The sequence below is a fragment of the Lytechinus variegatus genome, chromosome 11 (assembly GCF_018143015.1).
Source record: "Lytechinus variegatus isolate NC3 chromosome 11, Lvar_3.0, whole genome shotgun sequence".
Lineage (NCBI taxonomy): Eukaryota > Metazoa > Echinodermata > Echinoidea > Temnopleuroida > Toxopneustidae > Lytechinus > Lytechinus variegatus.
In genome coordinates this window covers 13,099,098-13,151,773 of record NC_054750.1, presented here as the reverse complement: position 1 = coordinate 13,151,773, position 52,676 = coordinate 13,099,098, and the positions used below count along the sequence as shown (strand labels likewise).

General features: G+C 35.7%; 3 protein-coding genes across 3 annotated transcripts; all 3 read right to left on the bottom strand.

The window, feature by feature from the left end:
• Positions 1-2,995: 2,995 nt before the first annotated feature.
• LOC121424127 (mediator of RNA polymerase II transcription subunit 26-like) lies at positions 2,996-19,900 on the bottom strand. Its single transcript, XM_041619725.1, is given in 4 exon segments — positions 2,996-4,746; positions 4,749-5,048; positions 6,596-6,670; positions 19,646-19,900. Coding segments are annotated over 4 exon segments (1,536 nt in total). The 5' UTR covers positions 19,709-19,900; the 3' UTR covers positions 2,996-3,648.
• Positions 19,901-28,645: 8,745 nt separating this feature from the next.
• Positions 28,646-38,124, bottom strand: LOC121424391 (E3 ubiquitin-protein ligase RNF170-like). Its single transcript, XM_041620060.1, has 5 exons — positions 37,900-38,124; positions 32,209-32,492; positions 30,937-31,010; positions 30,123-30,236; positions 28,646-29,373 (listed from the first exon to the last, which is right to left on the bottom strand). The coding sequence occupies exons 1-5, from the start codon at positions 38,010-38,012 to the stop codon at positions 29,107-29,109; spliced, it is 852 nt and encodes a 283-aa protein (XP_041475994.1). The 5' UTR covers positions 38,013-38,124; the 3' UTR covers positions 28,646-29,106.
• A 6,798-nt stretch (positions 38,125-44,922) lies between these two features.
• On the bottom strand, positions 44,923-51,231 carry LOC121424412 (melanocortin receptor 4-like). The gene is made up of 2 exons (XM_041620098.1): positions 50,599-51,231; positions 44,923-45,935 (listed from the first exon to the last, which is right to left on the bottom strand). Exons 1-2 carry the CDS (start codon positions 51,007-51,009, stop codon positions 45,249-45,251), a joined length of 1,098 nt encoding a protein of 365 aa, XP_041476032.1. The 5' UTR covers positions 51,010-51,231; the 3' UTR covers positions 44,923-45,248.
• Positions 51,232-52,676: the final 1,445 nt, after the last annotated feature.

The following is a 52,676-nucleotide window of genomic DNA, read 5'->3' as shown; positions in this document are numbered from 1 at the left end:
CCTCTACCACTAAATCTCTAATGCATTGATGTCACATCAAGAGGAATGTATTTTACTTAGGAATTTTAGATATTTGGCATTATCAATTCAATATATGTAACACAAACTTTTGACTCAAATTTTCCCATCCAAGTACCAGTACATGTAAAGATAACAGTTAAAAATTTTAACTTAAAATCAATTGATTCAGATCAACTTCATTATATGGAAGCCAGGATTGTCACAATTAGTCATCCAGAAAGTATTCACACTATCCCTTTGAAAACATAACACAAGTTGATTGGTCAAATCTATGATAAAGTCTTGGACTTGAAGTGCAACTGTTACACTTGGAAAACTTAGATTTTTTTTCAATGACAAATTATGGTATCACTGGATTACAGTTGTTAAAGGGGAATCCAACCCAAATAAAAACTTGTTTTTATAAGAAAAAGAAAAATCAGACAAGTTGGTGGGTGAAAGTTTGAACAATATTGGACAAATAACAAGAAAGTTATGAATTTTTAAAAAGTTGTAAATATTGGTAATCACTATACCATGGAGACTTCAAATTGGCCGCTTATGTGATGTCATAGTGATGTAAGGCAAGGACTACTCTTCCATGTACTCCAATACATATTATGGCTAAAATGTCATTTTCCCCAAAAGTTTTATTTCAAATTACATTTTTCTTTCATGAGGACATTAAACAATATACTACCTGGGTTATATTTAGATTACTGCCCCAGGGATATGGGTACTTAGGAGAAAACCACAAATCCCTGATAATAAAGTACATGGCCTATGGGAAAGTTGTCCTTGCCCCTTGTCATAATTTACTTACCCAGTTGCCAATTCGAAATATACATGGTATTAGTGATCTCAATTTTAAAGCAGCTATAACTTTCTTTTTGCTTGTCCGATTTCTTTCAAACTTTCACCATTCTGTTTGATTCATTTTTCTCCTTCCCAACACAACATTCTATGGCCAAGGCTGGATTCCCCTTTAAGACAAATTTTTAAGGTGAAGCCCAATATACACAATACACGGTGAGTGTATTTCTGATGCATTGGGTACTATTAAAGGACAGATTTCCCATATTATCTGACAGTGTACATGTGATTACTCTCATAAAGTGTGTGCCATTATGCAGGAGGGATCAAACTTTGAAACCAACAATAATTTAACCTTCGTCAGCAAGTTGTAACCACATTTTCCTTGCCACTGTCAAGTTATCAATACTCAAGCTTATGATCCTATTTCTTTTACACCTTGTAGTACCTAATACAGGTCTATAACATGTTAGTTTTTGCTGATGTAATGCACACTTTGAAATAATTATGCACACACAATAAATGTAGTACAAAAATACCTCTTCTGTCCAACAGACTATCATACAGACTAACAAAATACTTTTCAAAGTCAAGCACAATGTCTTTTCTTTTTACAAAAATAAATAATGCCAACAAGAGCAATTAGGGGGATACAAAATGTACGATATCATCAGAACTAAGATAAATATTTATGCATATCCTTGTGTCACATGTTCAACTCAATTCATTTCATGAAAAAAAAAACAGTGTTTGCTATTTGCATCATTTTCAACCTTTTTAAAACATCCAGGTTTAATACGAACCTTCCTTATAAATACATATTATCAGCATACATTATCTCTTAAAGCAACCTTCCATTGACAAATCATGGGGAATTCAAGGCCAATCTCAGGACAGAGAAGGGATTCCGCTGGCATGTCTGGGAGGTCTAGGAGAGCCATAGTTAGTAGACTAACTAACCAGAATGAAACTGCCTGTTTTCACTTGATAAATGTAACTTCACAGAGGATATTTATTTTGGTTTAGCAATCAACAGACCTGCTAAGAGTCTAGGAATTGGGATTGTTGGAAACTGGAAATGCGACGACTAACTTACGACCCAAAGTAAATAGTGATCACAAGTTCAGTAAAATTTGTGCTGTCTGAAATTTTATCGCATTAGTCCGATGGGCTCTCATGACAGTCGGATTATATTATGCAAGTCAATTGGCCTTTTCTAATTTCGTATTGATTCAATTTCCCCATGATTTGTCAATGGCAGGTTGCTTTAATATGTCGTTGCCCCTGTCATTAAATGTATGTATGTAGTGGTGTAAAAGAAATTTAGCCTTTAATTTATAATAACTTTCTTAATAGACAACATTTGTCTGTTCGTTCATTCAATGTCATGTCATAAAATTGATTACCTTCATTCATACATTACATTGCATTCTATAGATTGTATATGGCTGAGCTGACTGTAGAAACATACATGAACCTACTTACACTAGAAAAGTTTGAAATATGGTCATGAAACTGCAATTCAATAGCATACATTACATGCACATTGAGCTTGGATCTACACATGGTGTACATCTATTATCATTACATTTCAATAGGAAATCATACTCTATAGAATTTGTTTATACCGTTGTACAATAAGTAGACCTGCATAAGTGCATATAACATGTAAAATAAAGAAAAAAATTCTATACTTAGCAGATTCTGTCTGCTTAAGAACTTGTCTCGAGTAATATCAAAAGCAAAATTTGGCACATATCATTAGGAACATGTTTATTTTTAAGAAACTCACTTTATAATTTCCCATTTTCTATGTTTTTTGATGTGAAGAAAGCTGCAGTGAATTAAAAAAAAAATCCCAGTAAAGACAAAAATAAAGCACATATACATTGTATCTATTTCTAAAATATTGTGGTATTGTGATATCACCACTTCATTTCTCTAAAGCTCTGTATTGCAAGTGACCTCAGACAAATTTCAATAATTTAACTATCCCCTATAGATCAAATGAAAAATCAATTTATAAATCATGATGGTGGTGATGATGATGATAATGGTGAATTGCTGATGATGGTGGTGATGATGATGATAACGATGAAGGTCATTGGTGATGATGATAATGGTGAATTGGTGATGATGGTGATGGTGTAGTGGATGAAGTCATAATGTTGATGATTATGATGATGATAATAATGATGGTGTTGATGATTATGATGATGATTGATGCTGCTGCTGATCAGACCTTTTGGTATAAAATCAATGTAAATTTCTAATACCTATGTAAACATTTTTTAAACTTCACTATGAAAGTGGGACAATTTTATTTCCCCTCCTTGTATATTAATTGAATGCATCTTTCAAATTCATACCATAAGACAATGAATGTAACAAAGTAGTTCTTCGCATGAAGGAGGCAGTCTAGATCATTCCTGGTAAAAAAATATTTAAAAAAGCCCCAAATACAGAAAAATCTTACCCTGTTTTACAGATGTTAACTCTTTAGCAAAGTGATGTATTCTATCAACCTACAAAAAGTATTCCACCTGAGCATAACTTATATCAGTCAAGTCAAATTTAAGGACATTTGCTGTTTTTAGGTTCTAAAAAAATTTAAGAACTGTAACTGTCAATTCAAGTCTGTATCTTCTGTCCAATACAATTTTCCAATGAATAAATACACTTCAATTTCACTTTCCGAGGTTCCCTTTTATTTGCACCAAGAAAATATCTGACCTGGGAAAAAACAACAAGAAAAATGGAGAAATAAAGGAAATTAGGAAAATGGTTCACTCTCTCAAGTCATGAAAATAACTTACAATAAACATCCATATTTTGCTAATCAATACATACATACGGTAGAATTTGTATAGAATTTTCCTCATCTGTATTTACAGTCAGGCACTGCATCCAGTCGAACCATTCACCTGTATCATTGTAACAACCATTCACCCCCTCCCACTCCTCATTGTGAATGCGATCTATATCACCCTCAAGCACAGGGCACCGAGGACTCATGGGTTCATCTTCAAGGGTTTCCATCACATTAACCATTGTCTCCTCCTTTTCATCTTCGTCCTCCTCTTCCTGAGGGTCAAACGGAGGATGACTATATTCTGTCCTCTCAGGATATTCTTCACTAAATGCATTAATTATTGGTGTCAAAGGTCGCTCCTCAACAAAGCTTGATGGTGATGTTGGTCTGTCAAACAGGCTGCTGTTTGACACTTGAGATGAAACAGGATCAGTAAAATCTAAATCAAAAATTGAGGAAGGCTTCAAAGAACTAGGGGTGTTGCACACATCCTGGGGAGTTGCACTCCGGGAGGATTCCCCACCACTTTCCCCGAAGCAGAAACCAGCAGAGTCCCAGTCTGTTGAGAAAATACCTGTGGATTTCAGAGAAGGTCCAGATGTAACAGCTGGTGAACTGGAAGAAGATGAATCGTTCACTGGTCTAGGAGATTGTTCATGGGAAGAACTTCTCTTCTTTCCGATGGCTACACAACGAGGAGCTGGTGAAACTTTCCCCGGCTTGTCAGACTGTACCTTTGCAACACTAGGTGATACTCCCTTCAATTTCACATGTTTCTCTGATTTGCGCTGCAGTGAAGGAGATACTGAATTTAATGATGAATCCTTTGGGCTAGGTTTGGGAGAGGCAGACCTCTCCGACTTTAATTTCTTCAGTGAACCTTTGTCTTTGTTAATGCTGAGTTTAGGCTTAGGTGAAGGAGCACTGGTCTTAGGAGAAGCAGTTTTAACTGAATCTTTGATATTTTTTCTCCCAGGTTCTGACCCTTTCTTTGAAGACATTCCATTGAGACCAGAGTCATCTTGTCCATTTCCCTCACCTTGCAATAGAGGAGATTGCCCTTGAGATGATATTAACCTTTTAGAAGGGGGAGCCTGTGATGAAGGAGAAATGGATGGTCGTCAGAGTTTTCGGGCTGTCTTTTTCTCCTTCGCAGATTTTCACTTTTATTTTTATCCACAGGGGTGGCATTTACTGTCTGCTTTGTAGGCTTTGGTTTCTGTCCATCAGAGGTCGATGACCCTTCCTGACCTTTGGCCTCCTGTTGATTTGGTACAGGAGACTCTGTCCTTGAAGGCTTGACTGCACTTGGTGGAAGGAACTGAGACTGCCATTGCTTTATCAGAGCTGTGCATCGTTTCTTGAGATTACTTGTTGTAGCCTTCTTACGTACAATTTGGACAAGCCTTCCGAGTCTTGTTTCCTAAAGACAAAGAAAAAATAAGAGAATGATATATTCTAAGTTTTAAAAGGACTTGGTACTGGGTAAAGTTATGAGATGAATACTTTTATTATGGTAGTGACATTTTTTCTATCACATTCCAAAAACAAATATCTTAAATGTAGCATAGATTCACTGCAAGAGTGATCAATGTAGGTGTGCCAAATTCCAAATATTGCTTGTAGAATGAGTAATTCTATCAAAATTTCAAAATGATTTATCATCATCTATTCTTGTGGAACGCCATTAGCACAATAATTAAATTACATTTGGAAAATATGCCTCCAGTGCTTATTGCTGCCTTAAAGGTCAAGTCCACCCAACAAAAAGTTGATTTGAACAAAAAGAGTAAAATCCAATAAGAAAAATACTGAAAATTTAATCGAAAATTAGATGTAAAATAAGAAAGTTACGACATTTAAGTTTCGCCTATTTAACAAAACAATTACATGCACATCCTGATCGGTATGCAAATGAGGAAACTGATGACGTCATCCACTCTCTATTTCTTTAGTACCGTATTTTACTATATTATGAATTATGAAAATATTCTGATTTTCTCCTCAATGTCAAGTCAAACAAATATCAGTTACACCCTGAACATGTGGAATTACCATTGTTTAAATAATATATGGTTCAGTTCAAGAGAAATGCCAGTAGTTGCAGTTAACACTGATTTCATGAGAAAGTCTGTAAAACCAGGCTTAACTGTCATATATCATCGAGGATCTAGATCTGGTACAGTTACATAAACTGAACTTTGTGAAATCTTGAAATCTACGCTGAAAAATGTTCACACTGAAGATCACCAACAGAGATAGGCACACGTGGGACAGTGTATTATTATTGCTGGAATAAAGACCCGACGGAAGTGACCGAATCCGCGCTTATTTTGCTTATTTCTCAGCAATTACACAATTTATTCCAGAATCCTTTGGCACATATTCTTTATTCATACAGACACTTGGGTGGTCATTATATTAGATTCTGTAAAAAGTCATTTTGAGATTGTTACCAATAATGGAATTTATCTTTAAGTTGGTCCTTATTGTCAAATCTGTAAAAAATGAAATATTGTATAATTCAAACAATAAAAAGAAATAGTGAGGGACATCATCTGTCTCATTTGAATGTCGCTGAGTTGTGTTTTGTGAAAAATAAGCGAAACTTATCTTATGACGTTATAAATGTCATAACATTCTTATTTTACATCCGATTTCGATGAAATTTTCATTGTTATACTAGTTTGATTTTTCTCTATTTAGTCAAATTAACATTTTTGGGGGTGGACTTGACCTTTAATATAAAATAAATAAAGGTTTTCAGCATATCTTCTTTCTCTCAAGTCTCAATTGAAAAACATAGAGAAATCCTTGGCTAATCAGCAGTAACTCTGGTAAATGTTACCTAAGAAAAACTTGTCAGTAAAAGGAAAATAGTATTTGTAAAGTTTGTGTATTTTATAGTACATACTAGCAAGTTTTGCCTTTATATAGTTTCTCCTTTGCATAAATCCAGAAGGAACTTACCTCCAGAGCATCTTTGGTGATTGGATTGCTCTCCAGAAGAGAGATTGCTTTTGTAACACTGCCCATGTCAACAATCTGCATTTAAAAAAAGATCAGAAAAAAGGAGAGAAGACCCAAAATAATTTTTAAATTGAAAATTAGTACTCATAATCATCATGAGTCGAGAAATTGCTCTGTGGACCCTTACTAAATAGTTGAGCTGCACTGTGAACACAACTGTTCATGTACAGAGTACCGAAGTGATAATGTCACAATAAACTTTTTTTTTGCATTTTAGCGTTTACATGTAGATACTATATTCTGGTAGAGCATGATGAAAAACACCCACTTCCAAAATCTGGTGAGAATCGGTCCATGGGGGCCTGAGATATGACCTCATGAATACATAATTAGCCCAATTGCAGTTAATGTATCATTGGCCTGGTTCCTAACATTTAGAACCAATCATATATTGACTTCAATGGGGTTAATTACATGTATATATTCAATTCATAAGGTCATATCTTGGGGCTCCATGGACCGATTCCCACAAAATTTGGGTTGTGGGGGTTTTTCATCATGCTCTACCAAAATATGGTATATGAAAAAAATGAAATGCAAAAAGTGAAGATTGATGACGTCACACTTCGGTACTCTTTACAAAACCTACATTACAACCACAATCCATATGGGCAACTCGTCCAGCAAAAAAGTTGGTTTGTTACACTTTTTCTAAATTTTCTGTTTGCGATTCTTGTTTTGAAAAAGAGGTAGGACTATTGCCATGAGATTTGTGTCACTTGAAAACAAAACAATCAGTAATTTATTTAACTACACTTATGTCCTCATGACACAAGTCCACAATATACTTTTAACCCTAAAAAAAATGCCGGGGGGGGGGTGGTTGTTGAATCAACGGTTCCTCCTCAATATTTTCTGTTTTTCTGTGACTAAGGATTGCTCTGATGAAGAGCAAAGTTATGTGCTTGAAACTAAAAATTCTTTTCAGAGCTATTATTAGAAAGACAAACCAACTGTCCTTTTCAAGACTAACCTACATGTTTGATACCACAAAACTCTCAATCTAGATCAATAATATACTTTTGAAGTTACATGTATAATGGCATTTCAAAATCTCAACCTTAATAAAGTTTCCATGTTGATACCCCAAAGGAAGCATAGTCAAAGTTCATTGATCCTAAATGACCTTTGACCTTGGTTATAAATGCGACCTGAAACACATGCAAAATGATCAGTTATACTTGATTACCAAAAACAATAAATTTCATGATGAGATTTCAAAAACTTGACCTCATTAAAAAATTCAATGTTGACAACGCAGCCGTCGACAGAGAAGCGGCGCCTATATTCTCACTATGCTATGCAGGCGAGACAATAAAAATGAACAAAAATCAAATTACATGTATGAAAAACCTTTAATACATGTAAGTTCTAGCAACATACAATTGATTTAATACCTTCAAAAATGTAAATTAAATTCTATTAAATTCAATTATTTTATTGTCATGTTCAATGATTAAAAACACAAAAATTGTCCTCAGACTCTTATTAACAGAAAGTGCAAACAAAAATAACACAACTATAAATACATCAAAATAATAAATATGATGCACCACGCCGTACACCGGGGTACCGCGTTGTGCAGCGCCATCTCGTGTTGTAATAGTGTACAGTTACATTGTTGTCATGGTGATCACGGTTGTACGATCGGTGCGACAATCATGTCAATGAATGGGGACAATGATCACAACGCCTATTTCCTCTCTTTGATACAATCTAATGCCAATAATAGTAAACAAATAGAATAAAGTTATCATTTGCATGCATTAATTGTTACATAAGATCACTAAAAAGAAAGAAAAAATCTGTACAAAACATTAAAATATACTTGTACACATTTTTTGGTAACCCAGGGTACAGCGCAAAAAATAAAATGAATAATTCAACAAAATGGCGGATTATTATTTGGTACCCCAGGGTACCAAATACTGCATCATATTCATATATCAATAAAATAAATATACATAAGGGCTATTCCACGGTTACTCACGTTACATTTGGAGACACCTTGACTCATACTTGGACCTGTAACTCCATTATTATTGATAGGAACTTAACATCTTCTTATCACAACAAAGTACACAGTCTGACTATCCTTTGTATAAAAACAAAACTTGGGAAATTTTATTATGCTCCTGGCAAATCTTTGGAATGTGTCGGTTACTCACGTTACATGATTTGGACATGCATTAAATGAAAAGTCGACATAAGTGAAAAGTCTCCTCATGCAAGGCTTTTATGAAAGTTGATTATATCCATTTCAAAGAAGTATATTAGGGAGACAAACTTTGTATATAATTAAAAAAATAAAGAACACATGGTTTTTACTTGGGGTGCAGATAATGTGGTTACTCACGTTACGGTTACTCACGTTACATTTTGTCCATGTATGGTTAACAACACACATGTCATTAAAAATTCAATAATGTGTGTAAAATTCATTGCTAGGAACATCAAAAAGAGATTTTATACCAAAAATTTGAACAATTGGAGCTTTATTAGGGTGTAGGAGGGAAAGTATGATTTTGCTTACTAATTATGCATAAATTAGCATAATTGCTTAGTACCAATTTGCATGAAATAAATTACTGTATATTATTGAAGATTATGTCCAAGACAACCTGCACGCAAATTTTCGGCGTGATCGTGCGGCTAATGGCCGAGATCTCAAGAAGGGCCTGAGAGGCCCCCACCCCCTCCCCCCCCCCCCCCGGCCATATCAACTCCCAAAATAACCCAGTCTAGATAGGGTTACAGGTATAAAGGGCATTCAATGTGTTGTTCGAACACTCAGAAGTTTGGTTAATCAAAACCAAGCCTTACTAATGCACTCTCGCATTGTGAATACTTCTACTAATATTCATTTTTTTGTGTGATTGTATGACTACTGATATTTTGATGAACAAAGAGTCACATCAAAGAGGTGTACCCTCATTTTGCTTTTAATTAATCAAAAATAACTTCACAACTCACCATGAGACTTAAAACTTGACATCCCACAGAAAATGTTACCTAACTGAATAATTTTTACTGGTTACTCACATTACCTGATGGTTACTCACGTTACAAAGTTACTCACGTTACAGTTTTTCTTCATCATTTTTATAAAAAAATTGTACTTTTTAATGATTTTGATAGTCATCACTGTGTCAAAGATTGTTTGAAGGAAGAGAATTTAAAATCCCACCAATTACCTGTGAAGAATTTTTCTCTCAGAAAACAAAGTCAGTTTTTTCGGTTACTCACGTTACATCACCTCAACAGGTTGCAATATTCAGTTTTGAATGAGTACTACAAATTTACTTGAAAAGCTGTTGTGTATTTTAAGTAATTTGACCCTTCTAAACTTCAGAAATATATAAAGTGGTATGTTGTTGCAATAACAAAATGGTAATAAGGCATATTTCATTTTTCACTATTTTTCTTGTATTTTGGTACAAAATGGAAGACACAACTTTTGACCATTTTTTTCCAAAGTATACATATGAAAATAAAATTTTTATTTCTTGTTCCTGAAACTATCATGTATAAAGGACTTAAAGTATTAAAAAATTCAACAAAATATTTAACTTGAATTTTTAAGCTCATGTCCACCAACCTGTGGAATTGCCCATAAATATCCCTTGTCAGCATGCTTGAGCACCCACAACACAACACCAACCACTGACCCACTGTATGAAACAAAGTGTCACCCGCAGTGGAACAATGCAGTCTAAGCTAAGGTGGGTACTCAAGCAGGTACCAGGAGCTATTACGTGGATAAATTAATCAAGTGAATAAATTAAATTGAATTGACTCCACCTCCAAAAAGTAATAATCAAGACCTCAGTGTACAGATAACACCCTAGAGCCACCATCCAGTAAGAGAAGCCACACCTACCAGGGGCCTGTTTCACTAAACAGTACTTAGTGTAACAGGACTTAGTGTCGCTGTGACGCATCATACACTAAGACGGGTCTTACTGACGTCCTGTTGGTGCGTCAGTTCCACTAAACAGTTCTTTACTAAGTGCTGTGTGCGACGCGTCTTCAACAATAAAACGTCTCGATTTTGAGTCTACGAAGCCTAATTTCGTGACCTTCGACCTTGTGTGAAGATAAAAAGTAGTAATTTCCCGCAAATTTTTGTCTGCCTCGTCTGCGACTAAAAAGTGAGAGGAGGAATTTTGTCACTTTAACATAATTTTGACTACTGTAGGAGGATAATGGGGAAGGTATGGTATTAACCTTTTTCTTAAGACAACATAGAAGTAAAATATTGAAAGTGAAATATATGCAGTGGAAGTTGTATTTGATACCTCGGCAAAAACAAAAGATAAACCAAAATTTTACCTTTTTGTTTTTTCTCAAGGGAGGAGGTGGGTGTTGAGTACAAAAAATAGTGCTCATTACCCCCCCCCCCCCCCTCTCTCTACTATAAACATATTTTGTAGTGTACAGACAGGCAATGACATGATGTTGGGCAATTCATAAAAATAAATAACAATATGCATTTTCCTCAAAAAATTTAGGAAACGCCTAGAAAAAGAAGCAAGGACTTCCAAATAGTCTGGTCAGTTAGCGGAATTATGTGGACACGGTGGACAAAAGCGTGATTTTTTTCTCCAGACCTTTGTTTATGTATAAGAATTAAGAATGGGGTATGCTCCAAAAAATCTGGCTGCAGGAACAGTGAAAAAATGGGTGAAAATGTCAGAATTTATGAGTTCAGATTTGTCTGGTATATAGACTAGCGCTAGTGCAAAACTCAATAGCAGTGCATTATTTTGCATTGGATTAGTTCTTGAATTCAGACCCTTTTTGAACAGATCTTCTGTTTGTCCTCGCATCTCAATGCACCAAATATCTGAATGAAGATGCTAACCAAGCCGAAGGGTGACGGTGGAGGGGATTGAATGTTGGTGTGCATGTACATATTTTGGTCTTGGGATAAAGGTGTGCAAGACACATTTTTTGCATGTGTTGGAAATTGTGTTGCCATGGTAACAGTGTATTATTGCAAAAATAAGGTAAAAATCTTGCAGTTAGAACCACTTCCTCTGTTTTTAACCGATTCTCATGAAATTTGGCACACACATTGGTCTTGAGGTGAAGATGTCTAAGACACACTTTTGTGTGTCTTTCAGAAATCTTGTTGCCATGGTAACAACATATTATATGGTGAAAATTGGGAAAAAATCTTACAATTCAAACTGCTTCATCAGTTTTCAATCAATTCTAATGAAATTTGGCACACACATTGGTATTGAAGTAAAGATGAACTAGGCACTTTTTGTGTGTGTTTCAGAAACTGTGTTGTCATGGTAACAAATTATCATATGGCAAAATTTAGGTAAAAAACTTGCAATTTGAACTACTTCATCAGTTTTGAACCAATTCTTGTGAAATTTGGCTCACACATTTGCCTTGGGGTAAAGATGTACAAGAACCTTTTTTTTGCATTTGTCAGAGAGTGCATTACCAGGGTAGCCACATATGATATCCAGAAATGTAGGAAAACTTATTGTGGATCAAACTTCTTCCCCTGTTTTTAGTCAGTGCTCATAAATATTCATCTTAGGGTAAAGATTCATATTAAATTCTAAATGTCTTCTCTGCATTAAAATGTGGGGGTATTAATCACCTTCATTAATATTTCTGGGTTTGGGGGAAGGGGCAGGATTAGTCCTTTAAATCTGACATCAAAGAAGGTTAAAGGCAGTGGCCGTTAGAAACATAAAAATGATAAACACTCTTAAAAAAACACATCCCCTTAAGGGCATATAGACTGGAGGTACACTGGGTGAATATGAAACCTTCCGCTGAAGCAGAGGAGTTCCAACACTGGCAAGCAAAACAAAATGTGTACCCCTTCTACTTTCAACAGCTGATTTTCCAAACCTTAGTTCCACCTCCCCAAGATGTGCACCCCTCCCCATACCACTTTTAGTTCTACTTCCCCATGCTCAAACCAGTCTACACCTTTGTCCCTCAGGGGTCAATGCATTTTTAAAGCTAGACATTACTTTTTTTTGGGGGGGTCTTTAGAAAATGACCTCATTAAAATTACAGTTAAAGGATTATGACTAGGAACTTAACACCCCCCCCCTGAAAAAATAGGGGGCTGATAATACTTTTTAGCAGAAAATCCCCCCCCCCCCTTCAAAGGTAAGAGTCCTTTGCACTTCAGACCATTCATTTGAAGCTTAATGCATTCTGATTTGATAAAAAAATTGTTTACAGTACCCAATTAACCATTGTTTATTTATATTCTCCTACTCAGTCTTTTATTCATATTCATATTCCGTTCCTACTCTTTCTTTTTAACTTTCACATCACTCTTGATTTTGAGCTTCACCATGCCATCTCCTTCTGTTTCCTGTCTCTCTAAGTATATTTTTTCTGACATATTTTAAAGTGTACCTTTAATCATGCAACTAATTATTATAGAAATATAAATATATACAAAAATATCTGCACTTGTTTTAGAAATTCACTTGCAAATCCATGACTCAGTAACATACCATATCAAAAATATACCTATGTGCACAATAGATTTTAGCCTTATATTTTCTTTCATTTAATTTTTTCAGTATATTTCTGTGACAGCCCCTGCTTCATGCTTCAAATAAAACATTGATTAATTGGACACCGGAAACTTTTTTTTTTCAAAGCAGAATGTTTGAGGCTTTAAATTAATATGCTGAAGTGTAAAGGATTTCCCCCCTTTTTTTGGGGGGGGGTTAAGTTCCTAGTCGTTATAATTTCATTTTAATCTTTATGTGGCAATTTTCTAAAGCCCCCCCCCCAAAAAAAAAATATAAAAAATGTAAGGGGTGTTTTTTTAAGAGTGTTTAAGTTCCTCATGGTCATGGCCTTTAACCTTCTATATTTTTATGTTGTCAGTTTTTAAGGACCTTCTCCGCCCCCCAAAAAAAGCCTATAAATATTATTGAAGGTGATTAATACCCTGCGCTATTATATGACGTTATAAAGGGGAATCAAACCCAAATAAACACATGTTTTTAGAGGAAAATGAAAAATCAGACAAGTTTATAGGTCAAAGTTTGAACAATATCGGACAAACCATAACAAAGTTGTGAACATATTAAAGTTATAAACATTGGTAATCACTATACCCATGAAGACTTCAAATTGACCGCATATGTGATGTCACAGTGATTTAAGAAGGCAAGGACCACTCTTCCATGTACTGGAATAATTAATTAGCTAAAATTTCTTTTTTCAAAAGTTTTACTTCAAATTATATCTTTCTTTCATGAGGACACAAAACATACTACCAGGTTTATATTACGGCCCCAATGGAATAGGGATTTAGGAGAAAACCAAAAATCCTGATAACTACTAGTCTTATGGGAAAGTTGTCCTTGCGGCCCCACCCCTTGTCATAATTTACTTACCCAGTTGCCAATTTGAATTCTACATACTAGTAGCCTTAGGGATCTTAATTTTAAAGCAGCCATAACTTTATTTTGCTTGTCCGATTTCTTTAAAACTTTCACCATTCTTATTTTTCTCCTTTCCATGCACAAAACATTATGACCAAGGCTTGATTCCCTTTTAATACTGAATATGAATCTTTACCCAAAATGAATATTTGTGTCAACTTTTATGAGCACAGGCTGAAAACTGAGAAGTAGACTGATCCACAATGAGTTTTCCCCATATTTCTGGCTAAATGTGGTTACCAAGGCAATGCACTCTCAGACAAAAGGTTCTTGCACATCTTTACCTCAAGGCCAATGTGTGAGCCATAATTATTTCATGGGAATTGGTTCAAAACAACAACAACAAAAAACTGATGAAGTAGTTCAAATTGCAAGGTTTTTACCTAAATTTTGCCATATAATATGTTGTTCCCATGGCAACACAATTTTGGAAACACACACAAAAAGTGCCTTGTACATCTTTACTTCAATACCAATGTGTGTGCCAAATTTCATGAAAATTGATTGAAAACTGATGAAACAGTTTGAATTGTAAGGTTTTTCCCCAAATTTTCACCATATAATATGTTGTTACCATGGCAACAAGATTTCTGAAAGACACACAAAAGTATGTCTTAGACATCTTCACCTCAAGACCAATGTGTGTGCCAAATTTCATGAGAATCGGTTAAAAACAGAGGAAGTGGTTCTAACTGCAAGATTTTTACCTTATTTTTGCAATAATACACTGTTACCATGGCAACACAATTTCCAACACATGCAAAAAATGTGTCTTGCACACCTTTACCCCAAGACCAAAATATGTACACACACACCAACATTCAACCCCCTCCACTGTCACCCTTCGGCTTGGTTAGCATCTTCATTCAGATATTTGGTGCATTGAGATGCGAGGACAAACAGAAGATCTGTTCAAAAAGGGTCTGAATTCAAGAACTAATCCAATGCAAAATAATGCACTGCTATTGAGTTTTGCACTAGCACTAGTCTATATATCAGACAAATCTGAACTCATAAATTCTGACGTTTTCACCCATTTTTTCACTGTTCCTGCAGCCAGATTTTTTGGAGCATACCCCATTCTTAATTCTTATACATAAACAAAGGTCTGGAGAAAAAATCATGCTTTTGTCCACCGTGTCCACAAGTAGGGCATTTTTGACGCTAACAGACCAGACTAAAAGGGTCGAAGTCGAAGCGCTCCTGCAGTTTGTGGCCACTAGGAAATATGACATTACACTAAGAACAGTTCCTACGTGTCGTCTTGACGAGACGTAGGCCACGCTCTGTATGCAACTTAGTTAAATGGGTACTAAGTACGGTACGCATCTTAGTGGTCTTTGTGAAACTCCCGCTAAGTCCTATAACCGGACTTATGGATGCTTAAGACGCATCTTAGCGCTTAGTGATACAGGCCACAGGACCACCATGCCAAACTTTGCCACTATGCCTATGACCTAATAGGCACAATGGCACAACCCGACATGACAATCCCAACAAATATGACCCCTCCCACCAGATAGCAGCTCCAAAGCGTTCTCTGAACCTGAAGAGGTATATGATATTGAAAATTCCAGAGAAAACAGTCATTAATAAAAAAAAAATTATGTCCACCAACTGTATGCATTATAGAAAATAGAACATTGAATATTACAGTTATGTGGATCCATATGGCTACATGCTGTACATGCGGAGGAAGTAGAAAAAAAAGACACATCTTCCAAACACATCAAAGTGATGCATCTGGGAGACTAATTTTTCTTGTGTTTGAAACGATCTTCCCTTTCATCAACATTCATGTGTAGGTATTGGGCTGATGCATTAGGAAAAGCAATGAAAAATATCATCTGTAGGCTCAATTTCATTTTTTTTTTTAATGTGGACCACACTTAAATTGTGTGTTGAGTCCACCAAAATTGAAAATAAGTAATTTTTGGTCCGCCAATTGACTACCAAAATTTAAAGTCAATGTCAAGCCCTGCATCTTGATTCATAAAGCAATCATATTTTTTTATACAGAAATTCTAAATAAATTGAAATGAAAATTTACATAGATCTGGCTTTGAAGAAATTTTCAGTGTTAATCAATTTTGTTTACCCCCCCCCCTTTATCAGCACTTTGTTGGGGTAGACTTCCCCTTTAAACTTTGTAAGTCTAGTTTTGCATCCCTCATCAAGATCTATGCTTTCATAAAACTGATATAAAAGTAGAAATAAGGTTCTCTGAATCCAAACTATAAAAGGGGTAATTAAGGATGAGTGGTAAATCTGGAAATGCAATAATTTTGGGACAAATCCAAACTGCAATATGCAATTAAGTTTTATCAATCTCATATTTGGGGTGTGAATGATTTAATTTTGATCACAAAATATTGTTTCATCCGACATATCATTTACCTTTGATCTCACAAAATTGGCCTTCTTTATCCATCTCATGCTTTAGGCCTACCTGTATATTATATCTTGTGCTTTTGTTAAAATACTCATTGTGCATTACTACTTGCATTGTCCTCCTATCCCTCTTTTCGTTTTCATTCCATATTTCTATTAAAACCCAAGGATGAAATAAATGAATCGCCTCTAGATGTTTGAACTTAATCTAAGAAAAATCCTAGAAATTAAAAAAGTGTCAAATTCCTTTATCTGAGCATCTATTTGACCAGTTTACTAGGTCAGTTTCTAGGCATTATATGCCTAGACACTGACCTAGTAAAAAATAATTTGCAAAAGCTCTTGATTCTATTTTTTTTTAACTTATGGCCAGGAATATATCTTCCACACTTTCTTGCAGTAATTGGATTCTGGAATATTTCATGAAATTGCCAACATATATAATCAGATCAAGAATTCATCGATTGGTACGAATCCTATCTAGGTACAGGCAGGCAAAGGCAGCAGACGTTACGATTTATAAATCTCTAATAGAGACACAGCGGAGGAAGCCTTTAAAGTGATGGTCCAGGCTGGAAATATTTATATCTCAATAAATATAGTAAAATTCACAGAGCAAAATGCTGAAAATTTGATCAAAATCGGATAACAAAGTTATTGAATTTTAAAGTTTATCAATATTTTGTGAAAACAGTTAATGAATATTCATTAGGTTGGCTGATGTCATATCCCCACTTGTTCTTTTGTATTTTATTATATGAAATTAGGTTTATCAAAAAATTGTCTACCAAGAACTATTGGATTGACAACTCATTAAGTGCATTAATTAGTACTTATTGCTGCAACTTATTTCATCATAGTGGAGACGCATCATCTACACATATATGAAAAATTAAACTTTTATGATTTCATGTACAGTATAATAACATAAGAAAAAGAAAAGAAAACCTAATGAATATCCATGGTGATGCGCATATAACTGTTTTCACAAAATATTGATAAACTTTAAAATTCAATAACTTTGTTATTTGTTATCCGATTTTGATGAAATTTTCAGCATTTTGCTTTGTGAATTTTACTTTATTAAGATATAGATATTTCAGGCTGGACCATCCCTTTAAAGACTTTAGCTTAGAACAGTGTTCCAATTCCACCATCTACTATAAATGTGCACGATCTCTAGACTAGACTATATTTAGTCTTTTAGATCGACTTTTTTTATGTCTAGATCCTACTCATAAAAAGAAAATTTCTAGATCTAGATCTTCAGAATCAGAATAGACCCTATAATATAGTATCACTGACTTGTCTTGACTGAAGTTGGAACTTGGAATCTCTTCACACTTAGCCTGGGGCGTTTTGGGGAGTGAAAGTTATATACTGTACGTAGTCACTCCCCACTAACGCCTGGGTTTCCTCCCTATACTTCCCCACATACGGGTGCAAAACCAGAAACTTTCGCCCCCGAGAATTCTACTTTCCCTCTAAAAGATCTACCCCTAAAACATGTACATGGGGTCCAACTTCATTTCCAACATTTCAGCGATATTGATTTCATTTTTAAAGAAGAATTCATTAAAAAAACGAGAGATTTGTTTTGAAAAGATGGAAAGAGCTTACTTCCGTGTTTACGTCGCCATCTTGATTTCTTTGTCTTCCGCTTGGCGACAGCACGCAAATCGCGCGATTTGCGTGCTGTCGCCAAGCGAAAGACAAAGAAATCAAGATGGCGACGTAAACACGGAAGTAAGCTCTTTCCATCTTTTCAAAACAAATCTCTCGTTTTTTTAATGAATTCTTCTTTAAAAATGAAATCAATATCGCTGAAATGTTGGAAATGAAGTTGGACCCCATGTACATGTTTTAGGGCTAGATCTTTTAGAGGGAAAGTAGAATTCTCGGGGGCGAAAGTTTCTGGTTTTGTACCCGTATGTGGGGAAGTATAGGGAGGAAACCCAGGCGTTAGTGGGGAGTGACTACGATCTTCAGAATCAAATCGCGCGATTTGCGTGCTGTCGCCAAGCGGAAGACAAAGAAATCAAGATGGCGACGTAAACACGGAAGTAAGCTCTTTCCATCTTTTCAAAACAAATCTCTCGTTTTTTTAATGAATTCTTCTTTAAAAATGAAATCAATATCGCTGAAATGTTGGAAATGAAGTTGGACCCCATGTACATGTTTTAGGGCTAGATCTTTTAGAGGGAAAGTAGAATTCTCGGGGGCGAAAGTTTCTGGTTTTGTACCCGTATGTGGGGAAGTATAGGGAGGAAACCCAGGCGTTAGTGGGGAGTGACTACGTACAGTATATAACTTTCACTCCCCAAAACGCCCCAGGCTACTCACACTCTCTAGCTAGTCCTACTCTTTCCTTTCTTCCCCAAAACTTCCAAAGCAAAGGTTAATTTACTTGTAAAAATTTATCTTCTTAATTAAATATTGATAGAACATATGTTAGTCTTGACTAATTGCTGGCAAAAGCCAAGCCAAAGCAAAGGCAAAGCCATCATACAGCAGGCATGAATGTGTACCAGTCATGCAATGGGCATGGCCATACATGTTATGTATTCAAATACACACCAGCTGAAAGAGCGAAGGAGCGGAGTGCCACACTGCCAAACCTGCGGTTCATTTCCGACTGATCAAGCCGCTGTGGCTGGGAGCCCGAGCAGCGTTGTTCGACTCTCCTGCTGCATAATGAAAAACTCTATTGAATGTATTCACCGACGTGGGATCCCATTAGTCTTGCGCATGCGCTCGGCGAGACCTCTCATAGGCCCCGAATGGGTCAACAATTCATTCTGCGGCAGGCGAGCTTACCGTGTACATGGACCTTCGCCGTTCTAAAAAATCGTGACAACATCCAAATTGACGCTAAATTTGACCTAAAATCTGCCTTAAGTCAACTTGGAATATATACCAGTTTTGTCTACAGAAGTCAAGCTTCAATCTGAATATGGCGACGTCTTTTGACAGGCAATACTTGCGACGAATTCTCGCCGAAATCTGCGACATTTATTCCAAAAAAAATGATCGTCTTTAGCACGCGGCTGGCTATGGCGGAATATCATTGCAAGCATCAGTGGATGAAAGACTGTCGAATAAAGTCAAAATGTGAGGAATCCTCATAAAAATACGAAAAGTGAATGCTTACATTTTCATCTTTGTCGATTGCACTGAGCAGCAGCTCCTTTATCTGACTCGGGGTTGGCGGCATTAGACCATTTCTAAGCAGCCAAACGGAGCCCTAGTGCCGTATTCCTGCTCGAAAAGCAGTATCCAGACATCGCGGATATTTCTTTCACATATCAGCGCGGTGATTTATGGGAAATCGCGGCAGGAACTTGCGATATGACGTCACATTTAGGCGCCACACACTGAATTTCACAGGAGAAACTAAATGAATAATTATGAAAAAATCCCTTGTCATAAAAATACACACGAACACAGTCAAGCATGAACAGCAATGCACATTCGTTGACAATCAGTTAGGTTGTTTTAAAGAAATGAGAGCGATTTATTAATTTAGGGGAGATCGCGGTGAAATGGCAATTTTGTCATTATTGGGAAGATTTCTTGGAACTCTGTAATAAAATGAAGCACACAGTACTAGTAGGGCTTACTTTTAAGTGAGTTCTTAAAACCCTTCTTAAACTTAACTTGTGGATGACGGTTCAGCGTATTTTTAATCATAATGAAACCAAAGTACTTAAAGGACAAGTCCAGCCCGACAAAAAGATGATTCGAATGAAAGGAGAAAAATCCAACAAGCATAACGAAAATTTCATCAAATTCGATTGTGAAATAAAAATATGACAAAAGTTTTGCTTAATTTCACAAAACAGTTGTATGCACACCATGGTCGGGATGCAAATGAGGAGACTGATGACGCCATTCACTCACCATTTCTTTTGTAGTTTTTTATGAAATATTCTGATTTTCTCCTTGTTGTCAAGTGAAACAACCATTAATTCCTCCCTTAACCTGTCGAATTAGCATTGTTTAATACTATATGGTTCACTCAAGTTGGTCTTGTCAAATAGGCCTATGTAAAAAATGAAATATTGTATAATTCAAACAATAAAAAACAAAAGAAATAGTGAGTGAATTAAGATCATCGACTGTCTCATTTGAATGTCACTGATCATTGTTATGTGAAAAATAAGCAAAGCCTGAAATTATCATTACTTTTACATCCGATTTTGATGAAATTTTCAGTGTTATTCTAGTTGGATTTTTCTATATTTATTCAAATCAACATTTTTTCTGGCGGTGAACAACTTAATTTCAACTCCGAACTGTTAAAGTACAAGTCCATCCAGGGGCGGATCCAGCTTTTTATAAAGGGGGGGGTTGGGGTGGTATGCGAGGGAGCGTAGCAACCGTGTCCAAGTGAGCGGAGCGAGCGAGGGGGAGGGGGGTGTCCCCCCTCCCACAGTAGGGAAAATTTTTGAAAATCTGTGTGTGAAAATGGCGTTTTCTTGCATCTGAAACACCACTTTTGGTATAGAGGTCGTTGCCAAATTAACCCCCATGAAAATTTGTAAAATTAAGTTGCATTTTCCTGCAATGTAAGGCCAGTTAACAACACAGATGCAAAGAATTGGGGACCTTGGAATAAGCACTGTTAGCCTAATACTTTTATTTAATAAAATACCCCCCCCAAAAAAAAAGAAATAATAATAATGATAATAAATGAAATAAATACATAGAAATGGAATAAAACAAAATTACAAGTTTAAAAAAAAGATAAGATTTAAAAAAGTGGTCTCCGGATTTTTTTTTCTTGGGGGGGGTTGCAACCCCCCCCCCCCCCTCTAGATCCGCTTCTACCATCTCAACAAAAAGTTTATTGAATAAAAAGAGAAAAACCCAACAAGCACTGAAAAATTCATCAAAATCAGATGTAAACTTAAGAAAGTAATGACAGTTTAAATTTTTGCTTAATTTCACAAAATAGTTTTATGCGCATCCCGTCCGATGCAAATGAGGGAACCGATGACATCACTCACTATTTGTTTTGTATATGAAATATGATAAAATATTTTTATTTTCTCATCATTTTCCTGCGAACAAAAAAGTTTTATATCTCCCTGAACATGTGGAATTACTATTGTTTAATTTATGATTTTGGTCCTTATATACTGTCAAATCTGTAAATATAGAAATATATAGTCAAACAATATTTCATTGTTTCATTATTCTAAGGATAGAGAATTTTAGTGATTTGCCAATTATAGCCCAGAAGACTTCAGATTACCTTGTCAGATTTTTTTAAAATTCCTTTTGTTTAGGCCTAAATACTTGATGCAATCGAGCTAGAATATTTTAATAGACCTATAGGCTTAGCCAATAAGCTTTTATTGCAAGCATGACTGGCATGACTGTACTGTTCTCGTGAAGGTCCGCGCAGTGGTGCAACTACGGGAGGGGGGGCATGGGGACACCTGCAATCGGCTGACCCCCCCCCCTCTAAAAAAAACACAAGGGAAAAGGAGAAAAGGAAGAGAAACTTAGTGGGAAAGAAGACATTATTGTTTATTATAAATTTATATCAGTATGTTATGTTTTATCACATAAGAAACATTTTTTCATAACGTTTGAAACATATAAGGCCTATATAAAAAATATGTTTTCATTGTTCCTGGTGCTCGCATTGTCTGTTTCAAGTCATTATACACCAAATATATTTCCTCGCACTTCGAGTTATTATTGTTTTATGTAGTGACATATGCTTCTTTTCATGACTACCTAAAGTGATTGCCCCATTTTAAGGTATTCATGTAAAATATAATAGATCCGTGCTTATACGCTATTCGCATTAGTGGATTGATGAGATATGTCTCCGTGAATTCCTAAATCAGTGCAAAATGTCCCTTTTTCTGATCAGAAAATTTTCAGCTCGCGCTTGAATCATTTGATTTGTGAAATACAAACATGCCTTAGAAATCAACCGCGTAGCCAGGAATTAATTTTGGAGTAAGTGCACGCGAAGAAACTAAAATAAGAAGAAAAACTAATAAAGTGTTTGCATGGGAAACTAAGATGAATTGGTTTAATAGACAAACTTTAATTTCACTAAGCTTGCGTTTTGTGTTCGCATTGCCTTCTATTCCCAAGAAAAATAAATAACGCCTAGCATTTTTTGTAATACATGTTTTTGGTTGCGCTCCGAGATAGGGATACGGTAACGTATCTGGTTATCCTATTCATCATGTGCATAAATTCTCCCGTTTCCAGATAAAAAAAGAAAAGATTTTCAGCTTATTTCAAAATCGTACTCCAGACTGAAAATAATGCTATGATTTGAACAGGTAACGATTTTTTTTGTCCTAATCGGATTGACAAATTGAATGCATATTCATCGCTACAACATATCATTCAGGGAGACATACACACATGCATGAAAATCTGAAATAATTATTGTGGTTGCATGTAATAACATAATCACGTCCGTACACAGCCTAATGGGGGGGGGGGGCCGGCGTCTATTCTTAAAACAAATATGACCCCGAATTGGTATTGCGCCCACCCCCCCCAAAAAATTTTGAAAAAAAACTGCACTTTTGTTTTACTGAAAATTTTCACAAAAGTGTGCACAAAATCCTTCAATTTCACTATTAAAAATGCACCTCAATGAGTGGTCGCTTCGCTCACTCACTTTTGAGTTTCTTCTATTTTTTACGTGTATACATCCTGCCTTCCTCAAATTTCTGCATGTGCCCTTGAACATAAGACAAAGGAAAGTGGTGACATGATATTATTATCGACGTATAACTGTTTTCACAAAATGTAGGCCTAGTTTAATTTTGAAATTAAAAAAAATCACTAACTTCATATTGTTATCAGATTTTGAAGATTTTTTTCAGTATTTTTCTCCATGAAATTTACTATAGGCTTAGTTATTCAAATAAAATTATTTTCAGCTTGCGGGTGGGATACCCATTCCATTAAATCAAATCTCTCTCTTTCTCTAAAAAAAAAAAAATAAAAAATAAAACCAAACCTTCAGCTCGCGAAAATTAACATTATTTCATCCATCGCACAGCGCGATCCAGTATTTCTACGCAAATTCTAAGAAATGTATTGAGTTTTGAGGAAAGAAAAGGTCCGAAGGTGTATAATTTCTTGGACCCATAAAGAGCTTCCTATGCAAAGGTACGGCAGTGACCTGTTACATCTTTGTAATCGTTTAGAAATAGAGAAGCGTTGTAAAAGTAAAAATTTGTGTATTTTTGAAAACAGTATTGTTGAAGAAAATATTTTATGCTTTGTATGACATTGTTTACATTTTATGTAACTATTACATGTGATTTTTATCAATAAAATCATTTTAAAAGAAAAAAATCTGTATTTGAACAAATAAACAGAACAAAACAGAAACAAAAATGAAGCAACCAATAATATAGTATTAAGAAAGATATGCATTGATCTGTTCCCATTTTCTTAAGTGCTTGTCCCCAGCTTCCCCCATTTAAACGCTATTTGATATTCCGTATCTCTATATCCTTTAACAAAACGCGTCACTTTCTGTATGGTTGGCAATATTCCGTTTTCTTGAACTAAAAAAAATATACCTAATCAAGAATATAATACAATTTATTAAATATACTCTTTTAGTATCATGAAAAACCCAATAAAAACTATAAAAAAGAAACAAAAAGAAAAAGATACTCTATTGTAGTATTTCCAGATATCCCCATGAAAATTGTTTTCCAACTGTCACTACCAAGTTCATTCAGTTGAAATGTTTTACTCATCTCTTCCCATAATCGCTTAACTTCAGGACAATAAAAAATAAATGTTGGTAAGACTTAACTTCTTTTTTTTTTACAAAAAGGAAAAAAAAAATGATGTCTCAAAACCAAATTTAAAAAGATCCCTTTTCGTGTATACAGTCCCTTGAAATTGTTCGTATTGAAATTCTCTGTGTTTATTGCATAGCAATGCATATTTCAGTCTCAGAGATACTTCTTCAATTCCATCATTCCCAGATCATATTTTGCCCATCTGTGATAGTAACTAAAAAAAGTGTTAACGCCCTCTACTTCGATTGATAGTACTACTAGTATTCTGTTTGCTATACTGATCTGAAAACTATAGATTATCAGTGGTTTGCTCTGTGATTGACTGGGGATTAAGGATGTGTAAAATTACCCCGAGATTCGGGCGTGAGATACAGACAACGAATAGATGTTTGACTATGTGAGTGGAATAATCAGTAAAATTTTTTGAGGGGCAAGATATGGCATATATTGGGCAAAATATATTAAAGCTGCTAGCGAGTGACCAAAATTTTACAAACAATATCCAATTTTATTGACAGACTTTGACATAAAATTCAGGAAAATATCAATATATTTCACTCTTCTATCTTTCTTCTTCTTTCCTGTTCTTTTTTTTTCTGGTCGTGAAAAATTGGCAGGGAGGGGTAAGTGCCCCCAAGCCCCCCATCTGTCGCCACTGGACTAAATTATCAACCTTTCCATTTTCATTTATAATGAACCTGAAAAAAAGAGCAGAGAAGTGTGCTAGAACAATAGAACACGTTTTGTTGAAAAATAAATGCTTATTCCATAGTGAAGAAAATAATTCATTTAGTAAAAATTCTTGACTGAATATCTGGCATATTGATTGCTGTTTCTATGTTTCTTCTTTTTTTTGGGTAATTTGAGTGATTTATCATCTAAATATTAGTTATTAAACTATCATGTATAATATGAATTGCAAATCTGAATTGTATGAAATTAACAAATAACATAAAAGTAGGCCGGGGGGGGGGGGGGGCACTCAAATTATATTTTGATGGGGGTGTGCCTCACGAAACCATGAAATGGGGATCTGTCCACAAAGGTCTTGGGAACTGAATATATACCGGGCGGGGTGGCTTCTGAATGGAACTTTTGCCATTAGGAGGAACTATAGAGAACTGAAAATTAGAAAAAGGGGGTCATCAAAGCAGCATGTCCCTGTACCACCAATATATGTGAGTGCCACTGCCCCCCCCCTCCCCCGGGAAAGTAGGTTAATGTGCAAAGTGCAATTCATACTATAAGGGACCAGGTACCAAATTTAGACGGCTGTTTTATTGTGCCATTTAAAAAAAATTTGCAACCAATTATTTCACACCCCAGATAAAAAGGTCAATGTTTATTCAGACATAAACATCAATCTAGTATTTTTGTGTGCAATCTGAAGGGACAGGCTTGAGAACATCTAGTATAAATATAAAAACTATTTCTTCATATTTAGAATCCTAACTCGGTCAGTTTTTCCTAAAATGTAACTTTTTATATGCACTGTACAAAAACCAACTTAACCTCCAGGTTTACCTAACCCCTGGAACATTCATAAAGGCGTCCTATTCCAAGCTAAAAAAATTATACGGTTTCAACAGATATGGTAAATTCAGAAAAAACAAAACACTGAACTTTTCATCAAAATCAGACAAGGAATAACAAAATCATAACATTTGAAATTTTTGCATCATTTCAGTGAAACAGTTCTTTGCATTTCTTCATGAATATGCAATGAGAAAGATAATCATGTCTTATCCCACATTTTTCTTCTGTATATTAATTTATGAAATTCTATTTCTTCAAATTTTGTGAGATAATCATTGCTGCAAATAATTTCACTAATATGGAAGACTACATACATGTAAATGCATGTAAATATAACATACTTCTGATTTCATAAGAAGGAAAGTGGGGAAACATCAACGGCCCACTGCCTACCTATTATATTCATGATGATGTGCATATAACAGTTTTTATAAAATATTGCTTGAATTTATAGGTCAGATTTTGATGAAATCTTCAGTATTTTGTTTTGTGAATGATTTTCAGCCTGGAGCAGCCCTTTAAAACAATATGGACTCTGGTACTAAACAAAATACACCTTAAAACAAATCTGTAGAATAAATTTAGAGATCCTCAATGTGTAATTGAAATCTTTATAAACATACACATATGTACAGAAATATAATCTTGCACTTGAACTTTCTTGAGATGTTGGTTTCTTCTTAATTGCATCTTATTATTCCATTCTTCTGGGCTATTATTTGTCATCTCAAGAAATACAAAATAAATAATATTGTCTGTACTCTGGCAAAATGTACTACTTGTATTCATGACAAATTACAATTTGAATCAATTCAGCAGGGCCCTGTCTTACAAAGAGTTATGATTGATCACAAATCGAAACTATGGAAAGCAAGCAACGTCAGCATCTTATAAATCATGTTTGTTCAAAATATTTTCTAGATATAATGTACATTCATAAATTCATTGTTTTCTTGACAATTTTGAGTTTTCCCCTTTGTTTACAAAGGACATTTTGCAAATTTCCTGTAGAAAAAATTATGACACTAATGGATTTCCATAGAGTTACGATTGATCCGATCCACCTCAACTGTATGGAAATCCAGCGATTTGATAAATTTTTCCTATAAAAAATTTGCACAATGTCCTTTGTTTGTACACAAAGAGAAGCACACTGAAATAAAAAAAAGGAATGAATGTATGAATTTACAGCATATCTAGAAAATATTTTGAGCAAACATCCATTTTAGATGTTGATGCTGCTGGCTTTCCATAGTTGTGGTTGATCGGATCAATCGCAACTCTTTGTAAGACAGGGCCTTGATGTACATATGAGCGATTACATAAAAAATGTACGCACAATACCTTTATAAGTGACCTTTCTGAAATGAATTATCTCCTTTTCAATTTGAAAATACATAATGCTCTCCATTTTATCATAGCTCAGTTTGTGAAGTGAGAAGAAAAAAAAGAGAATAAAAGCAAATGGAGGGTGGAGGTACAAATTGCTTTATGAAGTTGGTCAAGGAATCACATTATATCAAAGAAACATATAACTCTTTTACTGGAAAAGTCACCTTTTCCATTCCCTTCCAATAAAAGGCAGTAGTAATGCAACATGAGTGGATGAAAGAAGAATTGCATTACGATAAACAAATATTTGCAGGAATATAAGTTGTGATATGCATTTCAAATACATGGTGGGCAAATAATGGCATATTCCTGTCAACAACTATCCTACAAAGCTAAAAACAGCACTTTTCGCATGACCAGCAATACACCTAGAAAAACAAATAATTGCAGTTAGATATATATTGCCATGAAATCACATAGTTTGCTTGCTTACAAATCTATAAAACTGATTTAACTAATAAGCATAGTAGAAGGATAACAGCATGATATCATAACTATACAGTCTTTGAATTTAAATGATAAGTAAGGCACTCCATAAACAGATACATGTGTAAGGCCATGACAGGAATATGAAATACATCATACAATTCACGACCTTTGACATTGGTATGATTTCAACTATTCAAAGACCCCTACACTGTGTGGAGTCTATGACCTTTGACATCAGCATGAAGTGACAACAGATGCAGTTCATAATACAGAATCCATGACCTTTGACCCTGGTGATATTCCATCCTCTTCAAAGACACTATGCAGTACTTCACTTTGTAAGGACAATTATGTTTGACATTGGTGTGAAGTGATCCTCCTAACGGGTGCAGTTAATTATACAGAAACCATGACCTTTGACCCTGGTGCTACTTAATCCTCTTCCTACCAATCATATCATAGTTCATTGAAGGCCAAGTCCACCCCAGGAAAATACTGACTTGAATAAATAGAGAAAAATTTAACTAGCATAGTGCTGAAAATTTCGTCAAAATCGGATGGAAAATAAGAAAGTTATGATATTTTAAAGTTTCGCTTATTTTTCACGTAACAGTGATATGCACAACTAAGTGACTCAGCTGATGATGTCCATCACTCACTATTTCTCATTTTTTTATTGTTTGAATTATTCAATATTTCATTTTTTATAGATTTGAAAATAAGGACCAACTTGACTGAACCATATAGTATTAAACAATGCTAATTCCACTTGTTCAGGGAGGAATTAATCATTGCATCACTTGATAATGAGAAAATTAGAATATTTAATATTTCATACAATAAAATACAAAAGAAATAGTGAGTGGATGACATCATAGTCTCCACATTTGCATACCAGCCAGGATGTGCATATAACTGTTTTGTGAAATTTAGCGAAACTTTAAAAGGTCATAACTTTCTTATTTTACATCAGATTTTGATGAAATTTTCAGTGTTATGCTTGTTGGATTTTTCTCTTTTTATTCAAATCAACTTTTTGTCGGGGTAGACTTGTCCTTTAAGTTTATATTCACTTGATCTACAAGCCATTTGGTCAACACTACACTTGGTCTAATAACAACTTTGTCTAATTATCATTCAGTTCAATGCCCAGTTGGTCCAATATCACTTCATCTATTTTCTTTTGTTACCTTGTAAAATTAAAATTTGTTTCATGAACAGCTCATTTAACCATAAAAATAACAATGTGAACGTAGGTATTAGAAAATATAGGTAGAGCCTTACTGGAATCGTAAATGGACCAATAGCAATCAGACCTAGTAATTTGTAGATTAACTGGTTGTATATGAGGTAGGATTAGATCGTGTGGGATAACTAGACCAAATGGAAAGTAGACGTAGCGGTTGTAGACCAATCAGCAATTAACCGTTCATTTATTATGACCTTGGTGCTATTCCATCCTTTGCGCCACAATACCCCTGTAGATAACTGTGACATAGATAGCCAAGATCAGGACCACAAAGATGTCATCAAAGAGTCCTAGAACCCCAAAGACTGCCTCTGGAATGATGTCTAGAGGGGATATAAGGTAGAGAAGGGCCGCTGCGAAGCAGAAAATGATCCTCAGACGGAACATCCAAACAACTCCATGGAAAGAAAAGAAGTCATGTGCAACGTGACGTAGCAAGGTTGGAAGATCATAGATGTAGTCCATAAACTACAATAGTTAAAGAAAAGTACAATCACATGAAAGAGCTATGGAATTGGATACAATAAGTATAAACAAATAGAATTGACAGCCAACTATCATAAATGTAGTCCCAAAATATATTTTAGTGAGAGAAAGCACCTGAATTTATTTAAAAGAATTGGGATAAAACCAGAACAAAATTACTCTTTGTTACATGTCAACAGCTTCAGTCAATTTCTCCAGAATGAATAAGTAGAACCCTGATCCCTTTTTCACACAGTAACATCTACCAACCAAGGATTACATTGAGACTAAAACTTTCTGTTTACCCATAGCTTTAATGCTCATTCACTCTCATCCATTTATTCATTAATCTATCCATTTATTCAATAAGTTTACTATTTCCTCTTTTCCTTTATCATTTATTTGATTGACTGATTGATTCGTTGAGCAATGCATTAATATCTAGTTGTAGATTTAAAAAAAATTATTTCATTATCCGTCTCTCTAAATGAATTTTATTTATACATTTGAATTGTAATAAGCCCTATTTCAAATAAATAATAATATATACTGATTTATATAGTGCAGAAACTATGTGCATATATTCTACTGTGCTGCAATTTAGAGCTGGTGAATGCTTGAAAACAAAATTAGAAAAGGGGGTAGAGAAATGTATGGAAATTATTTGAACAGATAAGCTGTTATTCTTTGATTCACCAAATCCCCATGAAAAATGTAGAATTGTTTATTAGAAATTATATTTTTCTACTTACAGGTCTGGGCTCTCCTGAAAATCTTCTATTATAATCCCTGATTTCTGCAAGAATTCTTCTCCCCTCACCACTATTCTGTTCATCTTGTTGGAAGACTGGTAGGATAATTGTTACCTGAACAGCATAAACAGTAAATCAAAATATATAGGATAACAGAATGAAGATAAGAAAATGACATTAAATATTATAAGACACCTAGATAGATCCTGTCATTTGATGTCGATCATTCAGCCCATTTTATAGGGACATCATTATCTGTGCAATTTTGGATCAATTCATTTTGCAATTTTAGATCCATATGATTTTGTCCATTGTACGCGCATGCCGAGACCTCAGGCGCTACCTGTAAAGCCGCTTGTGCTTGCAGTGCTCATGTTGTATGTATGTGACAGTCAACAGACCATGGCGAAAGATGAAATGGTGCCTTGTTGAAAGGATCATTCATTTCATCTTTCTACACTCATAAACATGGAATTGATAAACAACTACTACTTCTTCTACTACTACTACTACTACTGCTACTACTACTACTACTACTACTACTACTACTACTACTACTACTACTACTACTTCTGCTGCTACTACTACTACTACTACTACTACTTCCTTACTTCTATAATCTCCACTACCACTACTATATTCAAACATAAAAGAAACAGTCACAGTATTGATAGCAGAGCCACATTTCACAATTATAGAATATCAATCATCTACAAATTAAAAAAAGCAAAACAATGTTTGATACACAGATTGCAACCTTCAAATTGATAATTTTTAATAATTTCTTAATGTAGGATTAGTTTGGTTTATTTACCATTTGCCTACACACAGGACAGCTTATAGCACCAAGCCATGTACCATGTCTCCAGTAGGCAATTAAACAGTTACCTGAAAGAAAGAAAAAAAATTGTTCTTTAAGCAGACTATCGACTCAGATGGTCTAATGCCACATGGGCTAAACCTATTTGGTCTACTATTAATAATGAGGTTAAATTGCCATTTGATCATTTAGTCTACTTTTAAAGGAATGGTCCAGGCTGAAAGTATTTATAGTTTAATAAATAGAGTAGCATTCACTGAGCAAAATGCAGAAGATTTCATCAAAATCAGATAACAAACAACAAAGTTATTGAATTTTGAAGTTTAGCAATATTTTTGTGAAAACAGTTGTCATGAATATTCATTAGGCGGGCTGATGATGTCACATCCCAACTTGTTCTTTTGTATTTTATTATATGAAATTAGGATTATTCAAATTTTTTCCTCCCAGAACTAGAAAAATTGGATTGACAACTGATTTAGTGCATTAGATATTTATTGCTGCAACTCATTGAATTATAAGGGAGACATATTATTCACACAAGTATGAAATAATGAAGAAATTATGATTTCATGTAATAACATAAGAAAATGGAAAGTTGGGATGTGACATCATCAGCCCACCTAATGAATATTCATGACAACTGTTTTCACAAAATATTGCTAAACATTACACTTCAATAACTTTATTATTTTTTATCCGATTTTGATGAAATTTTCAGCATTTTGCTCAGAGAACTCTACTCTATGTATTATTAAGATATAAATATTTTCAGCTTGGACCATCCCTTTAATCAATGCCAATCCACCCAAGTATTAGTAGAACTATTACAAAATCTTCAGCTTACTAAATATATATACCAAACATTGAATTGAAGAATAAATCAACCACAGGTCGGTCCTAGCTTTTAAGCTGTCTTCAAAGACACAGAAACATGACCAAGTGGTGTTCATAATGCTGTTGAAAACATATGATAAAATGAGAGTCCTAAAATGTGATTGGAAATTTATTCTGAGGTATAAAGCGAGTATAATGATATGACCCCAATTTCAACATCAAACCTAACTAAACTTCTTTTTCTTTTTCTAAAATAGTACTAAAATTAAACCTCAGCTAGTCTGCATAATAATTTGCAATTTTGCATTCTTTAGGAATACATATACTAGACAATGAAAATTTCATCTCCCCGGAAATGCAATAAAAAGCTATTTCTGGAAAAAAAGGTAATTCTAATCCAAATATAAAGGCATCAAACGCGAAACCTACCACAAAACACATGACCGCAATTAGTCTCAGCTGCGCATTCTTTCTCTTCAAGGCAGATAGGGCAAGGTGCGTCTCCATTATACTGCTGGGTGCTCATACCACGTCGTCCATTACTGCTCTGCCCGTCACCACTGTCTGGTCTGTTTGACTCCCCAGTTGCTTGCCCATTGGTGGCTGCAATCCCATCGGGGTCATTTGATCTGCCGTAGCCGAGCTGGGTGCGTGTATGCTGGACCTGGGCTTCACTCTCTGGGTGTATGGCTCTGGTTGCTATTAATGTTAACCTGGAAAGTTTTGAAGGACAGAATAAAAAAAAACTTAGTTGTAATTGGTTTACACGAATTGTAAGCATGATTTCGGAACTCCTTCTCTTAGCAGCTTTAAATCAGGCATCTGCAAGAATTATGCTAATTGCTTCATACACGATGCATTTGTGTATGTTTAGTGATGACACATATCATTGACACTTAAAAATACATAAATCTAACTCTGCATGGCAAATAAAAATAAGACTACGAAATGGTGTTCATTTTTCAGAACTTAAAAAATTATATATGTTAAAAGTTAACGATGGTTTATATTGTGTTTGTAAAATTGACGAATCCTGCAGCATGTACAGGGTGTTCCACAGTGGTTACATAAATTTAATCCCTTAATCCTATCTACGTGGCATACACTAAGTTATTTGTCTGGACAAGTTTTTTGTCAAAGCAAGACCGGAATTCCAGAAGCTTTGTGATCATTTTTTTTAAAATAAAAAAGTAATATTACAACAAACGACTAACTTTCATTTCTGTTATTTGATGCATGTATCTTGAGAAAACCCAGATCAAATGTTAATTTTTTTTCTGCTAAAGGTTCCAGACATAGGACCCAAGTCCTATGAAATGCTTCAATAAATCTGTCCAGTTTTGCCAGTCCATATTTTCATATGGCTAGATAATCTATTCTATAAATCACTGGCTTTAAAAAAGCGATGGGTTCTTGTCAAATCTTCACAGCTGAATCTTCACCATTATATTTCTTTTGTGGGCATGCCTCCTTTTTTCTGATTTTATTTTCACAAACTTCAATTCAGGTTGAACTTCACCTTGTCTCTTAAAATTCCATTCAAAATAATGAAGAACCAACTGCAGAATAATGCAATTGCAAGGGCTTGGGCCAATGGAATGGAATGCTCTAACTTAATTTAAAGGTAAAAACAAGTGGAATGCCTCTGGCCGTCTCACCTGCACCATGCGGTTCAATATAGCAGCAGTGCTGACTTTGAATACTACTCAACTCGCACAAGATGTTCAGTGATACATGGTTACTCTTATGTCCACTTTTTATGAACTAGACCAATAAACTTACAGAGATATGATGGTTATTCAACAAAAAACCCCAACATGGCCAAAGTTCATTGACCTTACATGACCTGTGACCTTGATCATGTGACCTGAAACTCGCACAGGATGTTCAGTGATACTTGATTACTCTTATGTACAAGTTTCATGAATCAGATCCATAAACTTTCAAAGTTATGATGGTAATTCAACAGATACACCCAGTTCGGCCAAAGTTCATTGACCTTTGACCTTGGTCATGTGACCTGAAATGCGCACAGGATGTTCAGAGATACTTGATTACTATAATATCCAAGTTTAATGAACTAGACCAATAAACTTTCAAAGTTATGATGGTAATTCAACAGATACCCCCAATTCGGCCAAAGTTCATTGACCCTAAATGACCTTTGACCTTAATCATGAGACCTGAAACTTGCACAAAATGTTCAGTGATGCTTGATTACTATTATGTCCAAGTTTCATGAATCAGATCCATAAACTTTCAAAGTTATGATGGGAATTCAACAGATATCCACAATTCGGCCAAAGTTCATTGACCCTAAATGACCTTTGACCTTGGACATGTGACGTGAAACTCATGCAGGATGTTCAGTGATACTTGATTAACCTTATGTCCAAGTTTCATGAACTAGGTAAATATATTTTCTAAGTTATGATGACATTTCAAAAACTTAACCTCAGGTTAAGATTTCGATGTTGATCCCTCCAACATGGTCTAAGTTCATTGACCCTAAATGACCTTTGACCTTGGTCATGTGATATGAAACTCTAATAGGATGTTCAGTAATACTTGATTAACCTTATGGCCAAGTTTTATTAACTAGGTCCATATACTTTCTAAGTTATGACGTCATTTCAAAAACTTAACCTCAGGTTAAGATTTGATGTTGACGCCGCCGCCGCCGCCGTCGGAAAAGCGGCGCCTATAGTCTCACTCTGCTTCGCAGGTGAGACAACAAGGCATAAGTGATGTGTGTCTCGCCCACTTATGAAAATAACCAGAAATATTGTGATTTGCGAAGGCACGCAACAGAATTGTATCGAAACTTCATTATTCAATGAAGGCTAAAAATAATATATCTAGCCCAAATATAGAACAGTTCTACATCATTCAACGCCAGTGCTCAACACGAACTTTTCCATAGACAGCTGGCAGCTGTCTGTTTGGCAGCTGCCTGTTTCGAGAAGTTTTTTAACATTTGAAATTTTTGTATTTCTCCTTATACACAGATGGCTCGCACCTTAATGGGGAAAAACCAACTGTTGTGCAACTACCACTTCCCTGGTTTATCTGACAATACATAAACATATATGCCATTGAGTCCCTGGCTGTACAGATCTAGTTAGAAGTTCGGTCTCTTCGGTGAGTGGAGCCAACGCCACGGAGTTCAGCGTAACAACCACACAGACTAGACTGTGAACTTCGGTCTCTTCGGTGAGTGGAGCCAACGCCACGGAGTTCAGCATAACAACCACACAGACTAGAGTGAAGCTTCTTTAGTTTTGGTCTTATTTTCCAATGGTCTTTTTTTCCAAGGCAACACCAGCGTAATATCATTACCTTATTACCAGTGTACTGGAAAAATGCAGAGGTCTGCAGTCTAGTTTCCAGGTCTATCACTCCTCCAAACTCTTTGTATCTTCCTCCTCAAAGTTTGTTAGAACAGTGTCAGTGCCAAGTGTGCATGTACATGTACCTGTATCATTCCCAAGGATGACAGTACCACTCTGCATTCCAGAAGTGATTCTGAAGTGATTCTTATCAAGCCTGGCTTTGAAGGAGTTTATAGATGGAGCAGAGACAACTTCAGTAGGTATAGTGAATTCCAATCACGAACTACTCTAGCTCCGAAGGCATTTATTCTAACATCCAATCTGCTTCTATTCTGGAAGAGTTTGAAGGGGTGACCTCCAGTTGCCTCAACAGTAGAAGATGAGAAGAACATATCCTTGTCAAGCCAGTCGATCCCATGTACTATTTTATAAGTCTGGATCATGTCATCTCTTCTCATTCTGTATTGCAGGGATGGTAGTTTTAGGGCTTGAAGTCTGTCTCCATAGTCTAGCATTGCCAAAGATGGTATGAGTTTCGTTGCTCTTCTTTGTACCTTCTCAATCTCCTTCATGTCTGCCTTGTATCTAGGGTGCCATATAGCATTGCTGTATTCGAAGATTGGCCGTACAAGGCCCTTGAAGAGTTTTGACATTGTATCCCTATCCCTGGTGAGGAAGCTTCTCATGATGATTGCAAACTACTCGGCTAGCTTTCAAGACAGCTGAAGCAACATGCGTGTGAAATTTCACTCCAGAATCCATTATAACTCCCAGGTCTTTTTCTTCTGAAGTGATTCTTCCTCAAGAGCGGTTCCATCTAGGTTGTACTGAGTTGTAGTTGTAATGCAAACTGTTTCTGCCAATGTGCAAGAACTTACATTTTGCGATGTTAAAGCTGCCATTCCTTTGACCATTTGATGAGCATATATCTAAATCAGCTTGCAGGGTTTCACAATCAGCATTTGTGACTATTTCTCTGAAGATCCTGGCATCGTCTGCATATATCTGTACGATACTCCTCACTATTTCTGGCAGGTCATTGATAAATATCACAAATACTGTTGGACCGAGGACACTGCCTTGCGGTTTTCCACTCTTGACCTCATTCCACCTTGAAACCTGACCATTGATGGCAACCCTCTGTCTACGTCCTGTCAGGATTCCACAGTAAAGCATAAATCCACTCCTCAAGATTGCCAGCTATTCCGTAAGCTTTGAGTTTTCTTAAGAGACGCTCATGGGGAACAGAATCAAAAGCTTTACGAAAGTCAAGGTATATTTTTTGTGTTCATATTCATGACAGTATCGGTTCGGTGTTGAGGCTGGTATAGGTGTTGTCACAACACCAACACCAGATTTCAACACCGTATGCCTAACGTTGGATCTACCGTATGGCGAGACTACCACATATCGACCACCTCTTTTGAAACCAACCACCTTGCGCGCGTTAAAATTATTGCGTACTATTACAAACAATACGCGCGGGAGAGTAGGAGCAGTGTATTGCGGGTGGTCGGTTTTAAAAGACAGGTGATGAGCAAATGTAAAATCGTCGTATTCGTTGTTCGTGGAGATATACGCAGATTGAATTGGAGTCGCTGAGCGAAACATGGGAATCTGATCTGTATTGTGCACAATTGAGACAAAAACTGGGTAAAATTGATATTTTCGCAGATACGATGCTTATAGAAGATTAGATGGTCGATAAATAATGGGTAGGCCTGCTGGTATGGCAGTGTATCCTATTGCCGGACACCTTTATTTCAGTGCTTTAAAAATGACAACTAGAGGAAATACAATGAAGAAAAATTATACCTTGCTATTCCAAATATTCTGAAAATTATGAATATGATGAAATTATTTTATATTTTCCAACCGTTTTCTTTGCACCGCACTTGCCGCATACCCCTCCGCAAAAAACAATTATTTTCGTGCGTGACAAATTACATCATAATTCCGGACGCGCCACGGATGGGTAAAAATATTCTTAATTATAATGGTGTAAGAAAAAGTTGGTGTGATTTTTTCATGATATATCATCTCATGAGTAAATTCTAAGTTTTGGTTTGCTTTCTTATATCGATTTTGAGCAGATCTTTGTAATGTGTTTGCTAACTAATTTCATTTTTAAAAAAATTTTTTTGATTGCGTGTTCGATATGGCACTTTCCAGTATTTATGCTCGTTCATATCGTGACCCCTCAGTCAAGTTCTATCGATGCGCAGACGATCGTTGACGGCTCTCTACCTCGCGCACGGACGGCCGGGATATATACCTTGAGAACTAGCCGCCGTCGACGATCTGATCGATGGAGCGGACGAGATTAAAATTCGGCGAATCAGGCCCGAAATTAGGTCCGTATTGCCATCAGAAAATAGATCAATTGGGATCAATTGTTAATGCAAAACTATGTTATATGATATTTTAAGCATTTTCTGTCATTTTAGAGAAAAATAAGGTAAAAGTTGGATTTTTTCGCCTTGTTTTTGCAAACTTGTTCTTTTAATTGATCTGTGAAATTGAACTGCGGAAGTCTTACGGTACGAAATTGATTTCGTACGCAGTACTATGCGCGTCCGGAAATATGATAGTGTCCGGTAATACAATACGTGACTATACTTTAATTAGAAATCACCCATCGTAATTTCGTATTTGCGATCGCGCATGATGCGGAATGGTAGTTAGATCTACACTTCAGAAGTTCAGTCCAGACACGCATTACCAATACCATCTTCGCCCGAAGCTTCGGCGAGGCGATGTTCATCCGAGCGATGGAGATTCTACTTACCGGTTTCGATAAGCGACAAAAAACGGCACGGCGACTACGATTATTAACCCAAAGATATGAAACAGCTCATCTCCTATACCTTCAACAATAGTTCCTGTTTCAGGCTGGCTCATTTTCAAACTTAATTGAATATTTCACAACACAAACATCACAGTTTTCGTATGATTTCTACTCAGTGCCAGCGTCAGTCAGATGACCTATTTCTTTCGATGACAATGCGACGACGAATGTACGCGCGCGCGCCGGAGCGACCACGGACCACGCCCATATCCCAAGGCTAAGCTAGATATACCGGTAATCGGGGATTCCCCCAATCATCTCCCATGACCCCGCCTGGGCCCCTGCTAGAGAAAAGTTACACGGCTTTCAATGATCCCATGTTCAACCATGTTCAACTGTGCATGTTAGAGAGAGAGAGAGAGGGGGTGGGGGGGGGGGGGCTTGGGGCCTCCCAAAAATTCTTGACCTAGAAAAACAAAGGAGAAAACAAAGAGAGAAAACGATGGGAAAAAGGGCGATGATCTCTGGCTTCTATTTTTCTATAAACAGACATGAACAGAAGGTCTTTTTTTCTCGCTCGCTTTGCTCGCGAACAACTTAAGGGGCGGATCCAGCCTTCACCAAGGGGGTGGGGGTCGATTTTTTTAAAGCCATATTTTCCCCGATCGGCGACTCGAAGATAGTTTTTGTTTGTTTGTTTCTTTCTTTCTTTCAAACTCAAGGCAGTCCGAATAGTCACTTTTTTAGCTTTGTTCTTATAAATGAAAATAAATATAGCTCTAATCTCATATAGAGCGAGCGCGAGCTATTTTTAATGTTTTCATTTTATGTATCCCGGGTTATGTATTTTGTCCTTAAATTTGAACAATCTGGGCAATGTTCGTTATCCTGACCAAGATGTGTATGCATATTTGATCTGATCGAAAAGGGACCCGTTATGGACTGCTTGCAATTAGTCATAAAGACGTTACATATTTCAACAATCAAATCAAGTAATGCAAGCGCGAAGAGCGAGTTGAAAAATTTTGACACCTACAGAATTGAAATTCCAAGCACTTTTTATAATCGCGAACAATAGGTACTGTATGTTGTTGTGTGTCCGGACGGGTTGTGTGTCCGGACGATCGATTTTTAGAAAGTCATTTGGAAAAATTTACAAGCGAAGTTTAATCAATTTTTAGTAAAAAATGTTAGGAAATATTGTAAAGAACAAAATAGAAGATGATTACAAGTAATGAATTCATATTTTTGGTGTAATCCACAGACAAAAAAGAAGGCTTCAAAAAGATAAAGTGTCCGGACACCCGACCCCCATCCGGGCCCCCATCCTATAACTAAACAATAATGATGCAAGCGTGCGAGCGGAAAAAATCGAGATTTAGACTCCACAACGGGACACCCGATCTATTCATGTGTTGTAAATCATGAAAAGGATGAGTACATTAATAATGTGAGCGAAAAACGCGAACAGAAAATTTTTGATAATTCTGATCTGAAACTGAATAATGATTTAAAACAAGCTGCGTGTCTGAATAAACATGCGCATGCGTGTTTCAGATTTAGACCTAGAATCCGGGCATTCTAAATACATTTTTATTATAAAAATTAATAAAGCGAGCGCGAATCGCGAGCTTAAAAATACTTGATGTTCCAATCTGATAACTGTGTACAAAGTCTATGAGAGATGAATCATTGTTAATTCTAATTGGTCTGCTTAATTATTTTAGGGTTTAATTTAGTTGTTAAACGGTCTGTAATAAAGTCCATAAAAGAAAAAGAAAAACAAAAGATAAAAAAATGAGAATACATAAGACATAAAAAACAGCAAAAAGAAATACATAAGGAAAAGAATATGTTTCGCAATTTTTATTTGTGGAAACCTTTCGATTAGATTAAAAAGATGACATCTGGAAAAAAATGAAGTGAAATTGGGTGTTAGATATTTTATTCATAATAAATGATAGTAATTTTCAGATTTTTTTTTGGTACCGACTTGTACATGTAGTTCATGTGGAAAAGTCCGTGCCAAATTTCGGCGCGATCGCGCGAACGGCGGTCGAGATCAGAAGGGGGGGGGGGGGGGGAAGGGGGCATCATGATCCTCAATACATCTCAAATAGCTCAGTAAGCTCCATATTGAGCAAGATATATGAATCACCTGTGACAGGCAATGCGAGCGCGAGCGAAAATTTATAGTGACATGAGTTTCCCCTCATCTTATTTTTTCACCCGTCTTCTTCCTCTTATTTTTCCTCTTCTTTTTTCTCAATTGTCAATCGCGGGGTCAAACGTATTACGGTTTGTTTTTTTTCCAAAGCTTTTTTTTCTTTAAGACTAGCCAAATGTGTTTAGGGTATGTTCCCCCAAGCTTCCCCAGGGGCCGGGAAAGGGCACTTCCATTGACGCGTGGATACCATGCGCGACAATGGGGTCTCGAAAAGCAGACTTGTCCATATTCTAAAAATGCACCCTTTAACAAGTATTGGCGTGTGAAACCTTTCCCTTAATAGGTATATTGGAAACAAAATGATATACCCTTGGAAAGTTTTTACCAAAACAAGTACAGCGATATTTTAATGTCACGGACGTCGGTTTTACCTTTACCTACATTATTGGGCTTAGTACAGCCCCACTTCCCACACCTCATGCTAATCGGACTCTAAACACGTAGTGTTGACTATTGGCCTGGGGCAAAAAGAATATTCTTTATATAACATTTTAGTCTTTTTACCCTCGCAAATTTGACCCTAAACACATAGCTTCCTATTTAAATTTCCATTTAAATTTTATCTATTTTAGTGTTTTTGACACCCTTATTACGTATGTAACGTACCCTATCTTGAAAACTCCCTTTTTACGTGTTTTTTTTTTGGGTCGCGCATGGTATCAACTCGTCAATGTAATTGGCCCTACCGGGCTTTTTCCCCGGGGCCTTTTCTGAAAAGTGTTCAGGTTCTTCCCGATTGTGGTATTTTAACCCTATCTGCACTGGGGTATGCACTACCAAATGAATATAGTTTTGTTGATTGTTAGCAAGAAGAAAAACTTGTTTATGGGCCAAAATGTGTAAATGAAGCTCGCGAAAACTTGTTCAGGGGGTTATTTTGCACACAAAGAAAAACTCGTTGAGGAGGTATTTGGAAAAAAAATTGGCCACGCATATGTACAGTAATACTTGAATGCCCCCCCCCCCCGGACTCCATGATCAGTAAAAGGACTCCATAGAAATAGCCTATTCATAATGGGGCAAACACATACAATTACGAAACCTTATATCGAATCCTTTAATGCATTTCGTCTTTCCCATTTCCCGGGCCATGTCTGGGATTAGGGAATCAAGTAGTTCTCTACTCATCTCTATATACTCTTTCTCTCACCTTCATTGTTGTCAGTTAGCTGACCCCACCACCTCCCTTCACCATCCTAGCTTTACCCTTCTACCCTGCCACCACCTTTCCCCGCCAGCCGATCATAATTTCCTCTTTCATCTTCTCTGGCCTAGCCTGAAAAAAGTCACAGATGGTCATTTTTACGTTTTTGTATACTCGGTTTTGGAAATTGTGTGTGTTTTTTTTTTCACTGGCCTAGCCTGAAAAAAAATCACAGATGGTCATTTTTACGTTTTTGTACTCGGTTTTGGAAATTGTGTGTGTGTTTTTTTTTTTTTTTTTTTTAGGGGGGAGCTAGGTGAAGTCCCCATCTTCCCCGATCCCGCGGTCCCTGCACTATCCTCTCACTCTCCTTCTTTTACCACCTCTCTCATCCCAATTTCCTTTCCCCTCACTGTCTCTCTGACTCTTTCTCTCCCATGCATTTTTCAGCCTACCCTAGCTCTCGATCCCCATTTGCTTTTCCCTCTCCCTCCGAAACTCTCTCGATGACTCACTCCCTTGACTTTCCTCATACATTTATTGATCATTTATGAATAAGGCATCAAGCAAGCAAACAAACAAACACGCCTGTTCATAATAACTATAATAAGTCCCTTTTTGATAAAACAGATGTCAGAAAAGAAATGCGTCAAAGATAATTCAGTGTTTTATAACATTCTTTAGTTGGCACACAATGCTGACTCGTGGTCACTAACATGACTAATGGGCAATAATGTGATATTCGATTTCGACGGTCACTAATGGGCACTATTGTGATATTCGATTTCGACATTTCCAAAACATTACTCCTCGGTTCTTTTTCAAAACACATACTCATAATAACCGCCGCAATTTTCACAGCCATGAAAAACTCTTAATAAGTATACATCAAATTGACGTGTGCAAAACAAGTGTCTGACCAAGAAAAAGGCGATAATTTAAACCGGTGCCTGTCTTAATGATGAGGTACACAATCCAAGCTACTGATGTTAGCCAAAGGATGTATAATGTGCGATTGTTAAGGAACTGCTTTAAAAAGTATAATCAAATAATCACGTGTGTGTTTTTTCGCTTCTTACAGACGTTATCAAATATCTAAAAAAACACAAAAATTCGACGTTTATAATAACAAAAACATTTTAAACATTAATTTATAAGATGTTAATTGATAAAAACATGTACAATATGGTGTTAACTTTATATAATGTTAGAAAAAATATAGACTTAGCATTTTATTTTATAACAAGGATCTATGTAAACCTTTATCTTGTATGAATATTTGTTTCGTTACTCCTTTATTATTTGAATCGAATTTCCTTCGATGCCTTTTAGTAAGCCTGAAATTCACACATATTTCTTTCTTAGTGAGCCTACATTTTTAATAATTATTTTACTTTGAATTATCTTACAAGTACCTTTAAGTATACAATATCATAAATATTCTAAACATATTTGTACAGGTGTCCAGACATAATTACCTTTTAGTGTAACATTGATTATCTACATGCATGTATAAGTCATAAATATATTAAGCTACATATATAATATGCGGTGTTAACTTTATCACGTATGAAAAAATACTTGGGCTTTGGTTTATTTTTAAGCATTTTGTTATGTAACAAGGATCTATTTCCTTGTAACCTTTATCTCATATGATTTTGTGTTTCTCTACTTCCTTATTATTTTAATTGAATTTGCCTCGACGCTTTCATACTTTTGGGATAGAAAACCTAAAATTAACTAATGATATGTTGTGTAACACTCACCTATAGTGAGCCTACATTTTTATAATTATTTTACTTTGTATTATTTTACAAGTCCCCTAGAATATACAATATCATAAATATTCTTAACTTATTTGTATTGTCCAGACATACTTTTCATAGTGTAACATTAATTAATCTAAATGTATAAGTCATAAATGTAGCTTGTATACAAGCAATGCGTACAGGCACACACAAAAATAATTCAACTCCTTAAATACCAGTTATTGATCGATTATAAAGATATTAAAATACTGATAAAATGATAATAATAATTAACATTTATATAGCGCTTATAATACAACAGTTTCTAAGCGCATTGGAAAGAGAAAAAAGAAGTAGCAAAATACAGTGAGAGAGAACAGGAAATGGAATTAAGAGGACTGCTTAATGAGGTAAGATTTGAGGAGTGTTTTGAAAGATTCGACAGTGAATGCATTCATTGGCGGCGGAAGCCAATAAATTTAGGGGGTGTCCACCTGAAATTTTGGGATGGACACATGTAAAAAATAGGACAAGCGCCCCAAAAATTTTTGACAAGCAAAAAAAAAAAAAAAAAAAAAATTAGGTCATCAACCAAAATTTTAGGGGGGGACAACACACATTTCAGGGGTGGCCACGTGAATTTAGAGGGGGGGGGGGACGCAGGAAAAAAAATTGACAAGAAAAAAAAAAAAAAAAAAAAAGGTTATCAAAAATTTTTTTTAAGGGGGACCGTCCCCCCACCTAAAATTTAGGTGGGGGACACGTCCCCCCCCGCTTCCGCCGCCTATGGATGCATTACGGATGGAGATGGGGAGATTTTTCCAGAGTTTAGGGGCAAGAGCAGAAAAAGCACGATCTCCATAACGGGTAAAAGTGCGGGGTCCTAGAGATAGTCGAAGGTGAGCAGTAGAAGAAGATCGGAGACGTTGAGTTGCAGAGGATGAGGGACAGAGAGAGATAAGATTTTGAAGGTAGGATGGGGCGAGACCATGGATGATTTTGAAAATAATTCTATTATGAACCTGGAGCCATTGGAGGGAGTAGAGAATAGGGGTAATATGTTCAAAATTTCTTTGTGAGGGTTTTCAATCTAGCTGCAGTATTTTGAATTCTTTGAAGGGGGGCTATACTAGATTGAGGTAAACCAGCAAGTAAAGCATTACAATAATCTAAATGGGATGGTACAAAGGCATGTACTATACGTTCAGTAGATGATTTATCAAGATACTTTCTTAACTTCCCTATCTTACAAATACCCCATGATGCACAACGACAAACATTTCTGATATGCTGGTTAAGGGTCAAGTTGTTATCAATAATAACTCCAAGGTCCCTTACAATATCTGAACCACTCATATTTCCAGCGAGAAAATCTAAACAAGGTAAATGATGATAAAGAGAAAAGAATAGCAGCAAAAGTTAGAGTGATGATAATGATGAAATGCATTTTCACAGATTAGTAGGGAATTAACCAATAATTGGGTAAAATGGGAAATGCATTTTTATCGATTATTTATTATATTATTTATAATTTATTTATTAATTGGGTAAACGCAATATTGCGTTGAAATTTACTCTTAAAACATGCATTTTTCCCAGTATGAGGAGGGGGGGGGGGATACCCAGCAAACATGCATGTTTCCTTTCTACCCAATATTTGGTAATATTTACCGGCTCTAAGTTTTTTAGAGTGTGAAAGGTGATTCTCCATAATCGGACTTTATAAATATACACTGTAAAAACTGTGGTGTTAAAACTGACACAAGTTGGTGTTAATAGAGGAGCACACCCTGAGGTGTTAAAACTACACCCTAGAGATTGAACATAACACCAAAGAGTGTAAATATAACAACCAAAGGTGTTGTAATAACACCTATGGGTGTAAAACTAACACCACCAATTTAACACCGGTGTAAAACAACTGGTGTGGTCCTCTATGTACACCGGTTAACACCACAGTTTTTGCTGTGTAGGACTTGATAATCACCTCAGCATTAATGAATGAAATAAATGACACGAAAGACATAATATGATATATTTTCCTCGTAGATATTTTGTACATAAATCAAACATTAATGACCATGTTGAAATCTTAATGAATACTTAGATACATGCATGCACGACAGTTTTCACTTTGACAAGAGTAATATATGTACTGTATAAACACACATGCTGCATGGCCGCGCCAGTGTATATTGATATACACAAGATGATATTATTACGTGCTAGTCTACATTTTGGTGTTTGAAACGCTAGCCACTGTGTTCTTAGTTTCATTGCCCTCCCAATTGGAACTTGGATTTTGCCCCTCGCCACTTTGTGGCTTAGAGCAGCATATTTTGTTCAGAAATTTACGAAAATCCGATAAACGGGACCAGTATATGATGGGATTTACCACCGAATTCGCACTGATGAGCCACCAGCGTAACACTTGGATGAGAATAGCACCCAACTTCCCCCAAGATGACCTCGGCTGTGTATACAATATGATAATATAGATACACCCAGGAGCCCAGCAAAGGATATTCGTACCTACCACCAGTGCAAATGTGATGAGAATGCGCGCATTCTGTTTAGCACGTTGGGCCGAAATACCAGCTCTACGCGCACTAGCCGCAACGGCAAAATAAATGATAATGTAACAAAGAGCCGATGCTATGTGAGAACCTAGTATTACGATAGGGGTGATAAAACCCAGCAGACTATTCTCCAGTATGTTGTAGTGGATGGTAACAAAGATGGCCGAGTTCATCAACCAGAACACGATAGATGTGATGATACAACGGGCTCTTGTCACGAGGCGTCGATTGTTGAAAGGATCAAGTTTGATGACGATGAAACGATGGAAAGCCACCGCAAGAGTGCTGAGGATACCTGTTGTATATGCCACACTAAGGAGAGCTGATACCACTACAGGCTGTGTTTACGAAAGAAAAGAAAATTACATATATTTATTTAGTTTAAATATAGAATTTGTTGATATTAAACAAGTGAGGATTTAAGGTAGACAAAAGGCTAGACATGCGCGTTAAACATGATTGTTAAAGGGGTGGTCCGGGCTGAAAGTATGTATAGCTTAATAGAGTAGAATTCACTGAGCAAAATGCCGAAAATTTCATCCTAATTGGATAACAATTTAACAAAGTTATTGAATTTTAAAGTGTAGCAGTACTTTGTGAGAACATGTAGGCGTCATGAATATTCATTAGGCATGTTAGGTAGGCTGATGATGTCACATCTCCACCTGTTCTTTTGTATTCATTATATGAAATTATGTTTATTCATTTCTTTCCTCCAAGAACTAGAAAAATTGGATTGACAACTGATTTAGTGAATTAGATATTTATTGCTGCAACTTATTTCATTATATATGATATATTATTCAAACAAGTATGAAATAATGAAAAAATGTGAATTTATGTAATAAAATAAGAAAACGGGGAGTGGAGATGTGATATCAGCCCACCTATATTCGTGACGACTGTTTTCACAATATATTGCGATAAACTTCAATAACTTTATTATGTGTTATCCGATTTTGATGAAATTTTCGGCATGTTGCTCGGTGAATTCTACTCTATGTATTAAGATATAAATATTTTCAGCCCGGACCGTCCCTTTAAGTAGTCAATACCCAGTTAGCATTAAAAATTAATCAATTTTCCCTATAGCTAACACTACTCGATAAGTCATTACGATAGCAATTATTGTTTCATTAATGATGGGAGAAAGAATAATTAGTTAAGAAGATAATTCTTCCTTCCACTTTATATCAGACCGTAAATCGGCAACAATCTACGTGTTTGTTCAGAGACCGAATTCGATTATATTTTGGTGGAAATTCATTCATTATTATTTATTTTCACTTTATTCAATCAAGGTGGCATCATTAGCTACACAAACTTCTGTCCTTGGTGGCCCTGATATCATGGATATAAAAATAAATATCAAAATGGCATATACATTTATTAGCGTATTACTAAAAAAAAACCCAGATCAAAAGAATAAACATTATAACTACAATAAAAATAAAAACTCAAAATTGAATTGCAAGAAAAGGTTACTATAAAAAGTCCTCAGATTATTCCACTCCGTGGTCCCGATGCACTATAGCGTACCTAACGGGGGGTGGGGGCAGACTCCCCCCTGACGAGTCACAACTCATACAGGGGACGTATCCCGGCCCCCCTGTCGAGTCAAAACTGATCCCCAAATTAATAATTTGTAATGTAAAAATGCAATGAACCTGAAGACCCCTTTTTTTATCCCCACCCCTTTGGAAAATCCTATAGGTACGCCAGTGTCCCGATATATTGAAAAGTCCCGGTCCACTTTGCAGAGGAGCACTGTTTAACCAGTGGCGTATCTAGGACAAACGGCGCCCGGGGCAAGTGCTAAATTCGCACCTCTTTCAAAAAGTATTATTTATAAATGTGAGAAATTATACATGGATAACAGCTTTAATTGATAACTCTTGTATCATAGTGTCGAAAATCTGTTTATCTGACGGTCAGTCGAATCGGGGTCGACCTAGTCACTAACCCATCTCTGTGCATGGTCTAGTGGTTAAGGCACGGCGTTCCAAGCTGGGACCCCGGGTTCGATTCCCGGCAGAGAGCATCACCGATTATCCAAAAGGGCAGGTAGCTCTGGGGAACATTGATTTAAGCTACGCCTACTGTTTTTCTTTATACTGTTTTATTCTGATTCCATGAACAAAAATATAACATTTCAATTTAACATTTCAAAACACATAAAATAATATTTTACATTTCATATTTTGACTTTTTTTCACTACAAGCATAATCATATATAACTTAAAGGAGAAACAAATGAAATCAGTTATAAAAATGGTTGTTCTCTTCATTATTTTCATTATTAACTGTTGTTCTCTTCATTATTTTCTTTCACACACACACACACCCACCCAAACTCCCACACATACATACACTCATTCCCACCATCACACCCCCACACACTTTTTTTTCCCAACATGTTTTATTAAGGATTTCATTGAAATGGATTACATATTCTCAAGATAAATACAAAACAATTACAAATCTTCATTTTATATCAGCAAGGTTATGCAAAAAAAATATTTACCAAAACAAAAAAACTGAAGCAAATAAGGATGGAATGAAATTCCTTAAAAAAACACTTTTATATATACTAAAACCCCAAACAAACTAACTAAACTCAGCCCCTAACCCTCAGTGTATTTTAATGATAATTTGTATTGAATAACTGAATGATTTGCATGAAAACAGAAATGAACATACATGTATTATAATTGCATCCCATTTTATATCAAGCTTCAACATAACTTAAACACACAGAGACACACCCACCTTAACACCCACACACACAAACCATGCATACGTAAACAAACATAATATAAACAAATCTGCATATATGGACGTTCAATTTTTCGCGAAATAGGATTTAGAAAGAAAGGAATCTGCAAATCATATTGATACAAGAGAAGGGGAAATTGAAAAGAAATATAGTAAAAAAAAACACATCAACTTTCACACCAGGATTCACACTCGCACTTCACTAGACACATCCCACCTATTCACATTCAAATCCCCTTTCACCTTCAGTTCATCGCATTTCTGTAAATGTAAACTTAACTTGCCTGACTTCGTTGCCAGGCGACTTTATTCCTCCATACAACCTGTAATATATTTTTGTATCTTAATGTATGAAGGTACTCGGCCTTCAGCTCTGGAATTAAAAATTGCATATTTAATAAAAAGAATAACAGAATTGACACATTTAATTCTCCAAGAATTTCAAAGTAATCCTGAGAATATTTCCCTCCAATTCAAACTTCTCAATTCAACTAAACAAAAATGATCAATACAACATTGCCACAGAGGTTTAACTTTTATGCAATCCATGAGTATATGAAAGTACGATTCAGTTTTTGTACACCAAAACGAGCAGTAATTATCTCCCACGAAACCAAATCTCATCAAATGTTCTTATATTGCTCCATGTAAAAGTATAAAGTGATATTTCCCTTTGTTTTCTTATAAGAGTTGTACTCCTCATACATCCAAATAATTTACAAATTTCTACATCAGTAAAATTAAAATCACATGTGACCATCATTGATCGTCAATTTGTATAATCATGTAGATTAGTAATAAAAAAGTTTGAAGTTGTTTTTGGATTATTTTGATTAAAAAATAATCTTTAAAAAAAAAAAAGACTCAACAAATATCACAGATGAAATATTTTCATTTTTTCGTTAAACTATATTTACCGGAACGGTGTTTGATTGTTTACATTAGCCATTACAAAGGTCCTGTTTTTTTTTAGTACTGTTCAAACTTTAAATCACGTGATATAATGTAGGTCCACTTAAATGATAGCACGTCTAATTCCCTTTGTATTTATACACTGTTAGAAAATTTATCCTTAAACTAAAAGAAGTTCCTGCAGCAGAGTCTCGAGAACACCTGTAATCTTACCAGATTGCGTAATCTTACAGGAAATTGGTATTTGGTGTGTGTAATCTTACAAATTTCCTTAAATAAAACACTCTTTTCCCCTTTTTCTAACAGACATGTTCTGTTAAATTGCAGAAAAATTCCTGTTTCATGAATTTAAAGAATGATTCTGGTATTGCTTTCTGCAAAATCTTCTTTTATTTTTCTGTAAAATCAGGTTTTTTTTTTTAACAGTGTACCACACTAATTATGTAAAACATTCTAGTTTCTGTGTATGAGTAGGATTCAAAATATGCATTAAGTCCATCCATCGAAAGCATACACTGCAAAACACTGGTGTTAATTTAGCACCAGCCTTTTAACTATATCGCAAAAAACACCCGTGAAGTGTTGAAGCAGCATCGATTTGGCGTAAAGCTAACACCAGTGTCCCGTAACACAAATGTTAGCGATTACTAGTAATCGTACGCTTGATTTTCACGATTGATTGTACATTTTAGTCAATGCAATCAATCGTTTTATGTTCTACGATCATTGCTAATCATCTTCATCTTCATACTAAAATATTGCATGAATTGATGTTTCGTATTTGAAATATTTGCCCATTCTGCTTTATAAATGTATTTAATTAGCTTTAGTTCGGGATTGCCATTTTTTCAAGCAATCTGCTTATGATGACAATCCTTCTCCAGCAAATTGTGAATATCATATAATAATTTGGTAGTTAATCATTTTTGACTGGAATTATTATTATTTAGTACACTTTATTTATGATTCATGCCAAAAATGCTAACATATTATGTTTATTATGTTATGGAAAATGTATTGTACGAATGTTATGGATGCAGAAGAACACAATCAATCAATCAATCAATCAATCAATCAATCAATCAAAGATTCTGTATCATGGGCTCCTGATCGGCATTAAAGCATAACCAATGAGTATTGAACTAACAATCTGTTTGATTCTAAACTGGTATTTTTTCAACACTTCTCTGGTGTCTTCCGACATGTCCGATATATAAATACCAGACTGGTGTTAAATCAAAAACAGTGTTTTTTTTTTTAACTTTTTCATTAAGAGTATCTGACAAATTTGAATACAAAGATTATATTCCTTACCTGTGCAATAAAGGACATATTGAGGAATGTTATGATCAAGCTCATGAGAGCGGCTGCCATGTCAGACAACGCGATGTTAAGGGTAAAGATGTTCTGTGTAGTTCTCAACTTTTTAACAGCTAAGATTGCGATCACTGTGACAGCATTCAACGCAACACCGAGACCGTTGATGCTCAGGAGAACTGAGTTAAACACGGTTCGATCCATAATGAAGATTGTTTCCCCTCTTAAAACACGATATTCAATAGAGAATAGGGTTAAAAATTTAGAATCTCGATGAAAGGCGCCGAGAAAACAGAAATGCCGAGAGCCGAAAAGATGGGAATCGTTAATGGAACATTCAGCCCAAACACCATCTCTTAAAAATGTTCTACTTCTAGAATCCTTGACTGAAAAATGGAGAACTGACATATGGGATTTAATAATGAAAAAGTAGGTTACACCGCTGATAGAAAACGGAAAATAAAAGATAAACCTGAAAGACGATTTTCCAAAAGGGCGTTGGTCATACGCGATTGGTTTACTTATGCATTACGTAACCAGTGATGACGGTTAAAACATCCTCTTTTCCACCGTGCATCCCTACCTCTAATCTATATATTTTTACTTCCTGAACAGGTTGAATGTCGACTTTCTACCTTGCTACCCCTCTCCCCTTCTCTCTCGCGACACATTTTCTTTGTAGATGTGTTGTTCATATTGTTTATACACACGAGAAATAGAAACTTTCGATCCATTTTTTACCATTCACACACACACACACACACTATTAATACAAATTAACAAAACATCCCAAAATAAAAAAAAAAAATACACAGGTCTGATTGGCTTAATTTTAGCAATTTATTGATATTTCATTATCATGATAAAAGTAGTTCAAAAGCAAAACAAATACAGTGATGCAAATGTATGTTGCGTGTATTGCAGAATGAAAAACATATTAGGCCTACTCTATTTGGTAATTTTCACATTCAGAGCATACGAGTGCTTAAATGATGCAAAGAAATAATCATTTATGACGCATGATAGAATGTTTTGTGTGGTGTGTAGACATACCTGTGTGGATGAAGGGACAGGTTGGACACGTTTAAGTCTTGCAATGCATGTGTCCCCCCCTCCCCGGACATGGAACTCGTACTGTTCGTTTGCCCTCGCTTGAAAATACAGCCTATATCGACCTCCATACAATTTTTCCTTGTGCAGCATTGAAATAATTAAAATAATTATGTCGTTGTAATGATGAAAATGACAAAGAAGTATTTGGCCATCTTCCATGGTAACACGTCCATTGTAACACGTATATATAATATATATCAGGATAGTCGATCCATTTTTTCAAAGGGGGGGGGGGGGGATAGGTGTCAAAATCACGAATCAACAAAAATACGCTCAATTACACATATAGTAAGTGAACAAAAATCAACATAATATACACACGCACACAATCAATATGTTATAGCTTAAAAACAAATACAGTATTGACAAATGACTTACCCTTGTAAAGCTCATTTTGGTATGAGTTTGTTTACTCATGAGTGAGTAAAAACAAAAATAAGCAAAGAAGAGTCACTTGGTAGGCGGTATCAAAACTTCTGAAAGAATATCACATGTCTAAAAAGTTCGATAAATGTGCACTTAATAACTGGATACCTCATTCACAGTAAATGGCATGAAATAACAGAGCTCTTATTATATCAGGGGCATCAGATGCGTCGATCCATTTTGTCTGTCACTCTGAAATAATGCTTGTATGAAGTTGTATCCCGGCTTGTATTCACAGATTCAATTACGTATAGTTATCCGCATACATTCGTAATTCCGACGCTTATAGTTATTCCGAAGGTTCGTAATTGAAGACTTTTTTACAGACCGAATGTCGGACTCACCGGACATCATTTGTTAGCCGTGTGATTACGCTTCGTAATTCCGAAGATCCGTTATTCTGAAGGTTCGTAATTCTGAAACACGTAAATTGCCGATACCTCGATGTAAGCATTATTTCAGACACTACTATTAGTTGACCGTTTAATGTGAATAATGGATCAAATCAAAGAGCAGTGGGTGTTTCATAAAGCTGT

Coding starts and splice junctions, on each gene's coding strand:
- LOC121424391 (XM_041620060.1), bottom strand. CDS start 38,012: ATGAGCCAGCCTGAAACAGGAACTATTGTTGAAGGTATAGGAGATGAG. Junction 32,493..37,899: donor TTTGTCGCTTATCGAAACCG/GTAAGTAGAATC, acceptor AAAACTTTCCAG/GTTAACATTAATAGCAACCA. Junction 31,011..32,208: donor TTGCGGTCATGTGTTTTGTG/GTAGGTTTCGCG, acceptor TCTTTCTTTCAG/GTAACTGTTTAATTGCCTAC.
- LOC121424412 (XM_041620098.1), bottom strand. CDS start 51,009: ATGTCAGTTCTCCATTTTTCAGTCAAGGATTCTAGAAGTAGAACATTT. Junction 45,936..50,598: donor ATATGTCCTTTATTGCACAG/GTAAGGAATATA, acceptor TCGTAAACACAG/CCTGTAGTGGTATCAGCTCT.